Genomic DNA, 72089 nt, shown 5'->3' with positions numbered 1-72089 from the left:
TGAGGTTGACCGAGGAGAGAGCAGTCACTGACAGCGAGGGTAGCGTGTACCACAGAGATGAAGATCCACTGCACCTTCAGCCAGATGACCTGTCTCAAGTCAATAGTTCATGTCAGTCAAAATGATCTTTCCCTCTCATTGACCACATGTCCATTATCTTGCAGGATCACCATCTGGTGAGGCCAGGCCATCCGGAGTCATAACCCCCTGTCCTCCACCACCCAAGCGATCACCTCAGAGGAGAGCTCTGAGGAGGCCATTATCGAGCTGTCACAGCTCACACCCCACCTATCACCAGCATAGAAATGTACATCTTGTTGGGCAACATTAGTGGACAGGCTTCTGGGGCACAGTCTGTTGAACATTACATAGTTGCTGATACATACCAAGTGGAGGCAGGAATATCCAAGGAACACAGCAGTCGGAGGACTGCTGAATCCCAGGACTCAGCTGGGTCACAGTCAGATGCCGATCCTCCACACAAGATTCTTCTAGAGCTGATGCAGATGACAGCAACAGCCATGACATCCAGGAAGGGATGTCAGCGACATTCCAGTGACTGCATAGCTGATTGGAGGAGTCTCCAAGGCTTCATTTGCAGGAGATGGTGCTGACAATGCATGGCCCTGAGGCAAACACTGCTGGGGTGGTGACCACAGTGGAAAGCCTGAACCACAACATTCATGCCTTGAGTGGTGGCGTCCAAGGTGTTGTCAAGTCTGTGACTACCATGGCTGAAGGCCTCTACATCGTGTCCCAATCGCTGAGGGATGTGGCCCAAACGCAGGTGGACATTGCCGAGGCACTCTAGAGCATGGCAGAGTCACTGAGGACCATCGCTGAGGCATCGACGCCTTGGTGCAGACAATGGGGAGCCACCAAGACTCAGAGGCCTCTGGAGTTCACTTCAGCTGTCCCTCCATCCCATGGAATCCCCCAGGACCCTATGGTCACTGTTAGGAAGGGGAAGCACAGGAGGCCAACCTGGAGCCTGTCTCTCAGGAGACGGCAGTCTCCAGTTCTTCTGAATCCCCCCCTCTCGACACAAGCATCTCAAGGGCAGCAGGCAGAACAGGGTGGCACCGGTAAGTCAACTGGGGCCCTCTGGCTCCAGGCCCTCCAGAGGACGTCCGCCAAGGGCATCAAAGGTCAAAGGGCATGGAAAGCAGCAGACCACCTCCACCTCTCGTGTGCATCCTGGGGACACACTGAGACATAGTATTAGACCACAAAAAAGCAAGAAGAGAGAGGAGCACTGAATGGGCATTGTGGGGGTCAATATCTGTAATTAGGGGGAATGGAAATGTCAAATGTTCACCAATAAAACATGTAACACTGGATACACGTGAAGTATCATGGTTAATCTTCACAGCATGCCTGCCTGCACCCACACTCCCTGTTGCCCTACGCTCCCCCCACCCCCTGGGTACAGTGGTCCAAGATCAGGTGCCCCCCCCCCAATGCAGACCCTGTTCAGAGGATGGGTGTGAGCGCGCTGTTAGGAGAAAGACAGGAGTCAGACTTTTGCAGAAACAGAGGAGCACCAGAGCTTTCCTCACAGCGAGTGATCAACACTCCCCTGCCTTGTATATTAACCCACTGACAGTGCCAACACAGGCCCATCAGCCTGGAGTGGTGTTACACAGACCCTTGGAGGGGGGGAAACAGGTAGCATTGGAAGGACTAGTGTGATGGGGAGGGGCATGGGGGGGATTGGGAGGAAGGAGGGAAATGGGAGTAGGATTTGGGGGAGGAGGGAAATGAGGACAAGAAGGTGTAAAGTTCCAGACGAGCGACCACACGGAAGCAATGACTGTAAGAAAAACTCAGATTTATTTTACTCACTATAATACAATTCCTACTCCCGATGGGCCTCCCACATCCAGCCCAGACTTGGGCCAGGGTATTTATGTCCCATGAGGCCCTTGGTTTAAGGGTGTGGGGGGGGATCGGGGGAGAGAAATGGTGGTGGGGGATTGAGAGGGAAGGAGGGAAATTGGGGAGGGGGAATAAAGGATTGGGGGGAGGGAAAGCAATGGGGGGAGGCGGTTGAGCTGATGGACATAGCCTCATCCTATTAGAATCTAGTGAGGATGACGGCCTCCTGGTGTGTCAGACCTTTGCCACCACCTATCCTCCATCCACCAGTTCCGCCTCCAGCCCCTCCTGCTCTGCCAGCTTCTCAGACAAGGCTGCATTTTCCTCCTCCTCCACGTCACCCCGCTGATGCGCTAGATTGTGGAGGGCACAGCAGACCACCACAAAGCGAGAGACCATCTGGGGGGTGCACTGCAGGCCACCACCTAGCAGTCCAAGCATCGGAACTGCATTTCGAGCAGTTCGATGCACCGTTCAATGACAGCACGGGTGGCAACATGGGCTTAATTATAACTGGTCTCCGCATTAATCTGAAGCCTCCACAGCGGTGCCATCAGCCATGACCTCAGTGTGTATCCCTAGTCCCCCAAGAGCCAATCCATCATCCTGAGGTAGTCCTCGAAGATGCCGGTGATCTCAGAGGGCCCCAGGATGTCGCTGTCATGCATGCTCCCTGGGAAGCAGGCACACGTGCATGAGACAGAGGTGGTGGCCACACAATCTGAACCTTCAGGGAGTGGAACCTCTTCCTGTTAATAAAGGGCACTCCCTGATGCCGTGGTGTGTGCAGGGCGACAAGCGTGCCATTGATCGTCCCGGACCTGCGGCATCCTGGCGATTGCGGCAAACCCTGCAGCCTAGGTCTCTTGGTGGGCCTGGTCCAGTTCAAAGGTGATAAAGTCTGATGCCTGTGCGTACAGGGCATCTGTGACCTCCCGGCTGCACCTGTTGATTTTGGTCCCCACTTGAGCCCTGGAAAGAACCGGTGGCATAAAAGTTGAGGGCTGCGGCGATCTTCATGGCGACCGGGAATGTGTGTTCCCCTCCTGCATGTGGTTCCTAGTCCACGAGGATGTGGCACAGGTGCCGCACTGTCTCACTCCAGAGACTGAATCTTCTGTGGCACATGCTGTCTGTCATCTCATTGAAAGACCAATGGCGCCTGAGATACCCTCAATTACTGCAGTAATCATTCATCACAGCGCCTGTACACCTTGGGCTGTCGTTGGCCTCCCCCTCTCATCCCTGGCCACTTCAGAAGACCCTAGACCCCAGACTGACATGTGATGGGAATATTAGGGAGATTGTGCTCACGTGTCCTCCCCGATCCACACACTTATACTTTGGCCTCGAGGGGATTCCCAATCCTCAAGTTTGATTGTTGTGATGTTCAGGCATCAAAGGTTGTTGAAATGTTAAGCACTAATCATCCTCTGCGATATGGCATGTGTGCTCTCGAGGAGGCACTTCAGAGTTGAGAATATTTTGTTTATTAAACGGCCAACAGTAATAAAGGTTTGAAAATCAACTACGTAACATTCCACATATCACACTAACCATTAAACAGCAATGAAACGTCACCGTTCCATATTGGTACCAAAACTATATCAGCTCATGTTAACAAAGAAATACGAATACATGGTATCACTCCTCACAGGCTCCTCAACAGAAATAGAGGATAAGCTTGAGAATGTGTTATCATGTCTGGAAAGGATATGTCAATCAATGTGTTACTTGACGATGTATCAGTGCCATTCTCTGTCCGGGCCTGTGCAGGCCCTCCCACACGGCCCAATCTCACTGGAACCAAATCCTGGCATCCACATATTTCACTGGCGCTCAAGGTGAAGTTGAACATCCTTGACTTCCAGCGTGTTTAACCCCCGGTGACGTGCCAGTTACATGCAACACTCATCATACCAGCAACAAAAGCATCAGCAATCTACAAAAGCATTCCTTCAACGGCGTTAGCAGGTGGCCCATTTGAATCGATGTCATGCACCATATCCCGCAGTGTCTTCTTACTTCAAACCGGATTGCCTTCTGGACTTGTATGTCCCCCAGAGCCCGGTGTTCCAGGACCCAATTATCTTAGAAAAAAATTGTCCTTCTTTCCAGCTACAGGAAAGGAAGGAAACAGTAACAGCAGCCCCCCGGCTTTACCTGTGGATACGGCCACCACTGTTCGTCGTGCCTGGGCACGAGTGACAGAGGCCGTCAGCAGTGCCGTGGCAACGTGCTCCAGACCGGCCAGCAGTGCAGAGAAAAAGTGCACAACCTCCTCAGGGTGGCCAGGGTGGGTAGGCAGCAGTGTGTCCTGGCACGAAGCCCCGTCCCACACACCTGTAACCCGACCCCCACCGGGAGGGCAGCCGAACCCCCACCCTGCACCACATGCCAGAACCTACACCGGCTGCCATGGCCGGCAACCCTGGCCACTGAGCCCACTAGCTGCCCACCACCTGGGCTGCATGAGTCAGAGTGTCTAACACTGTCATCTTCTGTGTGTTCCCCTCCGTCCCCCCCCCCCACCTGTTGGAGTTGGGGCGGGTAAATCTGGCGTCCCCCACCCCCAGCCAGTGCCATAGCCAGAGCAACCCCCACTGTGAGCTGGGCAGAGATGGGGAGAGCAGCTCGGACACCAGCCCTCCGCTGAGACTCAGGAGACCCCGGAGCTCGGGTCGGAGGATGACAGTGATTTTCCCTCACAGCTACCTCCAACACCATCCACATCGCAGAGGCACTCACCTAGGTTGGGCATGTTAGTGAAGAGGCTCTTGCGATATTATCTAGTGCGTACCACACAGCTGATCTGGTACAGCAGGTGGAGGTAAGAACATCCAAGGGGGCGGACGGTCAGAGGGCAGGCCGACCCCAGGAACGAGCTGCCGGCCAGATGGAGTTCGGGCTTCAGAAACAAACAATCCCATCCATAGTGGAGATGTAGATGCAGTGCCAGGGACTACATGAGGGGCGGCGGTGAGCATCCAGCACCTACAGGTACAGTTGGAGGAGTCCAACCGCGTGCAACACCAGGAAGTGGTGCCGACCATGAGTGCCCCACTCAAGCCAACACCATACAGATGGCATCCGCGGTGGAGGGATTGGGGGGCGACGGCCGTGGCTATGGTTCAGCATGTCCAAGGCCTGGGCTTTCTGTGCAGGCACTGGCCGCGAGCGTGCGGAACCTGGTCAAGACCAGAGTGGGCCTCCAGGACAGGCAGCACCAGGTGGCAGTGGAGCCTCAGGGGATAGCTCACACCCTCGTCCCATGGGTACCCTGAGGGAGGAGGTTGAGATAGGGCCTGTACTGGTGACTCCCGCAGGGGAGGTGCTGGAATGCGCAGCACCTCGGACTCCTTCCCCCCCCCCCCCCCCCCCCCCCCTCCCCGCCCTTGTCCCTGGTGTATCTGGTGGGCTGCGGGCAGAAAAGAATGGCACCACGCCAACTGGGACACCGGAGCAGCAGTCAGGCCCATCCAGGCCCGGTCTCCCCAGAAGACGCCCGCCAATGGGGATCCAGGGAGCTGGGCGGGAATCATAGCAGGCCCCCTCCACTCCTGCTGGATCTCGGGATCCACCTAGGCATAGTGTTACGGCCCGTAAGGCCAAAAAGTTATACACAAGTTGAGTCGGCACCGAAGCAGGGCACAGTTTAGTTACAAGGGCTAGAGCACAAATCTGTATATATTCATTCACATTAAACATCTGTTACCACTGTTACAAACGGCCTTGGTGTTCTGTCAGATGGATGTGAGGGGTGGGCTGGTCTGAGCTGGCCGGGAGATGGGGGGGGGGGAGTGGGAGGACATTGGGGAGGGAATGGGCTGACCCTGGGGGTGGCCTGGGCTCCCCACCACCCCCATTCAGACCGTCCCCATCCCCGTTACTCCAGGGATTCAATGGCACACTGTGATGGAATAGCCAGCTCACATGCAGGGATCACCCAGGTGGACGGTGGAAAGTGCTACCATGGGCAGGAATCAGATGTAGCCAAACCATGGGCTCATCACAGAGTGGATTGTCATCATCCTCCATCCCATGGACCAAACCCCCTGTAGCTGTTAGGTAACTCCTTGTGGTGCAGGGGGGGGGAGTTGGTCGCGGAGGGGGTTGCAGTCGGAGGCTGTCCGGAGGAGGTGGGGGGGGGGGGTGAGAGGGGTGTGGGAGAGGGATGTCGTGTCTGTGCCACTGGCCAGTGCCCTCCCCACCCCTCAGTTGGTGAACCTGGAGGCAATCAGAGCCTCCTGTGCACGTTGGCCCTGGCTCACAGGTCGTGCGGCCTCCCGTGCCTACCTGGGCCCTATGCCTTCCCCGTCCTCGCTCTCTTCTGCATGCTCCTCGTCGGACGAGGCCTGGTGTTGCTCCTCCTCCAGCACATCACTCCTCTGCTGCACGATGTTGTGGAGGACACAACGGAGCCACGATGCGGGCGACCCTCTCAGCTTCATCCTGAACCAGATCTTCAGGAGTCCAAAGCATCGCTCAATCACGGACCTGGTCGCTGCATGGGCATCATGGTAGCAGATCTCCCCGTTTGTCGTTGGACTGTAGGGGTCCATGCATCCCGTCGATCATGCTCTGGACCTGGAGCACCCCGGTAATAGCAGCAAACCCCACAGCCTGGGCAGCCCGATGGGTTCAGTCCACATTGAAGTGGATATAGTCATATGTCATATGCAGCTTCCTCCCTCTCGATGAGTTCCAGCTCTTACAGCCACAGGGAATCCCCCAGGGCTGGGGCGACTAGCAGTAAGGCCACCGTTGCCGGTTGAATTCCAATATACATTGACTGCAGGGGGTGAAAGGCTGACATGATAGCATGGTGTATACCCCTGTGCCCAACCAGGTCGAACGGGTAACATGGTGGCTCTGGTTGGCACCGCAGGCTCTGCTCCCATATGTCCACTCCCCCCCCCCCCCCATCCACACACCCCTGGCCCCGTTGGTGGCTGGCACCATGGGGGCTTCTGCCTCTGGTGCCCATCTCTGATGCCAAGGATACCGCCAGCTGGCACTGCCCCTGCCAGAAGTATGACCCGTGCCCCCGTAGGCGCTACTTTGGGTTTTGCCCTGGATGGGTTGCCGTGCGGTGACAGCCAGGGGTGTGGGGTGTGGCGGAGGTGGTGTGGCAGAGGATGGGGTGTGGAGGATGGGTGGTGGGGGCACTCATACGGCCGGTGTCACTCTGCAGAACCAGGGGACAAGTTGGGTTTTCAGTGGGTGCGCAGCAAGCTGGCCTCAGTAATGGTGAGTTGTGCCTAGGCACCACCCCAGTCCCATGGAGGTCACCCTGGCCTGTTCCCCCCATCACCACCTTTTCTCCCCACCCCTCTCCTGGCCCTGGCTTGGCTCCCCTCACACCAACCAGCCCGGACACCCGCAGTCGCTCCTCTCTGTGTCCTACCTCCTCTCTCTCCCTCATCAGCCACGACGCCAGTTTCAAGATTTTTAAAAGCATTAGTGAACCGCGCTGTCAGGAACTCAGTCCATCGGAGGAGGAGAATCGTGGAGAATACCGAGTCGGGCCCGCTAATGATATGCAAACGGTGTTTGCTGTACATGTGCTCCGGGACATATTGATGCCACTGTTGAGGTGATGGAGAATCATAATTTGCACATAATTGGCGCCCGCCAATTTGGCGTCAGAACCTATTCTCTATACAATCGTGTTTTGCAATTTCGGCGTTGACAAACGGAGGATCCCGCCCATGGGTTTTAAGGAGCAGTTTAAAGGTGGAAAGCGATGTACAGAGATTTAGATAGGAATTCCAAAGCTTTGGGCTTTGACAGCTGAGGGAATGGCTGATGGTGGATTGATTAAAAGTGGGGAAAATCAATCAGCCAGAATTGGAGCAGCATTAATGTTATGGAGCTGGAACAGATTGCAGAGATAGGGAGGGGTGAGACCATGGAGGGACCTGGAAACAATAATTAAAGTTTTTAAATTGTGGGCAGCACGGTGGCCTAGTGGTTAGCACAACCGCCTCACGGCGCTGAGGTCCCAGGTTCGATCCCGGCTCTGGGTCACTGTCCGTGTGGAGTTTACACATTCTCCCCGTGTCTGCGTGGGTTTCGCCCCCACAACCCAAAAATGTGAAGAGTAGGTGGATTGGCCACGCTAAATTGCCCCTTAATAGAAAAAATAATTGGGTAATCTAAATTTATTTTAAAAAAGTTTTTAAATTGAGGTGTTGCTTAATCAGGAGCCAAACCAAGAGCCGATGTAGGTCAGCGATCACAGGAATGATGGGCGAATGGGACTTGTGCGAGTTTGGACACAGGCAGCAGAGTTTTGAATGAGTTAGCATTCACAAAGGAGAATAAGAGGGGCCTGCCAGAAGTGCTTTGGAATAGCCAAGTCTAGAGGTAATAAAGGCATGAATGAGAGAGAATTGCAACAGGAAAAGGATATTGAATCATAGGTGGAAGTGCAGATAAGATTTCCAAGGATGTTTTCAGAATTGAGATGATGTAACAATTAGGAAATATTGAGCTGGTTGGATCGCTTTTGTCTGCAACATGGGAGACAAATCTATAAATGAGAAAAAAGGAATAGAAGTATATGGGGTAGGGTCAGAAGAGGGCGACTTGTTTCTGGAGGGGCGGTTTGCGTGTCTGGAGGAGCTGTCAGAGAAGTTTGGATTTTCGCAGGTGGAAAGCTTTAGATATTTGCAGGTGAGGGACTTTGCGAGGAAAGTTTTCCCGTTATTTCTGGTTGCACTGCCATCCTCACTGGAAAGGGCTCTGACGTTCACAGGGCTGGAAGAAGGGAGTACCTTGGGAGGATAATGGTTGAGGATATTGTGTCCCTGGTGGGAATTAAGGCCAAGTGGGAGGAGGAGTTGGGGTGGCATTAAAGGAGGGGGTGCGGTGTGAGACCTTGCGTAGTGTGAACGTTACGTCATCGTGTGTGAGACTGCGGTTGATACACAGGGCACACTTAACTCAGGCTAGGTTGAGTCGATTGTTTGAGAGGGTGGATGATAAGCACTGTGAAAGGGGCCCGTCAAACCATCTGCTTATGTTCTTGGTGTGTCTTGAGCTAGTGAGATTTTGGGTCTCCTTCTTCAGCATCATGTTGGAGATTTTACAAATGGATTTGGAGCCCAGTCCCCTAGTGGCCATATTTGGGGTGTCAGACCTGCCGAGTTACAGATGGGTGCAGGGGCGGATGTCTTGGTCTTCGCCTCATTGATCTCTCGCAGGCGGGTTCTGTTAGAATGGAGGTCAGCTTCGCCACCCAGTGCCTCGATGTGACTGGGGGTTCGCATGGAGTTTTTGAATATTGAGAAAGTTAAATACACACTTGTTTCAAAAAAAATTGTTTCATAAAAATATTTTTTAGAAGTTGGAGGAGCTTCCTATGTAATATAAACAGCTGCATTGACCAGTTGGGCTGTCACCTTTTTCTGGAATGTAGATATGTTTAATTCTCTGCAGTAAAAAATTCAAACGTTGAATATCATTAAATGGAATTACAGAAATGTTCAGTGTAAGGCTTTTTAAATTCTTAATTTTATCTTCTATTCAGGATTTAAGCAGGTTCTCGTTGAATATGCAATATAGCTAATGCTGTTAACTTTTTTGTTATAAATTTACAGTATCCAATTATTTTGTTTCCAATTCAGGGGCAATTTAGTGTGGCCAATCCACCTGCCCTGCACATCTTTGGGTTGTGGGGGTGAGACCCACACAGACATGGGGAGAATGTGCAAACCTCACACGGTCAGCGACCCAGGGCCTGGATTGAACCCGGGTCCTCAACGCCGTGAGGCAACAGTGCGAACTACTGCACCACTGTGCCTCCCCCTCCAATGCTGTTAACTTTAATGTATATCGCCAAATGTGGTCTACTTATGACATAGAGCTGAGGACAGGCTACACATTCGTTTGTGTCATTGTAAAATATCTCGCGTTGCATGCACACAGACAGATCTGGTTAAACTCTGTCTTGAGTCAGTTTAAATTTGGCTGCCTTTCTGACAAAGAAAACCATTTGGTCTAGCTACAGGTTATTCAGCAAATTACATCACAAATGAGGGTACTCCTTTTTCAGAACTGCACAAAATATTGGGATATTTGTTCTGTCACAAATTATTTTATTTAATCCGTTAACCCACAATATAACAATTGAAAAAATGTTTTACTGGAGTATTACCTAAATTCCGATTGGCCACTTGCTGACGGAAAAGCTTAATAAGAATCACAGCTAGCTATTTAGGAAATAATTGTGCATAAAATAGAGACCGTGACTTACTTCTGTTTGCAGGATGGAGAAATGCACTGATGGTGCATTTGGCAGCAAATAAAATGACCTTGTCTGCCCTTTTCTTCCCACATTCTCTTTTGTGAAGGATTTCTTTCTGTATTCTTTTATAATGTAAAGAGAAAATGTCCTCAGCATTTGCACTGTGCAGTGCAAGGACATTTGCTTCCCAATCACTTCGGAAATTCCAGTGCACCAACACAAAAATCGTCAGGAATGAGTATGAAGGAACTCATGTCTCTTAATTCAACAATGCAAAATGTACATTAGGTAAGCTCTGAATGCAATATGCAAAACAATATGGTGCCAACAATAGTACCTCCCAAAAATAGAGCTCAGTCTATTTGCTGGTCAGCAACTAGTCATTAAATATAATTCTCCAGCCTAAAACTGATTTGACTAGAGTAAGTGTAAATGGTCGAATATTATAGACAAAATATTATAATGGTTTCTGTCCTGGAATATGACACGGTTCCTGAAAAATGGCTTTCATGCAACTGAAAGCAAACATAGTGCACAGAATATTTTGCATCATTGTTGCAATAATGTATGTATACCCAGCCCGTTATTCTGAATCAATTGCAGCGGCAATGCTGCCTTGTACAATAGAACACGCTGGGACCAAAAGCACTTTCTTTTCTCACTTTTATTCTCCCTTAAAAACAACTTCTTCTTCAAGAACCAATTGGTATTACAGAGCTACTTTACTTTGTGACTTTTTGAGTGTTGGTTTGTACATATCATGGGATAAATCATTGAAAATGCCAGTTCATGCTCACAGGTAGACTTATAGCAGAAGCCATGACTAGCCAGGAACTGGAACTGAGATCTCACAGTTCTCTGTGGCACTCCGAGATTGAATCACTCCTCCATTAAGCACTTAATTAATCGGCACAAAAGACTTAATTTATAAAATGCAATATTTAATTTGATATAGACTGTGACCAAACCATCTACCATTTTAACTTTAGCAATGTTTAAGTTGCCATTCAAATCTCTTTCCGGAAGTTCCAGTAAAATTTAAACTCTTAAACCAGCCACAAATTTTTAACTTTATAGAACTTCACAAAATCGATTCTGAACTGTTAAAAAACCTCTCAAAGTGATTTTATATGAGAAATATAAGAAAACACAGCATCTTGTGATTTGTAAAGACAGGAAAAGTTTCTGGTGGTGTTATTGGATAAAAAGAGCAATGTATTTTTTCTCCTGAACTGAACGTTTACTGTCCTCAGCACATCCCCTGTGCCATTTGTTAACCCTAAATTTAACACTCATTCGATGTTATCTCACAGCCTCAGCATTTAGTTTCTAAAACTGTGTACTGGGCATTCTGGTAAATCACTATTACTCATCTGTCTCGTGGTAGTTTTGTTTCAAAACTGCTGTAGTTGGAAAATAGGGATTTTATCAGATCAGCAGTGCATAATGCCAGCATGTAGCTGAACAAAGGGCAGTAATATAAGCTTCGACCATGTTTAAACATGGGATCCTCTGTAGTCATGTAAATACATGTTCAGATTTTAAAAAAAGGTTTTCTAGGCCCAAATAAAAATGTCACAAATGTTCAGATAGTAACCAGGACAAAGTTGTTTAATCTGCGGAATTGGATCGTGAAGGACTCAAAATAACAATTGCCACTTACTGCCTGAGCTGGAAATTAAATGGTCAGTAAATTCACTTTTCTTCAATCTTCCATATTGACCTGTTTTAAAATAGACAAGTCTAAAAGTTTACACTTTCTTCGAAAGATAAGAATGACCTCTAAATTAAACCCCATAAGGTAGCCTTTAGAAAGATCTGAGACGTTTCCTGCGTCAGTGACAAAGTTGAGATGAGCAGAGCGTGACCACAGTGAAACTGCAGATTATGCCATTCATTAAACACACAGCTGTTCAGCTGCAAGAAGTTTCCCAGTGTTTTTATTAATTTAGTTGTTTATGCTTCAATAATATGGGCAGAAGATGTTACAGATGTTAGTGTGGATGCACTTGTTGAAATTGGGGTGTAATTCTAAATTTAAAGCTATGAGATAAAGTACACAGCACTCTGATATCGCACAATCTATCATATAACACAAATTCTTTGTAATTTTCTTAAATAGAGAACATTGTGAAGCGCTCCAATTTAAACTGTTCCCTCAAAACATGTTGGCTTCTAAAAATAGCAAAATTAAAAAGAAATCCCAAAGCCTTTTTAATATATTCTATGTTGTTTGTTTTTTGAAATAAATTTAGAGTACCCGATTATTTTTTTTCCAATTAAGCAGCAATTTAGCGTGGCTAATCCACCTAACCTGCACATCTTTTGGGGTGTGATGGTGAAACCCACGCAGGCACGGGGAGAATGTGCAAACTCTACACAGGCAGGGACCTGGGGTCGGGATCGAACCTGGGTCCTCAGTGCCGTAGGCAGCAGTGCTAACCACTGTTCCACCATGGCCCCAGGTATTTTATCTGGTGAACCAGCTGATTTCTATTGCGCCAGTATAGAGAAGATGATTTGTTGTGCAGTATGTTTGAAGTTGTATATGATGACCAAGTAGAGAGGGGATTATTTTAACTCGTATAAATAAGTGGGTTTACTGAAATTGTACAAGCCTCAAATCTAACTGTCATGTACCCAACCACTTCTGATTTCAATGGAAGCGAGGTGCGGATGGACAACAAACCTACTCCCAGGAGACAGGCTGCTCATTTAAATATTTTAATGAGGCTAGGTGCCTCGGATCTGATCTTTCTTCCAGGTTTAAATCTGTCCTATTGTGTTTCCTGAGCTTTGTACAAACCAACAGCTGAAGTAAAATGGGAAATGCAGTATGGACAGGTAAGTGTTTTCCCAGCACTACTTATAGACTAAGAGGAGGAGGAGTGCTTTCCCACCCTCCATGATCGTCAACACATCCCAATCTGTGCCTCATTCTTGCTCCGCCAACCTCCAAACCACTTTGTACTCACAAATCCACCTCATGATCTGTACCATGGCGGAATCCCTTTTCGTTACAACCCTTTCTGAAACATTTCCTGTCTGACCGGGAGCCAAGTCTGTCAGTCAGTCAGGCTGGCTTTTGAACCCACTAAAGAGTGGCTCTACAGCTTCTGGGGAAACCCAGACTGATTTCCCGTCCAGAATACCCCACCCCAGTAATAGGTATGGCCAAACAGTTTGTTGGGAGCAGACACCAGTATCAATTCTGGGACATGACGCAGAGGGGGTGATGAAAATGACATAACCCATGAAAAAATTAGAAGAGACAATGTTTCCTTATGCTTTTGTGGGCCCTCCAGTGGAATCTCAGAAATAGTTTGCAGAAAATATAGTCCTTTGTTTTGTTGCAGTTGTTTGGTCCCATTTCCCTCAAATGAATGAGTGTTTTATGCTTTAGCCTGTGTGTCAGAAAATGAATGTGAAGGGTAAAAGGTTAATCCAATAATTTTCTATTGTATAGATCGTTGATGCCTACTGATATATTTACTAAGGCTAAATGCACTGCCCCAAGTATATCAGACCAGGGCCCAGATTTTCAGCACAATGCCTCACATTGTGGCGAAAATATTGGAAATGGCGAAACATTCTAAACCCCATCCCAAACAAGGCATGTTCCATTTTCGTGGGGTTGGGAGTGGCGATGGGCCAGGGCGCACATGTGCGATTTACTGAGCCAGCTGGCTAATAAAATCACCAGCTGCCTACGCTGAAGTGGGATTTTGTTAAGCCAGGTGTTTGAAACCCAAAGTGTGCAAATTTGAACAGTCAAGAAGAGGTCTGAACTTGGTGGATTCATTTGGATATCCATGGTATCCCTTTTGAGAGGTAAGGTACCCCTTTGGACATGGTCCTGGAACACCTTTGGGAGTGGTAAGCCATTCTTTGGGAGAAGTAACGCACCCTTTAGAATTATTGAAAGTGAACATGATAATGCACTTCTTACACACACACCCATTTGAATTGTCAAACTGTTAAAGAACTGCCATACTGTCAAGGAACTGTCAAAGAATGGTGCTGCAATCGAAGAACTGTCCAACTGTCATAGCTGTCAAGGAGCTGTCAAATTATACTTTTTAAAAATTCATTCCTTGGATGTGGGTGTTTCTGGCTGGCCCAGCATTTGTTGTCCATCCCTGAGGGCATTTAAGAGTCAAACACATTGCTGTCGATCTGGAGTCACATGTTGGCCAGACCAGGTAAGATTTCCTTCCCTAAAGGACATTAGTGAACCAGATGGGTTTTTACAATAATGGACAATGGTTTAATGGTAATCTTTAGGTTTTCAATTTCAGATTTCTTTTATTGAATTCAAATTTAACCATCTATGATGGAGGGATTTCAACCCAGGTCCTCAGAGAATGACGCTGAGTCTCTGGATTACTAGTCTAGCGACAATACGACTACGCCACTGCCTCCTCTAGCTCACTAGGTGAGTTGGCATTGGGGTAAGGGGAAAGGATGGGTGGGGGTATGAGCTAGCAATAAATTGGCATAAGGGCTATACAGGACCATGGGGATGTGGGGCATAGGGTTATGAGGGAATATGGGAGTGGGTAGAGTGGAATATAGGGTTTGAGAGACCATGGGGAATGGTAGAGGCATGAAGTGGCATACTTTGGCAAGGACGGAGCATAGGGCGTGTTTGGGGGAGTGGGTGAAGACAGATGTATTTGTTTTTAAAATGTATTTCTACAGGGTGCTGGAGGACAGAAGCAGGGCTTTAGTCTTGCCTGCCTCCATGCTCAGCAGCCTCCATCCCTCAGAACAGAAATCCAATCTGCGGGCAGCCATTTTTAAAGGTGGGGTTCACAGAACTGAGAATTCTACCAAGTCTGTGCACCTGACCCGGGGAGTGAAAATCTGTGCCAAAATGTGAAAATGTTAAGTCTTTTATTAAAGCTCCACACTATATTCCTCAAGTATCTTCTCTTGCACCTATTAAAGCATCTATTCTAACCTGGACTACAGTTAATTACATGATCGAGAAGACTATTTAACTTGAGTTAATTGTCTGCAATTCAATACCTTTTCCAATTGTATTGTTGCACTTATTATCACCAGCTATATTATGATGTAAGACAAAAAGGCTTCCATCTCCTTGCCACACATATTCCATAGCTAGACTTGCCAAGCCTACAGAAGTTGGTGCTTTGTGCCTGCATTCTTGGTAAAGGCACCTGAAAAGATCCAAAGTTTCCTTTAAGAAAGTCACAGTTGTTTTTTAAAAGCCTGGACTATTTCACCTGGTTTTCCCATGCTTGATTTCCCGGCTTTACCGATCCATGTTATTAATGCAGTTAGACTCAACTGCAGTGAATTAGACTCAATTTCAGTGAAAAATATTTCGAAAATACTTTTTATCGCCTATCGGTTTAAGCTATAAAATCTGTGACTTTTCCCGCCGTTCATAGCCCAGGGTGCTATTGTTGCAACAGATTAAGACACACCATTGAATTCAGTGGCAGATAACTAAAGAGACAAGTGTCCCTATACATTTACACGAACCATGCAGATATTGGGTATCTATAATAGTGAATGTAACTTGGGCAAAAAGTGTTCACTAAATAGGCGTAAATTGTTACATTTAGACAACAAACATGAGTGAATGAAATGGATCCAGAAAGGTAATAGTTTTGAAGTTGAATTACTTTTTACTTAAGAAAACAGTGGTCCGGATTTTCCGGCTGTTCACACTGGTGTATGTTCCAGTTCTGCCAATGGTGCATCCAAGCGGTTAGTTACCTGGAGGTGTGGGGTGGATTCAATGGGAAACCCCACTGACAGCATTGGGACGAGAAGATCCCACCACTAACCAATGGCGGGTCACCTCCCGCTACCGAGAAACATGCCATGGGACACATGGAAAATTCCCCCCCTCCCATTATTTATGGAGTCAGCATTTTCAAAATACAACAAGCTTTCCATATTACCAAAGAATGAAAGATACCAGTGTTTCTTAAAATTATTTCTGTGTGCGAAATATTGTTTAGAAGAATGTTTGTGTTTTGCCAGTTCATCATTCACTGGAGTGTCCACTGCAGTTATTGGGAGAAAAGGATAAAGGATGTTTCAGCACCTCATGACCTGGTGGACAACGGCTTCTCCTCAATAAACACATCAAGTTCAACCATGTATAAACATATTGAATATATAATAATAGTTTGTAAAATACTAAGTATTGTTACATAATTTATTATATCTAATGCTGAGTTTCCATTTCACATAGGTGAGGGAAAGCTACTTAATTCACTAGCTAGAAGCGAAGATATTTAGTCAGAATGCATTCTAAAATTTGCAAAAGATTAGGTTGAATCTTCAACTTGGCATACAATGGCACTTAATAGGAAATAACAAATGAGCTGTGTTTCTAACACAATGGTTAATGTGAAATAATTAAAGAACATTCTCACAGATGTCTTTGTTAATTCAGATACGAAACCTGTACTTTAGCCAAGCTGAATGCTGAGGTTGAAACGGAAGTCTTAATCTTTCTTGGACTTCTGCCCTACTGCCACCCCTTCCCTCATTCCAGTATTTCTGCAATCCTGGACAAGGGAACAATCCCTGTTTCAGTACCTAACAAGGCTAAAGACCACAGCTAGAGATGGCATCGGCAGGCCCTGCAGGCAGAACTTTGTAGACTCAGCCAGCTTCCAACAAACCCTCTTTATGCTCCCATTTCTGCGAAGAATTATGATTCCAGTGCCCTGCCGTTGATCGGTCAGATCTGTGGTAGGCCAAGAGATGGAGTTCTGTAATTCTGATGCACTATATAACAGCAGATCCTATTCATTGGAGCCTATGTGTAATAAACCACCAAAAAAGCAGCTGCTGTGTGCAGAGACAAACAACGAAACTCATTCTTAAAAGCCCAATTTTTGAATTGCTGCTGGGCAGTCCAGCTTTGCTGAAATACTTTGTGATTATACAGTCATGCCCTTACATTCCAAATCAGAATTTATGGGGGTTTGTTTTTAAGTTTTAAAGGCCTTGGTCTTAGTTTTTTCTTAAACTGAGATGTGTCGACACTTTCTACAAAGAATAAGCCAAACAGGAATGACCCTTAATTTGGAACTAACAGCTAGTTTAGGTTTAGTACTGCATAAAATTAGAAATTGTAACTATTTAATGTCTTCAAACCTATAATTCTGATACATTTATTTACAAATTATTTTGCTATTGGAAATCTGCATTGAGTTGCTGCACACATCATTCTTCTTCATCTGTTGTCTGTGCAACATGAAAAATAAGTATTAACAATGAATAAAAAATAAGTAAAAACACTCAGCAGGTGAATTTGCTAAAATGGCTGCTTTTAGTACAATGGGGTGTCTTGTTCTGTATCACGGTTCCTGCAGAAGCGAAAATGATACAGTTTTCAATTCCTTGAAATCCCTGGCTTTTCTGTCTTGGTTGCACTAGGTGTGGAGTGCAAGTCGAGGGATGGTTGTCCCTGAGCTCCATGTTGTGTATCTACATGTTGCTGGCTGAGAGAAGCACTGTCAGAAAGTTGGAAGCTGGTCGCATGGTAGCACAGGGGTTAGCACTGTCACTTCATAGCGCCATGGACCCGGGTTCAGTTCCCGGCTTGGGTCACCGTCTATGCGGTGTCTGCACGTTCTCCCCGTGTCTGCGTGGATTCCTCCGGGTGCTCTGCTTTCCTCCCACAAGTCCCAAAAGGCATGCTTGTTAGGTGAATTGAACATTCTGAATTCACCCTCAGTGTACGCGAACAGGCGCCGAAGTGGGATTTTCACAGTAACTTCACCGCAGTGTTAATGTAAACCTACTTGTGACAATAATAAAGATTATTATCACTGAAAGTGAAGACCTGTTTCGTCACAAAATTTTCAAAACGGTTTACTTTTATTAGATAACTGTCAATTGCCTATTCATTGCCCCTTGTTGAGAATAAGACCCCATAAACTCTTTTTCAAATTTATTGTTTAATGATCTAGATTTACTGATATTTACAAGCCAGGTGCAATGTCTCATCATGTAGGAACTGTAAACTTTACCCCTCTGCTGTACCCCATTGTCTCTTACTATGGGGATAGCATACTGTAAATTCCACAGCTCTTTCAGTGAGTCAGATGGTTCAGATTCATTGGGCTGAAAGAAATTCCATAGGTTTAGGAATTTTTGCAGGTGCTAGCAATGCAGAGAGACCTTTCAGGGCAATAACATCTATATCTGTCTTGTACTATTGTGCTCACGGCCACTATTTGTGTTTGTTTATATTCTACTCTGACTGTTGCTGATCATAGTTGCTGACTACTGAATGACAGAAAATATATTAGATTACAGAGTTTCCAAAAGTCGTGCAAGACTGAAATATAAATGGATGTTAATGTGGTGTTTTTATTTTTATCTGCTTTTGCACAATGAATGAGGTGAACCATTCAGTTTTGGTACATTGAAATATTGAAATAAGCTTTTTCAGTGCATAATAGCTGATAATTGTTTTTCATTTCTTGCTGAGTTTTCCTATGGTCTGTTAACAGCAGTCTGAAAAACATGAGAATTTGGGGAACGCTCTTTCAAACTGTGCTCACTGTTCCAGTGTTACAAAATCAACCTGTGCTGCTGAAATCCTAATTCGGAAAGCCTCGTATCCCACTGAAACTCTCCGGGCTGCTTTTAGTGGGCCTCAGCATGTGCTAGATTGGGGGTGACTGGCTGGAGGAGGGGCCCAAGCCCTAATCCTTTGTAGCTATGGGGAGAGACATTGACGTCCCATGGAGAAGGAAACAAGGAGGCCCCTGAGCTAGGAAGAAATAGTCCCAGACAAAAGCCCATTACATGGTTGCAAATCACCTCACTGCTGTTTTTTTTTATTTACAAGAGTCTGCAGGAAGATTGTTTCCTCCCTGCTAAATTTTGATGCTTCATAGGTCTTAATGCTTCACTTCTATAGGCACTTATCTGAATTGCCACATGCAGACAATATTCCCCCCAGGGCCTTTAATTCCTAAAGCTGTACAATACTTGATGTGGATTCAGTTGGAAGCTGCTGATTCTGTTCACAAAGTTATAAACACTCAGTTTTGTTGGACCTTTCTTTTTAGGTTGAACTATGTGCAACTGAAACGAATAACAAATATTTTAATGTTAGTAAACAAGTTGTGATGACTGTTAAAAAAAAATATAGCTGACCAGGGAACTTTTCATTGATTTATCCCTGCTTATTAGTCTCTTATCGTGGCCATTCATTTGTTCATTACTTCAGCCATTAAATCATTTTTGCAATGGAACTTATCGGCAACAGTTAACCCTCTTTGCGGCATTACTATCTCAACCATTTTTATTCACCACTTAGCTGCAATATTATTTAGTTCGTCACCTCACATGTACCTTGTCAAAATTTGCGGGACTTGGACGTTAATGGGAGAATTCATCTAGTAAAAATGCTGCGACGTTGTTTGTTTGTTAAAAATATTAAGCAGGGGTTACTTCATGACGAGCTTAATAATGGATTATTCATTTAAATTGGTGAGATTAGTTATGGGACGGTACCAGAATTGACCTGATAGTTTAAAAATGCAATTTTTAAAAAATCGACAGATAAACCTACCACTGGAATCAATAATGTATCAAAAATGTATCAGATAGTATAGGAATTACTGTCCAAGGATCAAGGCTACAGTGGTCTTGAAATAAAAGAAAGACTTGCATTTGTATAGCCCATTTCATCACATCAGGATGTCCCAAAACATTTTACAGCTTTCACACCCCCTCCCAATCTTTGTCAGTGCTTCTTCCCCTGCCGACTGCTTGATACCATTCCCATAGGCCCTCAGCTATGACCTTCCATCACCAGATGCCCACTCCTGCCTGCTGGTTGTTGGGCAGGATCCTGCAGAGTTTTATTCAAATGAGGCCCAATAAGAACCATTTTCCTTCACAAGGGCAGACTATGTGTAGCTTATTGTCTAAGAAATTGCAGTTTATCAACATGAGGCTGATGTGTATGCCCCAGTCTGAAAACTGTGCTCAGACTTGCAACTTTTGCTACAGTTTTGCAGAACGACAGCACTGCGGAAACAATAAAATAAAATAACAGTGAGGCAAAATTAACACTTCGTTATTTGTCTTATAGCTTGTGACACAGTGAGAAAACTAAAATAGCAATGACTGTCACGGGAAGTTTTAGTCTTAAAAAGGATGTGGAATGTCTGAAATATTAAGTAAGTGTGTGGTGCAGACATCAGCTCCTGCAAATCACACTTTGGGTTTAAAAAGAAATTTTAAAAATCAAACATTTAGATAATAGTAATCAAGATTGAGGACACAATAGAAGTGTGTGGAAACTGCTGGCTTACTGTATGTAAACATTTATTTTCAACACAATCAGTAGTAGCTTCAGAGAAAGGCTTAAAGAAAACATAAGGGCTGTCGAAAGAGTTGGCTGACTGTTTCAACAACAGAATTAGAATGTTGAAAAGGGAACATGGAGTAAGTACCTTTCAGTGAAAAGGTGAGTTCCCTCTTTGACAGGTTTACAGAGGTATTTACAAGGTGTTTGACCAAGTAATTAGCAGCCAGATTGGGCTGCAGGAAGTACCTCTGGTCACTTTAGAGTGAGAATACGTAATGAGCTTGAGGGCTTGATTTTCAACGGATGGCTTGCTCTGAACAATACTCCCAAACAGAACTGACTAACTGCAGGGCTTCCAATGCTAACTGAGAAGGTTGGGTGGGGGGAGGAGTCGCTTTCCCATCAGCTGAAGTGACTTAAAAAAAAACTGGATGGAAAATGCGGTTTGAAGCTTCCAGCACAGCTTTCCTGAAATTCCCAATGCACCTGCTGTGCTAAGAATGACTGAAATAATTATTCAGGTGCGAATCCAAATAGGATGACAAGTGGAGTTACTTTCAGCAAGATTTATTTTTCCTAGGCATTCCAGTTCTGAAATAACGGCAGACTTACCTCAGGTATAAACTAAGTGGACTTTGACCATATTTCCATAATAGTTACATATGTTAATAGTGCCACAGCATACCTCATAATCCTTTTCAATCAGCCAAATGTTATTCCAAAATGCATGTTAAATTGTAAAGAAAGAATATAATTCACAGGAATTTGAAGGCAGTTTACAGGGAAATGGAAGAATTGGGTGTTCTGGTTGGTCAAGCTTTTTAAAGAATTTCTTTTGTGCCCAAGTATGAAGTTAAATTATGTTCTTTGCATCCGCATTATATTTGCCCTACATGTGATGAAGCTAAATTGATGGTAAGACATTTGTTTCTTTTACCAAACTCACATTCAAAAAAGATTGAGTAGAACATTCCTGCTTTTGGTCTGACTTGTTCATAGGAATAAGACTTTAGACTATGATAACAAGCCATCTGACATTATTAGAGTTTTAAGAGTAAGAAGAGGTCAGGTGGAACCTTTTCAACCTCAAACCAGAATGTAAAGCAAAGAAGGCGAATATTTAACCTTTAATTCACATGCCAGTGCTAACTTTCCAAATGGTGCCATCTACTCTAATTTAATTTCTCTACCTAGTCCCTGTACCCTTTTATATTCTGCCCTTTCAAATACTCAATCCAACTCCCTTATAAATTATATTATAGATAACAGCTATTTATAGCAATGCATTCCATGTTTTATTAACCCTCTCTATGTAAAACAGTCCAATTTACCATTTGTGTTTCGGGTGATAATGGCCTTTTTATCAACTCAGGGACCAATGAAAACAATGGCCGGAATTCTCCAGTCATTGGATTAACTATTCCCGCTGGCAACGCACCCCCCTCCAGCATGTTTCCCGGCAGTGTGCGGTGGTTACAATGGGAAATCCCGTTGACAAGCGGCAGGAAGATAAGAATCCATACTCCAGGGAATGACACACTGCCGAAAAACAGGTGGCTGGCGGACCAGAGAATCGCACCCAATCTTTCATTTACCTTTCAAAAACCATTCATGATGTACAAAATTTCTGTTAATTCTTATTAATCTATGTTTCATTAAAGAGGGCCTGTTTTTTTCAAGCCTTTCTTCATAACCTCTCGTTCTGATATTGTTCCAGTGAACATTTACCACAGCCTTTCCATGACTCAAGTTTCCTTCCTCAAATGGGGTGCTCAGAATTGTACACTATTACTTACCTTGCAATATCGCTTCTTTGCTTTTGTGCTCAATACCCCACAGAACTGAATTGCCTTATCAATGCATTTTTCCACCTGTGATCCTACCTATATGTGTGCATGTAAAAAATCCTTCTCTTTTCTCCATTCCATTAAAATCTTACCAAATCATTTAGAGTATATTTCCTTTCACTACTGACTATTTCTCAGGTCTTTGCAGTGAACTGCGTCTGCCACCCATCTGTTCACTTGACTAATCTGCCGATGACTTTCCCAAGTGTCCTGTTAGCTGTCTTCAGAGTTTGCCAGGCATTTTAATTTAGTATCATCAGCAAACTTCAAAACCACTCATCTTTTGCCCATGACCAAATAATTTATGTCACGTGACCCAGGACAGCATTCTAGGGAACAGAACTATTATTCACATTAGGCTAAAATGAAAATGATCAACTTCTTCCTGGCTTTTTGTCCTCGAGGCTATCCAAATTACTCCATTCATTTAAATGCGTAGAATCTTATTTTTTGTTGCACGTCTCTTACATGGTAGCTTATCAAATGCAACAATTTATTAAATAGTGAAAGTACTTATATTTGGCTCGAATCAGATCTGCAGTGCAAAGTTATTGAATGAATTTTGAGTGATTTAGAATCTCATCCAATATTAAGTCAGATATATGAATGAAGTTTAAAAATACATAGAAGTTGCAATATGGAACAGGCCTAACCTGCCTTTGTTGGTGTTTACCCTCCGTGTAAGTAAATAGTCCTAATCCCATCTGCCTGCTCTGTTACTATGTCCCTTCATCTTTGATTTCTTCCCCCTAGCCAATCTAATCGGATATGTTGCCATCGTTTCTGCCATTACCACAAATCCGGGAAGTGAATTCTGCAACATCAGTTCTTGGAGTAATTTCCATTTCCCTTGTCAAAGGCTTTCACTAAAGTCCACGTACAATGAGTGTACAGTGCATGAATGTTCCTCATATCCTGTTTGTACTACAACAGAGTATTGCTAATTTGACATTGAATTTCCACCTATGCCAGTGTCCAGGCAAACCTCAATCGTTGCGGCCAAGGCTCCTGCCAGAAGCAGGTGGAGGCCTCATTAATGTATTTTAATTGGGTGAGTTGATGGATTTAGTAGCTTTAATGCCATTTGTATTTCGATTACTTACAAGTTAGGAGGCAAACATTTTGGGTGATACGCAAGGGCAATATCCGTTACTCTGAGGAGGAATGTTGCAGCAGGTTTGGGAAGATTCTTTGCTTGTATTAGATACTTTTATTTTACTATTTAGATAATTTCAAGATGCCTGCAGATGCTGTAAAATGTTGTGAACTCTTCAGGGAATTCTGGCCTTGCACATTTTTTCTTCTACAAATTATAATCTTTCAAGAAAAAGAATAGACGAGGCGCAGGGAAAAGGAGCAATCAGAGCTGCAACAGGAGAGAAAGCAAATAGAGTCAAAGGAAATATATTTACAGAGTGACAGCACAATGCACCATCAGATTACCATGGGTAGTGTGTGAATGCCTGAATGAGAGTTAAGTAGATGAGAAAAGGAAGGAAAGGTGCTCAAAGACCCTCAATACAAGACTCCTAGCTTGGCCATCTCCTCGGCTGCTGCCATTGATATTGATGGAGGCTTCTATTGTGTTTGTATGGAGACAGAACCTTCACCCTTCTGTTGTGTGACAGCCGTTCCTGCAAGTTAGAGTGGAAGTAGGTTTGTATGTGCGTGGCTGCAGGATTCTCAAGATATTGCGAGGTAGATCAGCACAGTGTATGTGATGACGGAACAGCAAGTGTGGTTGGGAAGAGTAATTGCTGTGAGGGCAGCAGTAGGTTTTGGGAGTACAAGGAGATGTAGTGGAGTAATCCATGCTGACTTGGGAGAGGCATGGGAAGCAGAGAAGAATTGATATTGCTGGGGCTTAAGTGGGGTTGTGTTGAGAGTAAGAGAGATGTTATGGGGAATCTTAGCTGGTAAAAAAAGTAAGTATTTTTCTTCACTGAACGAAGTTCGTGTGACAACACTAGTGACATTGAAATCTTCAGCCAGCAATCACAATATCTATTGTTTTGGCATAGCTCGCCTATCACAGGGAAGAGGCCAGTTGTGCTATAAGAAAACCTGGATACGACTCAAAATCATTTTCTGTGCTTATGAGTTGTTCACTGTAATACCGGGCCTTAAGCAGCAGCCGCCTCACTGAATTTCCTGCCTTCCCAATCAGCAAGCTGCCTAGAGGTGTGTCTTTTGGGCTGGTGCTTCTTATACAGGAATATATTTCATATGTGGATCTTGATTGTGGGTGATGGCGGCTATTTTGCTGTGAGCAACACCAGGTAAGCCCCCTCCTATCTGAGATTGATTCATTCACATTTCCAGCAATGAGAATGCATTCATTCACATTTCTAGCAAAGATAGTGCATTCAAACATTTTACACTGTATTAACTTTGAACTCAGCTGTTGCTTGTACATTCGGTATAATTCTCCCATCTGGGACTAAGGTCTGTGGCAGTGATGGGGCTGGGAAGTTTTTCCCGTTGCAGAGCTCAGTGGTAAACCATGCCATATTTTCCAGGCCAACATCATTAATTATCGTCCAGGGGTTGAGCACCGTATTCCGTGGCAGGACAGGCTGGATTGCACGTGCCCCACCATCATATCTGGGTGCCATATTGAAAAGGCATCCAACATCACTAGCACATCGAAGAAAGAAGATGAGGAACACTCTGAAGCTGGATGATCCACCTGCTGTGGTGGTCCAAGGTCGCTGGCAGTCTCCATCCCAAACTCTCCCATCCTTTGGGGAGTCCCAGGTATTCTTCATGCAAGTCCTGACCTCCGCATGCCACATTGTGCCAGACGTGTTCTGGACTAGCTTGTTTGCCGGCTGGTGTCATGGAGAATTGGGTATGGGGGGAAGATTCTGGTCAGACCTTCATCTGCATTCCATTAGTGGGATGCAAATCAGTTTCACACCTGCTACCAATGGGTTTGCTAATCTGCGGGCACTGGCAGAAGATCCCACAGCAAATTCATGATTGGTGTAAATCAGTTTAATAATAATAATCTTTATTGTCACAAGTGGGCTTACATTAACACTTCAGTGAAGTTATTATGAAAAGCCCCTAGTCGCCACATTCCGGCGCCAGTTCGGATACACAGAGGGAGATTCAGAATGTCCAAATTACCGAGTAGCACGTCTTTTGGGACATGTGGGAAGAAACCGGAGCACCCGGAGGAAACCCACGCAGACACGGAGAGAACACGCAGACTCCACACAGACAGTGGCCCAAGCTGGGAATGGAACCTGGGGCCCTGGCGCTGTGAAGCAACAGTGCTAACCACTGTGCTACCGTGTATGGGCCTCCAGCCAAATTATCAACCCCCCCCCCCCCCCCCACACACCCGTTATTAAACTCTCCAGTGGAGACATGGGAGAATTCCACCTATAGGATGTAAGTGCCAGCAAAATAATATACATTTGTGACAGGAAACATCACTGTATTGTATGGTATGATACTGAGTCAAACAGGGTGGGAAGGTTTCAGGTTCATTATTCTGTTGCACAAACTCAGCTAGTTTTCATTTTCTATATGGCAGTGGGGGGAGAGCTGCTACAATTAGAGTTAGTGTTCCTGAGCCGGAGAAAGCAAATGTTTGACAAAACTCTCCCATCAGTTGATATTACACATTGATGGATGGCAAGTGAGGGGAAATTGGCTCAACTACCCTCCCCCACATTTAGATAGTTTACCAAAAACAAATGAAACATTTCTGGGAGTCTCTGGTAGCCTTGACCATGACTCCAAATAGGAAGCCTGATTAGGGAGAAAATGAAACTATCTGTGCAATTGGACCTTTGGTGCTGACAATCTGGGGCTGGATTCTCCCCGACCCGGTGGGGCGGGGGATCCTAGCGGGATGGAGTGGCGTTAACCACTCCGGCGTCAGGCCGCCCCAAAGGTGGCGAATCCTCCGCACATTTAGGGGCCAATCCCTCACCTTTAGGGGCTAGGCCCGTGCCGGAGTGGTTGGTGCGCCGCCGGCCGGTGGGAAAGACCTTTGGCACCACGCCAGCCGGGGCCGAAGGGACTCTGCCGGCAGGTGGAGGTCCACACATGCGCGGGAGCGTCAGCGGCTGCTGATGTCATCCCAGCGCATGCGCAGGGCGGGGGAGGGGTCACCTCCACGTTGGCCATCGTGGAGGCTGATGCCCGACGCGGAAGGAAAAGAGTGCCCTCACGGCACAGGCCCGCCCGCGGATCGGTGGGCCCTGATCGCGGGCCAGGCCACCGTGGGGCTCCCCCCGGGCCCAGATCGCCCCGCGCCCCCCCCCCCCCCCTCCGCCACCCAGGACCCTGGAGCTCGCCCACGCCGCCTGGTCCTGCCGGTAAATACCTTGTTTCATTCACGCCGGCGGGACCGGCATAACAGCAGCGGGGCTTCGGCCCGTCGCAAGCCGGAGAATCACCTGGGGGGAAGGGGGGGGGCGCCGACAGGCGTGGCGCGATTCCCGCCCCCGCCGGATATCCAGTCCCGGAGAATTCGGCAGCCGGCGGGGGCGGAATCCAGCCCCAGGTCACCATCTTTAAAGTGACTCTTGATCAGCACTGAAACCAAACGGCCCCAGTCCACACCACAGAGCTATCGGGGTCAACCCCGGGAGCCAGAGGGTGGTGAATCTGTGGAACTCATTGCCGCATAAGGCTGTGGAAGCCTAGTCACTGAGTGTCATTAAGAAAGAGATAGATAGGTTCTTGATTGATAAGGGGATCAAGTAAATGGGAGAAGACAGGAGAATGGGGATGAGAAACACATCAGCTATGATAGAATTGGCAATCAAACTTGAAGGGCCGAATGGCCTAATTCTGCTCCTATGTCTTATGGTCTTAAAGTCTAACTCCCCTGACAATCATCAATGGCATCTCCTCCACTCTCTGACAATCATCACCGACATTCCCCCACACCCCAGTTAATCAACAGCAGCATACCCCCCCAGACAATTATCGCTGGCATTCCCCACGCCCCTGACAGTCATCGCTGGCATCCCCCCCCCACCCCCGCCTAGACAATCGCCCGCGGAATTCCCCTCCACTCCCTGACAATAATTGCTAGCATTCCCCCCACTCCAGCTAATCATTGCCACCATTCCTCTCCCCTGACCCCCCCCCCCCCCCAACTGGGCCCTACCCCGGCACTACTGCCTGGCGCAGGTTGGTACTGCCAGATTGGCACTGTGGCAACCTAGTAGAGCCAACCTGTGCCAGGAGAAGTGCCAGTACACTGACCGGACATGTCTTCTCATCCCCACCCCCTTCTCCTCGGGGCTATTCCCACCTCTGTGCCACTGCAGGGATCCCCTCGACTGATTCTCGTTTGGCTAAACCTGTTGCAACCCTCCCTGATGTGATGTTACATCAGCAAGGTATAAATATTTAGTGAGGGGGATGTGATGAGGGGCCCATTTAAAAATGTTTGATTTCATTAAAACCTATTGAAATTAGGTTTATGCCCTTTATGGGTGTGAACCTCGTGCCGGTACTGACTGGCGTGGGGCCAGGAAAATCAGGAAATGCAATTCACTCCGGATAAAATCACGTTTCCCAAGGGCAGCACGGTGGCCTAGTGGTTAGCACAACCGCCTCACGGCGCTGAGGTCCCAGGTTCAATCCCAGCTCTGGGTCACTGTCAGTGTGGAGTTTGCACATTTTCCCCGTGTCTGCGTGGATTTCGCCCCACAACCCAAAAATGTGCAGAGTAGGTGGATTGGCCACGCTAAATTGCCCCTTAATTGGAAAATATAATTGGGTAATCTAAATTTTAAAAAAAGAATCACGTTTCCCGATTCTCTTCGGATTTTCCACCCGCGTCACCAATCCTGCACACGGCTAGTGCAAGCTCAAAATAGCCCCCACAGTCTTTTAGCCATAACATACATGTAGTTGGCTGGCCTAACGTTCATTGTAGATGCCGAGGAATCAGATTTGTTTAAAAGCCTTTCTTGTCTTTATTTTATGGTGGATGTGAAGATACACGAGTAGATCCTTCTCCTTGTTAAATATGCAAAAGCCTTTATGAATTGTGTCAGAAAGTTACCATTTGGTAACTTGGACCTTCATCAACCAGTAACAAACCTCAGCTGTCAGCCACACACCTCCCCCTGTCAATCCAGAGGTGAGTGTAGCCTCAAGAATGCAATTAAGTATAAATTAGGATCACTACCAAACTGGCAGGCATGTTTTGCTGCCACTGATGAACATCCAAGATATGAAACCATAAACCTTTGGACATCCTGAGATATTTAAACTTCAGCAACAGGCTGGGAGAAGAAAACCATGAAAGCAATGATTGTTTCAATCTCAGCAATTTGGTAAATAAACTTCTCGATCTTTTGTCGAGAGAGGCAGTTGTGAGAATTCCTTTGCACATCAAAATGAATATATAGTCATGATCTGATAATGCATTTCCTGGTGTCAAAGTAATTCATTCCCTTTCTATTCTAATGCTTAGGGTCTAGTAAAACAATTGTGGGAATAGGAATTAGTTATAAACACAGGACCTAATTGGTTATCTATAGTCATGCTTGATGAAACAGTGCATGATTGATTTCAATATCTACTGAGTGGAAAGAATATTTTATCCCATTGACAGGACTTAAAAAAGGTATTAATTTGAATTTTAAATCCTATTAGTGTACCATCACTTGAACACACAATTATAACATGTATTTGCAGCTACTTTTGGACTTGGCCTAAAGGGTCAGACACATCTTCTCTGTGAGAAAACAAACAATTAATTTAGTATCAAAATGTAATAGAATAAGACCATGTCAGGGCTTGGCTATTGTTCTGTGGGAATTAACTTTTGCAGGTCACATGTCACTGGTCAATGACCCCAAGCTACATAGGGTCAGGGATCAGGGGGAGAGTACACTCAGTTATTTGCTGTGTTATTGCACTCAGCAAATGCTCATTCTTTTACTGGAATAAACACAAAAGATTTAAATTCTTGGATATGTTTAAGCAATTTATTTTGGAAAATGTGTTGTTTGTTGATTTAATAAACATTTTCCGATGGTAATTGAATTGCAAATAACAGATTTAAATTGTACTTGATGTTATCGGCCCAAAAAAAGTGTGCAAGTTTTGTCAGATCAATATTGTGTATAAAAAGACTATTACCGCTACTGCAAGCTGAAAATGCTGTGTGTTGCCACATTTAACACGCAGGTTCAAAGTAAATGGAGAGCAGGTTTAGTTCAAATGAACAACAGGAGAGCAATAATCTCAAATTTTCATAACTGATTAATATATTTGTAAATCCATTTTGATTTGTCAATTATTTGCATCTGAAAAAACATTACGGGAACTAAGTAAATCTCATAGGATTAAAATATAACAGTGTTATTATCTTGGTCTCAATGTGCAATTATACTCGGAAAAGTAATCAATCGGTTAGTTATTGAGAATGTGTGATAAAGTTTGAAGTTGAATTAATTCATACAATTGATTCAGTGTAATCTTGCCATTTCACTGTCCCTCTTTCATGCTATATTAATCATTATTTTTGTGGAAAAGAAAATTATATTTCATTGGATGTCTAATTTTGTTTACACTTAGTTTTATAGCGCTACATTTGATACATGACAGGGATCTACATTATTAAGTACGCTTTAGCAATATGGTGTGTTGTAAAATGCTTCAGGCTATGTTCTCCAGCTATTAGAAAAGCTGCCACATGTCTTAATTGTATACCTAGTTAAACTTTAACATTCCTTTCCAGCCCATGATTTTTGCTTGAAAAGCCTTTAAAAGTCCTGACAGCAGCCATTTGCATTCTCTTTGGTCCACGCTACCGACAAGCTGACAAAGTCTAAAAAGGTCCTTGAAAATGTAGATGACATCATATTCAGACACTACTGATTGATTAAGGGCTTTTGTTGCTACATTGACCTATGAATAACTTGTGTTCTTGACCACTTCAATCTAGGACTATCAACACTGCTTTCATAAAAGTCAGCCCAGTTTACAGTGAAATGCTAGGCCTACAGACTGTAAATGCTGAGGACAGGGGACCAAATTTAATCACATGGAATTAAGCTGGCTGGAATGAGTGCTCCATGGTTCCAGTAGATTGTCAATTTTCACCTCATGCAAATTAGCTTTGCAAGAAAAGTTTAGTTTAAACTTCCCAGATTTGTGATTTGGCATCTGCCTGTCTAGTGTGGAAGAGAATCATATTAGGGGCCTCACGGTAGCATGGTGGTTAGCATCAATGCTTCACAGCTCCAGGGTCCCAGGTTCGATTCCCGGCTGGGTCACTGTCTGTGTGGAGTCTGCACGTCCTCCCCGTGTGTGCGTGGGTTTCCTCCGGGTGCTCCGGTTTCCTCCCACAGCCCAAAGATGTGCGGGTTAGGTGGATTGGCCATGCTAAATTGCCCGTGGTGTAAGGTTAATGGGGGGATTGTTGGGTTACGGGTATACGGGTTACGTGGGTTTAAGTAGGGTGATCATTGCTCGGCACAACATCGAGGGCCGAAGGGCCTGTTCTGTGCTGTCCTGTTCTATGTTCTATGTTCTATATGGTTCAAATAGGCCCAGAGATTCTTGGTCTGAGTTGAGTTAGCTGACACTGGACAAAATGAAGTTAAAGTTGCTAAAATTGGCATCATTGTTCCTGGGGTGGAGTGAGAAATCAAAGTGAGGGTTCTTCTAATTATTATCAAGTACTCCTTCCGGAAAGTACATGTTTGTGGATATTGGGTAAGAATAGGATTGAGTTTGGCTGTGATGATCTTGCGTTGTTAATAGGCCCTAGAGCAGGGGTGGGCAAACTACGGCCCGCGGGCCGCATGCGGCCTGCCAAAGGTCTTTATGCGGCCCACCAAGTCATTAAAAAAAAATTTTTTTTAAAAAAAAACATTAAAAAAAAAAAAAATTTTTTTTTTAAAGGTTAATGGGGGGGGGGGGAGGGGAGGGGGTGGCTGTTGGGTTACTTACTGGTATAGGGTGGATACGTTGACTTGAGTAGGGTGATCATTGCTCGGCACAACATCGAGGGCCGAAGGGCCCGTTCTGTGCTGTACTGTTCTATGTTCTATGTTCTACATGAGGCGCCCAGAATCATAACCGGGTGAAGTAATTATTTTACTTAATATACTATGCGACCCTTTAAAATTGTGAATTTCTGAATGTGGCCCTTGCACGGAAAAGTTTGCCCACCCCTGCCCTAGAGAGTGGTTTGTGTCAGTGTAAAATATTCAGTTGCAGAAGTTAGTCGAAGGGGAGAGTGTGAAAGAAGTTAAATTTAGTATTGCTTCCATTATCAAACAAATTAGCAGAAATGAAAAATATTGACCTCATATCCAAATGTTCACTCAAAAACATCTCTGACTATTTGTAAGTGTAGGCTTGATATACGGTACAAACATTCCTGGTAGGTTGAACACCGCTATACCATACTCATATTGGACTGATATCTGTTTGTATGATCAGTATGATCAAATTCATTGAACGAATATATTTCCAATATAGGGAATTGCGGACAGAAGATTAGTCATTATTATGCCACCTGTTTATAGTGAAGACATCTGTGATTTGGACCTCCTGGCTGACTGAAGGTGTGTTGAGGTGGGAAGCCAATAGGAAGGGGGAACACATAGAACCGACTTTCCAAAGCATGATTTTTCTGTTGTACAATAAACTTGATAAGTGCAAACACAGCAGAATAAATCAGTCCCATATTATCTCATGCATACTAAAGCAGACATTCTAATAATGAAAAATCTTGAGAAAATATTTTCCATCTTCAATGTAAAATGTTGAGAAAATGGATATATTTTAGAAGTTTCATCTTATATGGCAGGAAAAAGAACAAGACATAGCCCAAAATGAACACTTTTTTGATTGTACTATGTATATACATGCATACACAGCAGAACATCATATAATGCAAAAATCATATTAAATCAGGATAATTGTGGTCTGGGATTTGCTTTGGACGAGTGCCAGCAGTTTACTGATGGAGATTAGCACCATTTCTGGCTGCTTTTGTTCCTCTCTTCTGGTGGAAATGTTTAAATATCCAGTCAGCAGTCTTCTGAGCGAATGGTATTTTTGATCCTGATAGACATTGGAGAAAAAGGCAGTGTGGCAAATGGATGGGTGTATCTTTTTGAAATATTGGCATACATTTTCACCCACTTTGTCTGGGGGGAGTGGGGTGAGGGAATTTTGGCATTAAAATCGATATAATTCACTTATGGCTCAATTCCCATTGTAATCGCACCAGCTGCCATTTTAACTCCTGATTTCATTTAGGTGACAGCCACACGGAAGTGCATGAATCCTGTGATCTTGTAACTGTGATTTTAACTTAAACCCAACCTGCTGAGTAAAACCCCTTAGGGTTGACTATAGGCACTGCCTGACTCACTAACTGAAAGCGCCTCTTAAGGGGCACTCAGCTGCAGGCACCAAGATCATAGATGTGTTAATGTGCTTACTGGATTTTCAAGTCATTATTGCTGCTTTTGATTATTTCTTTCCTTACTCAATCTGATTAAACTCTCTTAATCTATCATGTCTGCCATTTTTGCTTAATTCCTTTAGATGGAAGGTCAGCAGAAGAGGAGAAGCAAAAGTCAGAATGAGCAGCAACTGGGTGTGTCAGACTGGAGGTGAAGGGTGAGAGGAGCTATTCTTGAGGGTCTTATGCACCTCGCAGAACCCATAGATCTAGAGTCACTTACCTGCACGTGACTGAGGAGTACTGCAACAGGAGTCTGCTCTTCACCAGGCAGGTTATCGCTTAACTCTGCATTTCCTGCCTTGTGATTTGCTGCCTGCTGGACGAGGGGGCCATGCCTGATCAGAGGTAGTTAAAGTCACCACTGCTTTTAATTTCTGCGCCAAAACCATCTCCCAGTCTGCAGTGCACAGTTGCACCAAACCAGTCACTGATGTTCTATTTGCCAGTACCACCTAATACATCAACTTTCCTGTGGACGCTTAATAGGAGAGAGATTTGGAATACGTGACAGTGGCTGACTCCCATTGTTCCCAGGGAATTACAGACTGTTCTCAAGTCACCATCAAGGCAGCAGAAGTCAAGCTGTTAGCTTTAATCATCAAGAAGTGTTGGCTCTCCATTAATGTTCAGCTGTGTGCCCACAGCAGAAGGACTGTATACATTGCCAGTTTCACAGACAACTATCATAATATCTTGGATAAGGCTTACTCATAACAAAATGGTTTACGCCACTCCTCTGTAACTCTACGACCCCATAACAGCTCATGTAAACTCATGTACAATTAATTCTAGGACCACCAAGTGCATCATTGAGTAAGTTATGCACTATATAAGCAAAGAATCAGGTCCCTGGGGACTTCCTACAAAATTCCTCACATAAGGTTTGTTGTATTAATGCAATATTCTGCTTATTGCATAACATGGCAACAAGATGACTATAGTTAGAGGAGTCAGAGCAACTGGATATCATCACCTCACCAGGGTGAACTGGGCAAAGATAAAGGTGAAGGAGGATTTGTGCAATGCGTTGCCAAGGCTCAATTGTTAGATTAGCACCTCCAGCATCCTAATGCGCTGAAAAGTGGCAGAAAGTCCTTCTGTTTTAACAGACATTGTTATCCTCTTTCCAAATCTCTTAATCCTACAGAAACATAATTTAAGACACAGACATAGGTCATTCCTTAAAATTCAATCCAGTCAGACGACTTTAATTTCAATGGCTTACTGGCAATATAGAGAAACTGTTATGAAAAAAACATTGCTTTCCAATGCACCAAATGTGATCAAGGCAATTAATTTAATGTCAAACACAATAATTGGCATGAATTTATTTCCCAATTACATGTCAATCATTGTGCCATTCTTAAAAGAAGATTTATTAACTCAACCAGTCCAACAAGGTGCTTCCAAATACCCTCAGCAAAGCTGGTGGGTGGGATGCCATAAAAGCTTGAGGCCTGTGGCTTTTGGTTGCTCGAGATGTTTGAGGACACAATTGTGTATTGTTGGACTTTGGTACCCGCTGACTCAATTGGCTTTCCAGCATAGTTGTGGATGTTGTCAAGGTGAATAGTTGTGCTCTGTAGTTCTCTGAAATACATGAACGAATGCAATGTGTTGTTGTGTGTACTTTCTCATTCTTTCCTCCTCTGATAGAATATTGGAAGGATTGCAGGCTGAATTTTTTTTCTTAACTTGTGAAATATCATGAACACTCCTTCAAGGGCCAGCAAGTCCTAGAGTGGGACTTGAACCTGGATCCTTCTGGCCCAAAGCCAGGAGCCACAATATTTCCCAGGGTGCAATAGTCAGAAATCTTGCTGAGATAAGCTTCCAGCCTCAAACTCTTCACTCACACAATGCTGGAAGGGCCACTGATTACCAGAACATTTGTACTTCAGATGGGGAGGATCATCAAGTTGAATTTTCCTGCCCCTGTCTTACTTCTCTCCCTGATATTCTCTGCCACCTTCATAAATACTGTGGCTGTAAGAATCGTTCAGAGATTACGGGTGGTGATTTATGCCCCCCCACCCCCCCCCCCCCGCCCCCCCCGCCACAGCAGGGGTGAGGCTGTAAAATACAGCACGCCCTTAAAAAGTCCATTGGCTTTGAATGGACTGTAAAATTCTGCCAATGCAGAGCATTTTACCTCTTGATTCCCCAAAGCCGTTCCACCATTTACAAGGCAAAGCCAGGAGTCTGATGGAATACTTTCCACTTGCCTGGATTAGTGCACCTCCAACAACATTCATGAAGCTTGATGCCACCCAGGACAAAACAGCCAACTTGATTGGCATCTCATCCACCCACCTCAAACTTTCAATTTCTCCATCATAGTAGCTGCAGTGTGATGCCATCTGCAAGATGCACTGCAGTAACTCGCCAAAGCTCCTTCGACAGCACCCATCAAATATGCAACCTCTGCCACCTTGCAGGGTAAGAACAAAAGATGTATGGGAACACTATTGCCTCCTGATTTGGAATTTCGTGCCATTCCTTCAAAACCCTGGAACTCCCTCCCTAACAGCACTGCAGTTGTAGGCACCACAGACTGTTGTGGTTCAATAAGGTGACTCACCGCCACCTTCTCAAGGGCAATTACAGATGGATAATAAATGCTGGTCTTATCAGTGATGCCCAGATCCTATTAATGAATAAAAAATGCATCCTTGCTGCAGTCTTCAAAGGTTTCAACATTTTTGGCTGGGAAGAATCCTTCTTAGCAATATAAAAAGTGCTGAAATAAACTCAAATGCCGATAATCCCTTCCTTTGGGTTATTGCACAGCACGCAGTGTAATATGCACACAGAGTAAACTTGTTTTAGTATTGAAAATAAATCAAAAATTTTAAATGTTGCCCAAAGACAAAATTGCTCCAGGTGTCCGTGCAAACTGTCCATTATTTAAATGCTGAACCTTGCATTCATCATCATTGTTGGTAGAATGATCTGAATGATCTGTTGAATTAACTCTTCATATGTGTTCAGTGAACATGGACTCCAGTAAATATCAATCTTATATTCAGAGAATCAGGGCTTTTTGAAAGATTTTGGGCGGGATACTCCCATCGGGCGGCTAAGTGTCAATGCCAGCATAAAAACGGGAGTGTTTTACTCCGGCGCGACGCCCATTCCGGGACCCCATTCTCTGGTCCACAGGGGGCTAGCACGGCGCTGGAGCGGCCCATGCCGCTCCAGCTGCCGATCCCGACGTGAATGCGGCGCTGCAGTTGGGCCGGCGCCAACTAGCGCATGCACAGTGGCCTTCTTCCCCGCGCCAGCCAAATGGCGCAGGTCTACAGGAGCCAGCACAGAGGAAAGGAAGCCCCCAGCCAGAGAGGCCGGCCCGCCGATCGGTGGGCTCCGATCGCGGGCCAGGCCACTATGGAGACACCCCACGGGGTTGGAAACCCCCTCCCCCCCACAGGTCGCCCCCGGACCCTTCAACACCGAGGATGTTAGAACGCCACCGGCAGGACTAGGATTTTTTTTGTGACAGCCGCTCGGCCCATCCGGGCCAGAGAATCGGCGCGCATTCCCCGACCGGCGCCGCGCCGACCACGCCGGCGTCAATGGCGACGATTCTCCGCTTTGCGGAGAATTGTGTTCCGGCGTCAGGGCGGCGTGGCGCGATTCGTGGCAGGGGGTCGGAGAATTCCGCCCTCGAAATGTATTTAACCTGATCATGTTTAGAATCCTACAGAAAAGAAACATAAAAAAGAGCTTCATATAATTTCTCTTTTCCTTACCTTCTGTCCTACAATTCTGAATTTTAATTTCAAAGATCCAGGTGCAACAGCTTTTCCTTTGTCTCTGAAGAGATAAATAGACATCCATGTCAGTTAAAGTGCAAATTAAAGGAAAATGTGTTTGTAAAGGGATAAGAAAGGCAATTTGTTTCAAATACATTCCATTGCGATGTTGTGTAAAATGCAGTCGAGTGATTGTTCATTGGTGTTTATCAAACAGGCTCATTTTCATGCTCAACTGAAGTCATTTCTAAGCAAATCACTCTTGTAAGGGCATTCCCTGAGTGACTCCAGTTTAACAAACATTGACCAAAGACTGAAATGCAGCTTAAAATGCTGGTCCACCACAAAGGTACTTTCTCTGGAACTAGTGTTGCGTCTGAAACCAGGTGTTTCTGTTGTAACAGCAAAGACCTTTTAACTTCAACAGATATGCAATCCCTCAAACGTGGCTGGCCATGATTAACAAAGGTGTCATCCTCAGCCAAAATGTATCCCGTGCAAAAGTGTATTTCTCATGAAATATTTAATACTTTTACAAAACCATCCTAAAGTCTTACTTCAAATTAACAATTTGCTGTTGGCCTGATTTTTTATAATTCTACGTAGTTCATGTTGAAATGTCTCATTCCAACACTTGCACACAGCTTATTTAGAGTATTTAGAGTATACCGTAGAAAAGTAGTTTTGTCACTGAATTATTAACCCCCAGCCCTGGATTGCCTGGCAGAGCCAATATGTGACTCCAGCTCCACGTCAACTTGGTTGACTCTGAAGTGACCTGGAGAATCATTCCGTGGCCCCAAGTTTCCAGTGGATCAAGAAGGCAGCCCACCACCAGCTTTTGTGGGGCAGCTATGATTGTGAAATAAATGCCACCTTTCGCAGCCCCTTCTACAGCCCATGAATGAGTGCATTTTTAAAAATCCACTCAACAACTTGCCCCCGACACTTTTAAGTCTCTATGCTTCAGCGCCATCATCCGCCAGAGGCCGGCAGCAGCCTCATAAACATACAAAATAGGAGCAGGGGTAGACCATATGGCCATTTGAGTTTGCTCTATCACTCAATAAGATGATTGCTTATCTTTTACCTCTATACCATTCTCCCACCCTATCCCAATAAATAACCCCAGCTCCTGCCTGTCTGCCCCACTGACCATCTATAACTACCACTGACCGTGGAGGCTGAAGGCTATTGCTGATCGGGAATTGGCAATCGTAGTCAAGTGAGCAGCTCACACCTCCCAAGTGGGTTCCTGTGGCGTGCCATGTAGCATGTGGGAGCTATTGCCTAGCGTCCCAATCAGACCATGATGCCTGCACACTGTGCCTGGACACTGCAGGAAGCCAATGCCACGGACCCTGCGGTCAATATCTGAACACCCAGGAGCTGGGCCCCAGCACTGGGGACATTGCTGCAAACAGAGAGAAGGTGTGTGCACCGGTGTAGGGATCAGCACACGGCACAGTTAACATTACGTGTGGGTGTCTGCGGTACAGGGTGTGGTTTTCCGGTGACCCAGGGCCACTGCTGTGGCCGGGTGTGCGTGGGCAGGGCATGTCGGATAGCAGGCGATGTGGAGGTAAGAGCAATTCGGGAATGGAGGATTCTCCGCCATCGCCAGGATGCCCCAGATCGCAGGGGTAATAGATGGCACTCATGTTGCCCTGCGCTCACCGGGCCATCATGGAGTGCCCTACATCAACAGGAAGTGGTTCCATTCTCTGAACATCCAGCTCGTGTGCGACCACCACATGAAGATCATGGCCAGGATTCTCCAACCCTGTGCCGTGTCGGAGAATCTCCGGGGAGGGGTGCGAATCACGCCCCGCCGCTGGTTTCCCTATTCTCTGGCGCCGCTTTTTGGGCAGTGACGGGATTCCCGCCGCGCCGGTTGGGGCAGTTGACAGGGCCCCGATGGGCCGAGTGGCCGACGGGTTTGGCCGAGTCCTGCCAGCGTGGATTACTCACATGCCACGCGGCGGGACCTGAAAGGTGAGTGTGTGGGTGCTGTCCTGGGGGGGGGGGGGGGGGGGGGCACGGTGGCCTGGCCTGCAATCAAAGCCTACCGATTGGCGGGCGGGCTGGTTCCGTGGGGGCATACTTTCCTCTGCGCATGTGCGGAAATACGCCGACCATTCTGCGCATGCGCGGAAATACGCCGGCCGTTGCATGCATACGCGAACCTGCATGGGCTGTTTGGCGCTGGCTAGAGCTGTGGGAACCACTCCGGCCGCAACCTCTCCCCCTAGAAAGGGGAGAATTCCTCACTTTCGGGGCTGTTGACGCCGGAGTGGATGGCGTCGGTTTTCACGCCGGCGTGGGGACATAGGGGCTGTTTAGCACAGGGCTAATTCGCTGGCTTTGAAAGCAGACCAAGCAGGCCAGCAGCACGGTTCGATTCCCGTAACAGCCTCCCCGAACAGGCGCCGGAATGTGGCGACTAGGGGCTTTTCACAGTAACTTCATTTGAAGCCTACTCGTGACAATAAGCGATTTTCATTTCATTTTCATTTCATAGCCTCATTATTGGAGAATCCCGTCCAGAGTGTGTGCACGCTTCCCAGGGAGTGTGCTTGACAGTTACATCCTGGGGCAGTCGCCACCCCAGGATGGCAGGTTAGATCTTGGGGGATAAGGGATACCTGCTGAGGTCCTGGCTAATGGTGCTGGTGCGGACTCCAGTGAACGATGCGGAGAACCAATTAAACGAGGTCCATTCGGCCACCCGAGCTGTCACTGAGCGGTGCACCGGACTCCTCAAAATGCAGTTCCAAGGCCTCGACCTCTCTCGTGATGCACTGTAGTCCACCCCCCCCCCCCCCCAGTGTGTTGCCCGCTTTGTTGTGGTCTGCTGTGCCCTCCACAACCTGGCACAGCAGTGGGGCAGTGTGCTGACGAGGCACGGGGAGGAATATGTGATCACCTCCAAGGAAGACGAGGAAGAGGCACCAGACAGGAGGGGCTGGAGGACGAGCCCAGGGCAGACCTGCAGGACCAGCCGGTGGATGGAGGACAGGTGGCAGCGGTGAGAGTTCGGCAAGACTGGAGGGTCACGGAGGTGCTCATCCTCGCCCGGTCCACGTAGGATGTGGCCTCGTCTGCCATCCCACCCCTTCCCATCCTGTTCCACCTTTTCAGGGTCAGCGTAACATCACACCAGGGTGATGGGACAATGTCGGCAAGGTCAGTGGGTCACTGTCAAAGACAGGGGAGTGATGATAACCCCATGAGAGCTGAGCACTCGTGCTCCTCCAGCTATGCCATTGTCGGACTCCAGGCTCTCTGCTGAATGCATGCTCACACCATCACCTGCCCGGGGGGGGGGGGGGGGGGGGGGGGGGGGGACTGGGATAGGGGATTGGTGGTTGACCTGCATTGCGGAAGTAAGTGCCAGAGGCGTCATATTTCTCGAGTGCAACGTTTTTTAATGCTTTACGTTTGTGTCCGCCAACTACCTCTGGCCGCTAATGGTGCTGACCCACCTTTCCCAATCCTTCCCCCACCCCTTCCTCCCCCTTCATCGCATCCCCCCCACCTTACTCCCCCTACCCCCCCCCCCCCCCCCTACCCCCCCCCCCCCTACCCCCCCAGTGCCATCTCAGTGATCCTCGACCTGCTTAGGCTTCTGTGCTCTACTGCTATGTCTAGGTATGTCCCCAGGATGCACATCAGAGGTGGAGGCAGCCTGCTGCCTACCGCGTCCCATAGCCTTTGAGCCCCTGGTGGGCGCCCGCTCATCGTCCTGGGATCAGAGGGCCCCAACCCACTTGTCAGCGGTACATCCCCCGCCATGCCACCCTGTTATGTGGTCTGACTCCGAGACGCGCTGTTGTCAGGGCGTGGGTCTCGGGGCGCTAGTGGCTGCCCTCGCCATTCCATAGGGTGGCTCCAGGTTGGCACCCAGCATCTCCTCCCCCTGCCCATACGGCCCTAGGTTTCATAGAACATAGAACATAGAACAGTACAGCACAGAACAGGCCCTTCGGCCCTCGATGTTATGCCGAGCAATGATCACCCTACTCAAACCCACGTATCCACCCTATACCCGTAACCCAACAACCCCCCCTTAACCTTACTTTTTAGGACACTACGGGCAATTTAGCATGGCCAATCCACCTAACCCGCACATCTTTGGACTGTGGGAGGAAACCGGAGCACCCGGAGGAAACCCACGCACACACGGGGAGGACGTGCAGACTCCGCACAGACAGTGACCCAGCCGGGAATCGAACCTGGGACCCTGGAGCTGTGAAGCATTTATGCTAACCACCATGCTACCGTGCTGCCCCCTATTCACCTCGGGTTATAGGGGCAGCTGAATCGAGCCACAGCTGCCCTTGCATCATCTGGCTCGGCCAGTCCTACTGGCTCCTCAGTGTCTGCAGCATGATATTGATACCCTTGGTGATGCTCCTCAGTGATCGGATCTTGCCCTGAGTGCCTCGGCAATGCTCACCTGAGACTGGGACACATTCCCCAGTGACCGGGACATGCCCTGAGTGCCTCGGCAATGCTCACCTGAGACTGGGGCACATTCCCCAGTGACCGGGACATGCCTGGAGTGCCTCGGCAATGACCTCCTGAAACTGGGACATGCTCCGCAGCGCCTCATCAAGGTCCACCTGAGATTGGAATACGTCCCTTAGCAACTGGGGAATGCTGTTGAGGTGCTCAGCCATGGCTGTCACAGATTGAGCCATGCCTTGACCCCCACCACTCATGCTGCAGCAAGCTCTCCGTAGTGGTCACCACCCTAGCAGTGTTAGCCTTGGTGCCACACATTGCCAGCGCAATGTCCTGCACCCGTAGTCACTGGGCCTACTCCAATTGGCTATGGACATGCTGGAGTGTTGCTGACATCCCCCTGTTGGCATCAGCTCCGGGTAAACCTGGTCCAGAGGCTCCACATCTGACTGGGACCTCCGACTGCTGTCTCGTCTGGACATTCCACCTGATGTGCATCAGCAACTGTGTGGTGCTCACCAGAATGTGCCCCAGAAGCCTGTCCACTACTGTTGCCAACTGAGTTGTGTGTCTCTGAGCTGGTGGAGCACATTTGTGTGGACCAGTGCTGAATGGAGTTCAGCTGTGGGGTCTCCCTAGGGAGGCCGGTGGATGCCAGGAGTCTGATAGGATGCATAAGTGGGGTTTAAACCTATTTAGGTGTGTAAGGCTTGGTCCCATTCACTTTGGGTGGGATCCTAATCGCGATGCCTCACCATGCTCTCCCGTTTGGGTGCAATGCACCCAATAGAATGCACACTAGGGGTGAAATGCTACACCCACCCCACCACGACTATTGACGCTTGTGTAAAGACAATGCCGGGGTTATCGGCCTCTCGCCCATCGCGCAGCCTCAAAAAATATATGGGACGACGGGGTTCTTCCTGAGGTTTGAACCGGCGGTTCAGCTCGGCGGGGGAAAGGTGCACACTCTGTGCAGGACCCTCCTAGCGATGGACCCTTTGGAGGCCATCACCCAGAGATTAGTTATTTCAAATGTCCCAACCTTCATCCCGGGTAGGCTCCTCCGCCGGAGCTCCACCTGTTGGGGGAGGTCCGTTCCGGGCAGGTGCTGCTTCCACTCAGCCTCAGGAAGGCAAACGTCCATCATATCTACTTCTTCCAGCCCAGGTCTTTGTGCGCCTGGCCTGGGAGGAGTGTTTGGAGAGCAGCTTTGACATCACTAATGAGGGGGCTGCCTACCGTGTCTTCTGGTTGGCGGACAGAGAGTGGTGCCATGCCCGCAAGGCGGTACGGTACATCCAAAAGAATTGCCCCACCTCCAAGGCCACAGACAATATCAAAGTGACTGTGGCACTTGCCAACCCCCCTTCCCCAACACTCCGACTGATTCCTCCAAGGGGAAGCTACGACGGCAGCAACTGACACCCCAGCTGGGAAGGAGGGAGAGCATCTGAAAGGCCAGAAAGCATGAAAGAAGGTGCAGGGCAGGGGTGCTCGCTCCCAAGACTCAACCGCCCCAGCCCCAAAAAAACAAACACCTCTGGTCACCGGCTCGGGGAAAAATAGAAGTCTGGACTTGATGTCATGCTGCAAACACTCGGGCCCAACAATACCTCAGCGTCATTTGCTGGACCCGTTATCATCTGTGCGCGGGTCTCCGAGTTCACGCGGCCATGAGCCGGTGGTCATACTGACCAGAGTTTGCATTTTCTCCCTGTGTCTGCGTGGGTTTCCTCAGGGTGCTCTGGTTTCCTCCTGCAGTCCAAATATGTGTAGGTTAGGTGGATTGGCCGTGGTAATTTGCCCCTTCGTGTCCACAGACATGCATATGGGTGGGGTTTCGGGGATAGGGCGGAGGAGTGGGCTTGGTGGGCTGCTCTTTCAGGGGGTTGGTGCAGTCTCAATGGGCCAGGATGGCCTCCTTCTGTACTGTAGGGATTCTCTGACTCTATGGAAAGAGCCCGATGAGTACCCAGACATTCAGCTGGCGTCGGAAGAGACGGGCGCGCTGATAGACTTGCAATGCATTGGGTCCCGCAGTGCGTATGTGAGGTTGTGAATACAGATCCTCACAGAACTAGGCCACGGCTCTTCCTTCTACTCGCTGGAAAAAAGACACGGGGTCCGCCAGCAGCTCTTTACGCTGCTGGGTGCCAACGGATCCTCATCTCGTGTCTGGAGGGCATCAAGATTCACAGAGCTTCTACACTTTCCCCTTTCTCCCTGGATCTGTCCAGCGAGGATGATGCAGAGATTTGTGTGAGGACCCGCCGCAGGCCAGCCTGGAGGGTGTCAGAATGCTTGATGCCGTGTCAGCCGAGGGGAACTGACTGGCACCCTTGTCAGCCTCTCCAGGGCAAAACCCCAGGGTTGGGCTGACCATAGAGTTCTTCAGGGCATTCGGGCACGTCCTAGAGCATAACTATGTGGGGGTCATGTGATGAAGAATGTCGCAACTGGGGAGATGCCCCTTTCATGGCGCAGGGTGTTATTACCCTGCTGACCAAGAAGGGGATGTCCGCCTCCTTAAAAACTGACACGTTGTCTTCCTCCTCAGAACTGACTACAAAATCTTCACCTGGGCAATATCTTCTCGCCTTGACACCATACTGGACCACATGATCCATCCTGACCAGTCCTACAAGGTCCCAGGCCAAACTAATCATGATAACATCTACCCAGTCCGGGACCTAATCCACCATTCCCAGAAGACTGGTCTGTCGCACATCTTCCTGTCCCTTGACTAGGAGACGGCGTTCCACAGGGTGCATCATTAATATTTATTTGGAACTCTGTGGGCATTCGGGTTTGGGATGCACTTCTTCCCCCGGTTCCGACTTCTGTACGCTGCCGCAGAATGTCTCATTAAGGTTAATGGGTCCCTGACGGTGCCTCTTCACTTTGGGTGAGGGGCGCGGCAGGGCTGTCCCTTGTATGGCCAACTGTTTTCTATCTGTGTGGAGCCTTTTCTGTGCGGCTTCCAGAGGAAGTTGGCGGGATTGGTTCTACATGGGTCCGGCACCTGGGTGCTCCTTTAGCCCTATGCCAATGATGTGCTCCTCATTCTCATGGACCTGCTGACCTGCGGAGGATGTGCGTGTTCTAGGCTGCTGTGTAATCTGCTGCATTCTCTGCCAGGATCAACTGGGCCAAGTGTTCCAGGCTCCTGGTGGGTCCCTGGCAGGTGGACCCCCTCTCAGAGGAGCTCAGGTCATTCACCTGGAGCAGGACTAGACTTCTCTACTTGGGATCCATCTTTGCCCGGCAATCCTGCTCGGTGAATTTGCAGGAGCTAGAGACCAAGGTCACCGTTCACCTGAGACACTGGACAGGACTTCTCCGAAGGCTGTCTTACAGAGGCTGAGTTCTGGTCATAAAGCAGCTTATTGCCACCATGTGGTAGCCGCTAGACACTTTGACCCCACACCCTGACTTTGTGACATAAATCCAGAAAATGTTCATACAGTTCTTTTGGGACAAAAGACTGCACTGGGCCGCTGCTGAGGTTCTGGGTCTCCAGCTTAGTGAGGACCCAGGTGGTGACCTTCCACTGCCTTCAGGCCCTGCAGCCATACCTTAATGTCAAGCTCCCTCCTAGATGTGTGCCTGGGCAACTTATTTTTTCTACCAGGTGCACGGCCTGAACTATGACGTTCTGCTCCTGTTCATAGACCCGCGGGGTTTTTGTCACTCCTTGCAGGTTCTGCCCTTTTTTTACCAGAACGTACTCAAAGTCTGGAACATGATCGCCTCACGTCAGAGCTCTCTTCTGTCTGGAATAGTGGCTGTCGTCAGGGAGCCGCTGCTCAGGAATCCGCAATACCACCAATACCATTTTGGGTAGTTGGCAGAGAGATGGGTTGTGGCTGCTGGGCTGATCAGTATCAGGGATATGCTCGGTGGTAGAGGAGTGGTTTGGATGACACGCCTTGAATTGGCACATTGTGTGGCGTTAGATGTCCAGCCTATTGCTAATGCCTTCCATGACCTTAAAATGGTCGTAATCAGGCCTGATGGCACTTGTGGCCTTGAGGCGACCAGGTGTGCAGTGGGCAGGTGTCTGAGAGTACTGCTGTTTGGACGGAATTCCACATTGGCTCCAGATCCCACCTCGGGAATCGGAGCTCCAGAGCCCAAGCTGCCTTGCGGAGGTGCCCTCTGTGCCCTTTTGCACTGCGCGGAGGGGTTTTCTGTATGTGCAGCTGCTGCACACACTTCACTTCTTTGCCCTCACCCATCGCCCAGACATGCCTTGGCAACCCTTGTTGCCATCCGACGACAGAGGTCCCCAGTGGAGGTCCCTCTATAGAAGATTCCTCCCTCTTAACTTGGAGCGGAGGGTGTTGATTGCAACCGTCCCATACAATCGGGGGCTGCATCGATTCACGGACCCCCAAGATGCCTGCCCTTTCTGCGGCCTTGTGGAGTCTGTGGACCATACGGATATAAGTTGCTTTCCACTGCACCCCTTTTTAGTTACTTGAAAAATGTTTTGTCACAGTTTTGTTTGCACTTCAGCCCCACTCTCTTGATCTATGGACACCTGGGGCGAAATTCTCCGACCCCCAGCAGGGTCGGAGAATCGCCTGGGGCCGCCGAAAATCACGCCCCCGCCGTTGCAGAGATTCTCCGCCACCCGGGAAGTGGCGGCGGCGGGAATCTCACCACTCCGATCGGAGAGGCCCCTGCGGTGATTCTCCGGCCCGGATGGGCCGAAGTCCCGCCGCTGGGAGGCCTCTCCCGCCGCCGAGGTTTGAACCACCTCTGGAACGGCGGGATCAGCGGCGCAAGCGGGCCCCGGGGTCCTGGGGGGGGGGGGGCAGGGGGGCGATCGAACCCGGGGGGTGCCCCCACGGTGGCCTGGCCCGCGATCGGAGCCCCCCGCTCAGACTCTGGGCCAGTGCCCTGGGTGCACTAATTTCCTCCGCGGCCGCCACGGCCTTCGCCATGGCGGAAGCGGAAGAGAACCCCACATCGCGCATGCACCGGCTGCCGCTGACGTCACTGCCGGCGCATTCGCCAACCGGCGAAAGCCTTTCGGCCAACCCCGCTGCTGGGGGCGCTGGTTTTTTGCGCCAGTCTTCTGGTGCAAACCGCTCCGGCGCGGGGCTGGCCCCCAAAGGTGGGGAGAATTCCCCACCTTTGGGGAGGCCCGACCCCTGACTGGTTGGCGCTACTCCCCTACGCCGGGACCCCCTGTCACGCCGGGTAGGGGAGAATGCCGCCCCAGGTGTGGAGAGGGGTGAGGAACCACCTCATGAACCTCCTAAGCCTTGTTGAACTTTCCATGCAGGAGGTTCAAATAGTGGGTGACCTGGGGGTTCATCCGACCAGACTGCCTGCGGTTACATTCATGGCCGGGTGTCCACTTGAGATCTTCCGTCCCTGTTGGGCACGCTGGGACTGGGGCGCCTTATTGACTCTCTTCATTACATTTTACTTTGATGTTTCATTTGTGTTTTGTTTTTGTTTAAGGCAGTGTCCCTTTAAGGGGCTGCCCCATTTACTTGGTCCCTCAGCTCTTTTGATTTAGTTTATTTGGTTTCACACAAAATAGTTCAGTCCCAGCCAATGAACCCCAATGCTCATCACACAGGATACACTTGTTTTCCCCAAGGCAAGACATCATGTTTAAGTCTATCATCACTCAGCCTGTTCCATGTCATGATGGGAAGGTTTTGTTGAGGTGCGCCATGAGAATGCAGATGCAGGTCCCATGCATCCACCCAATAGCCCAGTCACCCAGGACAAGTTTGGACGGAATGGTTGGCCTTGGCCTTGGGGAATGGCCATGGGACAAGAGCCAGGGAGACTCTCGAGTATAAGGGACCCAGGTTTGATTCATTGCTTGGGTCGCTGTCTGTGCGGAGTCTGCACGTTCTCCCAGTATCTGAGTGGATTTCCTCCCACGGCCCGGGGATGTGCAGGTTAGATGATTGGTCATGCTAAATTGCCCCATAATGCCCAAACATTAGGTGGGGTTGTTGGGTTGCGGGGCGTGGGGGGGGGGGGGGGTGCTGCTGCTGGGCTTGGATGGGGTGCTCTTTCGGGGGCCAGTGTAGGCTCGATGGGCTAAGTGGCCTCCTTCTGCACTGTAAATTCTATGATTCTATTCTATGAGTGTGCATGCACGTTATTCTGGTGGACAAGAGTGAGGACATGCCAGTGTGAGAGGGGAGGATGTGAGACTTAGCGGAGAGGCGCTCACTAAGAGTCTGTCGAGTTGGTGTTTCTACTATTTGCAATAGAGCAGCAGCAGAGACAGAGACATGTTACTGCACACTGCCAGGACCAGGGCCCTGCTGAGGAAGGGGAGCCTGAGCCTATAGTTGTACAGGGAGCAGCATCACAGAGGGAACAGCCCCATTTGAGGCCCTACCAGCCAAGGGTCTTCCGATGTTGATCCTCCTATCTTTAGATTTTGGAACCACAGTGCTGGAGAAGACTGCACCTGTCCTGGGCGACAGTGGACACACCTCGGCCAAGTCCTGCAAGAGCTGGCATCACATGAGATGGAAAGACACGCACAGCCAGTGGCCCTCAGCCCTGAACTTCTATGCACGGGGCTCGTTTCAGGGCAGCACCGGTAATATGTGTGGCATCTTTACATCAGGCCATGCATTATGGAGGTGACATGCCCTCTATGCGAGGGCCCAAATGTATATAATCTTGGACCGGGGCCTGGAGAGCCAAGACACCAGGGCCATGGGCTTCACCCTTTAGCTGACAAGTCCCAATGCAGGGTTTGATAGACTGCACCCACATGGCCCTGTGGTTCCCATGGCATCATCCGTCTTCACTGAGTCATTTATGAACCGCAAGCGACCTCATTCCTCTGATCCAGATCGCCTGTGACCACATGATGAGAATCATTTTAAAAAAATTTTAGAGTATCCAATTAATTTTTTTCCAATTAAGGGGCAATTCAGCGTGGCCTGCACACCTTGGGTTGTGAGGACAAAAGCCACGCAAACACGGGGAGAATGTGCAAACTCCTCACGGACAGTGACCCAGAGCCAGGATCGAACCAGGGACCTCGGTGCTGTGAGGCAGCAATGCTAACCATTGCGCCACCGTGCTGCCGTAACACGATGAGAATCATGCATGTGTGTGCCCATTTCCCAGAGAGCACCATGACACTTACATCATGGGACGCTTGCGAATCCCAGATATCTTTGAGGGAGAGTAGAGTTTGAAGAGACACTAAGGAGGTTGGCTGGTGAAACCAGTGCAGAGACCACAAACTGAGACAGAGACTTGCTGCAATGAGGCTCATGCTTTAATGCTCATGCTGGTGGAGAAGGTGATTGGAAAGTTGAAGATGCGGTTCCGATGTCTGGACCGGTCAGGGGTTGCACTCCAGATCAGCCCTTACAGGGTGTTGCACATTATTGTGGCCTGCTGTGCTCTCCACAACTGGCGCTGCAGAGGGGAGACCACCTGGACCTGGAGGAGATGGAGGAACACCAAATCTTCTAAGGTGAGGAGGTTGAGGAGGGCAGCAAGGGGCAACACACAGAGCAGGAGGAGGAGGAAGAAACACCGGCCTAGGCTGGAGCCGTCAGCCTAGGGATGCTCTCATAACCTTTAGGTTTGGCAATGAGCAGGACTGGAGTGAGGAAATCTCCATATGAGGAGACTGCTATCTCAGCATTACTGTGGTGGCCAATTCCATGGGAAGAGTGCTGAAGCCATTGGCCGGACTCTGCAGCAGAATGATAATGACTTGCATTGTGGACAGAGGGATTCTCCTTTCATCCTCAGCGATATATCTGACTCCTGCCTAACAAAGAGCTGGATGCACCCTGCCAAGGAATGGGGTGATCATGGGGTTCACAGACGTGGGACATACGCTCATCTCCCTCTGCCCCCTTCGCTGTCAGGAGTCCTGGTGTAAATATCCAACTAACCTCTGGGGTGGGTCAGCATCTCAGCATTTTGTCACCTGTGGCATCCTCATCACTGGAGAAGAGTGGCAGCAACGAGAGGCCTGACCGTTGATGAAGGGGGAGGAGAATGGGGGGGGGGGGGGGGGGGGTTGTTGCCAACACCAGCACGTCTTCACTGAGTCATCAGTGTGGGAGCTGATGGAGACATAGCACTGCCGCTGTCACACCTCATGGGGATGAAATGCTGAGTGCGGCCTGGGGGTTTGTGAATCTTGGGTCCATGAAATGAAAGGTGGAGGATCATGGTGAACAAAATGAAATTTATTACAGGTGCTACATTACAGTGGTGTCCTCTTTTAACTGCTGCCTGTGATCACCCATGCCCATGAGGTGCCACAGTTTCCTACTGTTCCTCACCCTCACACTGCATCTCGGTGTATGCCCAGGATCCACAGCTGAGGTAGAGGCGGTCTGCTGCCTTCCACACTCTATAGCCTGGGATGACTTAGCTGTGTGTACGCTGGTTGGTGGTGAGGGGGGAAGGCTGGACCTTGACTATCCGGGCCTACGTTCGAGCAGCATGGGTCCACTCGGTGGAGGGCCCCGAGTTGCACTCCTACCGATCCTCTTCTGACAATTGTGATGTCTCTTTGGAGGGTGAGATCGGAGAAGTCCCTCTCTGAGTTGTGTGAGGATGGCCCGGGCTGGTCCACTCTGCCCTGCAAGGGAGGGGAGAGGGCATGAGTACATCACCGTTGATTAATGGTGCAAGCTTTTTATTTGTGTGAGGTTTTAGGTATGACTGTGTGTCCTGAGGGTTCTCACTTTTCCTTGCTGCCCCCACCGCCATCAGCTCAGGCAGGGTCAGGCACTTTGTAGGGTTTGTAGAAGCTGAGTGGGACATGGAGAAAGCAGAAGAAAGAGCACCTTTGAGTGTGAAGTCAGGAAGTGGTCCTGAAGAAGTCAGTGAATGAGAAAAGGCCTCCAACTGCCCCTCCCTGCCCTCCTCGGCACTGGAACCTCCCCGGCCAGCTCAAGCGCTAGCTCCTTGAGCGGGGTCGGGTTTCTAAGTTCCCACATGACTCCAGGAGGCTGAGCCATCTCACGCCAGTTGTGTTCCAGCTTCTCCTGCACAGATGGTAAGATTGTAGGCGGCATACCTGCCAGTTCAGATGGTTAGGGAGCGGCATGCATGGGACTGGAGTGAAAGCAGGGATGTATGGAGCAAACTTGAAATGAGGGTGGGGGATCAAAGTCTTCGCAAGAGATGAGCAACCCGTGAGGTCAATGGGGGGTGGGGGGGGGGGGGGTGCGGGGGTGAGATCACTTTGGAGCTGCGAGGGGTGGGTGAGGGGATGCAGTGAGAGACTGGACCCTGACTGGGTGAAGAAGGTTAATCTTCTTCCTGCACTGCTAACCCATCCGCTTCTGCAGAGTGCTAGCAGTGACTAGGGCAGCCACTGTCTCCTGGCCATGGGTGGTGACTCTGCTCGTGGGCCTCCTGCTGGATTGCGGATAGAGTACACCCCGCCTCTGCTGCACCCCATCCAGGAGTGTGGTCAGGGCTCCCTCAGCAAAACGCGGAGCTGGCTTACGTTCTGCCATCCCCCTCAATCTGAATCTGAATCAAGTGCTGTGGAGGCGTTTACATAGAGCTCCCCTGTGATTACACTGATGAAGTTTCCCCGGTGCGAGTGAATCAGTGGGAGGACGCCGGGTGTGCGGTGAGATTCTCTTTTTTTTAAATAAATTTAGAGTACCCAATTATTTTTTCCAATTAAGGAGCAAGTTAGTGTGGCCAATCCACCTAAGATGCTCATCTTTGGATTGCGGGGGTGAAACCCATGCAGACACGGGGAGAATATGCAAGCTCTACACAGATAGTGACCCAGGGCCGAGATCAAATCCGGGTCTTCAGCGCCATAGGCAGTAGTGCTAACCACTGCGCCACCATGCTGCCCGTGTGGCGAGATTCTCATGAGGAGAAAAACTTTCCTTAAAGAGGCGGAGTTGGCAGGTTTCACTCCGGTTTCTCGCCGGAACTGACACTTTGCTGTTTTTTGGTAAGATTCCAGCCATTACAAAAGGATCCCAGACTCCAACCAGGTTTTGAACATAATTTCTGACAAACTTGCTGGAAGCCTATTAAAACTAAAAATGGCAGCTTTCCCTAGTGAGTTGTTTGTAAGATTGTAGAAAGAAACTCTTCAGAGAAATGATTAAGAGGCAGATGCCATTTTTCTCACTCGCTTCCCGAAGGTGCTTTTGGTGCTATTTACCAGCTGTGCTGCAAGGATTGTCACCAGAGTTACAAAGGTCATCATCCTCCAGTGCTGGATACAGTGCGGCAAGTGCTTAGAATAGCAGGGTGAACACTGCTCTTCATTTATCCCTCTCACTTAGTTACACATGGCAACAGTCATTCACCTTCTCCAACAGCATTTCCTTCATCACCCAACATAAAAGGACACCTCTGATTCTCATTCCCAAAACACTCTCAAATTCTTCCTCCTTTCACACCAGTCACTAGCAATATTCTTCTCTGTTGGTGGCCTTTGCTCATTCACTGACTTCTTTCAGGACCACTTCCTGACTTGAAGGTAATCTTTCTTCTGCTTGCTGCATGTCCCACTCAGCTTCTACAAGCCCTACAAAGTGCCTTCTCAACTTCAGGAACAATCCACTAACTCTCTCCCTCTATTTCTGTAGGACAAAATGATGCCCAGGCCTTATGGCAGAAGCAAGACCAGGGGTGAGCAGGTAACCTCATGATGCTGAGTGACTGGAGCAACAAGCCATTGAAATTTGTGGACCTGCCAGAGTTATTCACATTGAGTCTTTTCAAGGTAGAGGTCTTCAGTAAATAAAGTTTCTGACAATCACTTGTACCCCTTTACTAAGAACTAGAAAACACACACACACACACGGCCACTATGGAGGTCGAGGATCTTAATGCTGTCACATGTTTCATTACTCCCAGTGGCCAACACAAATTTTGGGAACTGCAGTTCGAAGGTGAGGTCGAGAGGTTTGCATCTAATAGTTTATGTAGCCTTAGTGTACAGGCACAGACAGTGGTAACAAAGACAATGTAGGAAGCAGATTGTGGAGTGGATTGGGATTCACTCACCTTCTGCACTTTGCCCTCTTGCAGATCAGTGAAAGTAATGAGGTTCATAAATGGTTAACAATGACAAAAGCGATTTGTATTTATATAGAAACTTAAGATGAATTGCACTTCACAGGAGCATTATAAAGCAAACTTGAACAACCAGTATTGAACGCAAACCAGTATTATCAGATGGCCAAAATCCTTAAACAAGAGGTAAATTTTAAGGAATGTTTTAAAAGAGAGGTGGAGAAGTTTAGGGGGGGGGGGAGTTCCATGGTTTAGGGTTGAGGTAGCTGGAGGCACAACCACCAGTGGTGGAGCAATTAAAATCAGCGATGCTCAAGAGGCCAGAATTAGACGCATGAGGATATCTTGGGAATTATGTGGTTTGGAGGGGATTACAGAGATGAAACGTGGTCAGGCAATGGAGGAATTTGAAACGGGTGTGAGAATTTTTAAATTGAGGCATTGCTCAACCTGGATCCAAAGTAGGTCAGCAAGCTTCGTGGTAAATGGGGCTTGGTACAAATAAAGGAATCGGCATCAGAGTTTTGGACAACCTCAAGTTTACGGACGGTAGAATGTGGGATGCCAGTCAGGAATGCATTGGAATAGTCAGTCTGCAGATAACAAAGACATTCATCAGCAGATGGGCTGAACTAAGATGGAGGCAGAGTCAATAATGTTACAGAGGTGGTCTTAATGATGGCCCGGATATATAGTTAGAAGCTCACCTTGAGGTGAAATTGTAAACTGTCTCTTCAATGTTGATGGATAAATTAGTTAAAGCTTTAATTTTCACATGTAAATGTAATTGTTTATGCCAATTTATATCCAATTACATCCACTTTTACATCCAAATAAACGTATTTGGAATTTGTTTGCAACCATTCTGCTCCTGAAATTGAGATATCTGGCAGGTTTTGTTGACTTTCTATGTTGCATGTACAATTATTTTGTACATGCTAAGTGTGACCATATCACATGTAAAGGTTAAAACATTGTAATTATTAGAAATCTAGGAGTACCTGGAAATATTTTGAAAATATAGCTGTTCATTTTCTTATAGAATTCCTGTAACATTCTGAGGCAATATATTTATTGTGTCCACTGCCAAGGAAGTGTTGCCCCCAAATCTTTGGCTCTTTCCCCCACAACATCTTTAGCTTTTCAAAAAATCCAACTAGGCCCAGGTTTTTCATTCCCGGATTGGGTGCGCAGTCAGGAGACGTCCTGTGTCCGCCAACCCAGCCTTTAAAAATGGCTAACTGAATATTGGATTTTTGGTCCAGGATGCAGGCTATAATAGGAGTCATGTTGGGCAACCCAGGAAAAGTGAGGAGGTTGTTGGGTGCAGGCGTGAGCTCGGTGGAAGGACTGCCATGGGGCACTGTGTCCGAAGATTTTAAAAGTTTAAAATACCACTCCAGCTCTCACCCTCTCAACCCCCACACACTCCCCATGCCCCATTCATGCTATCACATGCCACCTCATGCCGTGTACCCATCCCTCATGGACCCTCATATCCTCCATGCCAACTTCACCCCTCTATTCACCTCCATAGCCTTTCCTACCCCCATGTCCCTCACCCACCTCCACAGCCCCTCCTGCCTCCCCCATGCCCTCACCCACCACCCTTTCCCTTTACAGCTATCATGCCGGCTCACCATGTGTTCACCATGGGAAGACCTCAGGACTCATGTGGAGATGAGATAAAATAAAGTTCTACTGAGTAAAGTTCTAAGTATCTATTACAGTCTTCACTATATCGCAAAAGCCACGCTCATTCATTAAAAATCCATATACAACATTTTCATTCCTTCAACTAAATAAAGCCTTATAATTTTTTAAAAATAAATTTAGAGTGCCCAATTCATTTTTTCTAATTAAGGGGCAATTTAGCATGGCCAATCCACCTACCCTGCACATCTTTGGGTTGTGGGGCGTGAAACCCACGCAAACACGGGGAGAATGTGCAAACTCCACACGGACAGTGACCCAGAGCCAGTATCGAACCTGGGACCTCATGCTAACCACTGCACCACCGTGCTGCCATAAAGCCTTATAATAACAAACATTTTATTCAAGTACAGAACCCCTTATAACAATACATTTTGGAATTCATAATCCCAAGTTAAAGATTTTATAACCACTTGTGTTTGTCAATCAATTGTGAAATGACAGGCACCCTATTGTGATAACGGATTGTTGCAAAATCACGCATCACCAGTCCAGTGATGGAAATACTTAGACTGAGTGAAATAGCAAGCAATGTTTTTTAACACAAGACTTATTTTTAAAATAATTTAGATGCCTTGATAGCTTGAAATTCCCTATGACACGTGCTTCTGACAAGTTTTGACATTTGATTTTGACAGGTTTGTTGATAGTTCCAATGAGTTTGACAGTAATGAGTTTATGTGCTTTTTCTGCACATTAGCGCCAACTAAAGGCACCTTGCCAACGCAAAAGAGCACCTGACTTGCCTCAATGCCACCTGACAAAGGTGTCTGCCGACCATGTCCAAAGGGGCACCTTACCTCTCTAAAGGGGTACCCTCGGTATCCAAACAAATCCACCAAGTTCAGAACTGCAATTCCCTGGTCTAATCTGCGCATGTTGGGTTGCACATTCCTAGTCGGCCAAAACCCCACTGCAGTGAAGGCAGCTGATATTTAAAATGCCAGTTGCTTGCATAAACTGTTCATGCATGAAAGGCACCCTGCCTCCAATCTCGTCCCAGAACTTTTGTTCCTGCGATTTTCACCATACTCTTCAAACCCAGAATCTAGAGAGCAAAGGGATACTTTCCCTTTGTAAATTAAAGTTGTTGATGTATAGTACTGGGCTAAGTACCAGTGTGCCTCAGTAAATTAGAACGTTGTGGGTTCAAGTCACACTGCAGGGTTTGACCATATAGCCATTTCAGTTTAATACTGACAGAGCATTGTACCATCTGAAGTGCCGCATATTGGTGGAGACATTAACCTCAGATCCCATGCAGCTGAATGTGAAAGATCCCATGGAACTACTTGAATACAAATTGTTGCTGTCCTGGATGACATTTATCCTTCAATTAACACCGCTAAAAGCTAAGTTGACTGGTCATTTACCTCATTGTTGTTCAAACATAGACATAGAACATACAGTGCAGAAGAAGGCCATTCGGCCCATTTACTCTGCACCGACCAACTTAAGCCCTCATTTCCACCCTATGCCCTGAACACAATAACCCCTCCGAACTTTTTTGGCCACTAAGGGTAATTTATCAAGGCCAATCCACCTAACCTGGACATCTGTTGGGGCTGTTTAGCACAGGGCTAAATCGCTGGATTTGAAAGCAGACCAAGCAGGCTAGCAGCACGGTTGGATTCCCGTAATAGCCTTCCCGAACAGGCGTCGGAATGTGGCGACTAGGGGCTTTCCACAGTAACTTCATTTGAAGCCTACTTGTAACAATAAGCGATTTTCATTTAATTTCATTTCATCTTTGGACTGTGGGAGGAAACCGGAGCACCGGAGGAAACCCATGCAGACACGGGGAGAACGTGCAGACTCCGCACAGACAGTGACCCAGCGGGGAACCGAACCTGGGACCCTGGAGCTGCGAAGCCACAGTGCTAGCCACTTGTGCTACCGTGCTGCCCAAAGTTTAAGTAGAATGTCCTGGAAATGAGACAGGTTCCATATAAATGCAAGTTCTTTCTTATTCACCATGCTCGAGGATAGCAAGCCTGCCTCTTGGCACTCCCGGTTTATCTCACTCTTTTGCAGTCAGGACAATTTTGTGAAACATTGTTCTGTTTCAGCTGCTCTGTGGTTGTGCTGCTGAATATACCACAACAAAGTGACCTAATTCCATGGAGCTAAATCCTGCTACATGTTTCAAGGCCCTTTTCATCTTAATGGACTAAATGAAAAAAAAAGCTTGTATGAAGGTAATGACTGTGGTTTAAAGCTAATTCTAAAACTTGTTATTTAGCATTTGATTGTCTACAATTGATTGCCAGTCAATTATAGTTAGTGACATATCTTGTATGTGGCAACTCATGCAAGTCTCACAGCATGGAGAATTTGAAACCATTTATCATAATATTATCACTGCTTTATTAATTTCTCCACACTAAATCATTTATTTGCTTATTCAAATGGAATTAGTTAGAGTGGCTATTCATATCATGCATAATAATATCAAACTGCAACATAACATTTATGCCAGGAGACAGAAGGTACATGCGACTGGAAGAAGCCTCTGACACTATGTGTATTGTTTTTGACTCCGCCCTTTTCTATCAATTCGCACTAAAATTCTGCACTCGCAGCATTAAGCAGAGAATCGATTCAACTTTTTTCTTGTAAGCACGTATTTAGCACCGCTAATTTCTTTTGACACATCCTCAAGATTTACAGAATCATCAATAAAGGCCAATGGCAGCTAGGGGTTATTCCTTTAAACTATCAATTTTATAATTTAAAGGAATCTCCAGTTCAGTTGTTAGTAGGCTACCTCCTCAAAGGCATTTTGGCAACACGCACTTTAAATTTAGTGACCATGTCCATTCATTAAGTCCCATTATTGAGGCTAAAGTAAAGATAACAGTGGTACAGACTGGGAGACAAACACAATAGTCCAGATAGCCTTTTGGAGATATGAGCTGTTTCTTTTCCTTTTCTCATGCATTCAGTTCCCTATTTTTCACTTTCCCCTTCATTGAAAAAGGCTGTTTGCCTGGGGATTTTTCAGGAAAATCTAAGGAGCCTAAGTTTTCCTGCAGAAACTTACGAAAATCCTTTAAAATTGATTTATCTTTTTAACATAGAACAAGTTTAGCTCCTCGGCTGTGAGTTTGCAGTCTTCGCTGCAATGCACAATGACCTACGATTAATGGTCCAACATAATAATAATAATCTTTATTGTCACAGGTAGGCTTACATTAACACTGCAATGATGTTACTGTGAAAAGCTGTAAATCTTTTCTCACTCCCAGTTTCTTAGATTTCAGGTTGAAGATTCGCACATCAGGTAAAGAAATATTTTTGATCTGATTTAAATATGAAAATGCTGAAAAATATACTAATTTTGTATTTTATTTAAGGCCCTTATTATTGTCAGTCATCTATCTCTCCTAGATTTAGCCTTCAGAATGAGAGAAACAGGCGGCCATCTACTTCTGGCACTTGTTACTTCATTGTAACTAGTGGTAACAAAACAATTTATCTTTCATTAAAAATTATAAATATTTAGTAATTTAGTGTTTCTATAAATTTTAATTACACTCTGTGCCATGGTTTCCATCTAACAGTTTTTTTTTGCTACGAAGGGAATTATTAAACTAGCAAAAGGGACAATTTCCTGAAAATCATTAAAGCTGGAATCCATCTGCGAAATTTAATTACATCGTGTCAGGAACACCGTGGTGTTAAACAGAAACACTATATGAAATCACATCAATCTATACCGCAAGAAAACTTCTTCATTATTTAAACTAGAAAATGTTAAGACACATTCATCTGGCAATATGATATGCTACTTTCGTGTGTTTTGTTCTGTCTTTGCGTTTATGGATGTAATAAAATGCTGTCTGATATGTCTAGCCTCTTTAAGTGGATGCATTTCAACACCAAATTCTGTGATAATGTTTCATCCCAGCACAGTTCACCTGTGATGAATGATGATTATGGAAGTGAGCCAAAATGACTGATGAGAGGAGGTGGGAGAGTGGGTGGTTCTGTAGTTTGTGCAGTGTTTGTCAGCTTCAGCTAGGTTTGGCTTGTCTGAAGGTCGGGCAACTGCAAGGATTTCTTAACGTAGTCAGAATTATTTGCGAAGGTTTTCCGTGACCTTTTGATTCGGTCTAATAAGAGTTGTTTTAAGTGGTAAAAAATAGTTGGACATCTGTAGTGGCTTTGTACGCAGTAACCAAGGCCTAAGACATGGATATGCCTTTACCTGTCAACAGTAAACAAAGCACAACCGGAGAACTTGGGGCTTGCCGCACACCTTGGTCACACACTAAGCAAACTATCACCAGGTGTGCTTACAGAACAGACCCTCCATCAGCGTCCTGTCATGCATAATATGTTTATCCAATTTGTCAAGATAATCTTTCCTCAAATAAGCCCAGGAACTCGTTCTCTGAACAACCCAAAGTAAGGTAGCATAATGTAATCACACTCCTCCCTTATTTTCTCATAAGCTTGTTGTCCATGCTTTCCCCAGCTTTAGGTTATGGCAAATTGAAAATAATTAAGTGAGAGTTTTGACACCAATCACCTCCTGTGCGAGGGACAAAATACTTAATAATGTTCAATGCTAGTAAAAAAACAATATATTGGTGGTATATTGTAAGTTATCTAAATGAAAATGAAGGAACAACCCAGCAACAAGTTGTTGGTGTCCAATGTATGTTCAATTACTAATTTTAATGTGGTTTTAAAATGGTGGAACCTTATGAAGTCAGATGAAAAACACATTGCACAAATTCATAACCTCCACACTGATAAGTATCCAATGAGTAAACACAGATTTTCCCCCTAATAGCTGGAGCTCTAAGGTAAAGAAAGTCAAGTCTAAGTACACACCCAAAGATAAATACGATTTCATTACCTAATGTGTACTTGGTGGTTTATTTGTTACTTTATATGTGAATTTACATACCACCTATAAATAACTATTTTGAACTTTATAAGAAATAGTGAGTGTCATTTGATTGACCTAGTAGATAAAGGCATCACCTGGTGTCACTTTAAGCGATACAGTCAATAGTGGCCTGCCTCAATTCCTGAATTAGTTGATCGGATAATTGTGCTCTGTACACTCGGACTAAAGAGTGAGATTTTTAAAAAATCAACTGAAGTTCCCAATCTGAAATTTATTCCATTGATTCCTGACGGGAAATCTGTGTTTGTGAATATTGGGTCAGAACAGAATTGGCACAGCTGTGATGCCCTCTGCATTTGAATAGCTAGATGACTCTCATTGTCTATGCCGACACAAAACTGTTGGATGACATACCGAAGAGCTATTGATGTACATGGAACTGTGCCTTAGTAAAAGTCAGCATCTTTAATAAAGGGATGGAGGAAGGGGAATGAAAATGAGGGCAAATTGGCAAAAGGATTTCAGCAAAACCCTTTTTCTTTGTCCAGTATTTTCTGTTTTTGATAATCTCAGCAGGTCTGCCAGCATCTGTGGAGAGGGAAGGGAGCTAACATTTCATATCTGGATGACTCTTTCCGGTTAGGGACTGTTTCTTAATTTAAATTTTTCCAATTAAGGGTCAGTTTTATGTGGCCAATCCACCTACCCTGCACATCTTTGGGTTGTGGGGGTGAGAACCACGCGGACACAGGGAGAATGTGCAAACTCCACACGGACAGTGACCAGGGGCCGGGATTGTTCTTGGTTCCTCGGCGCTGTGAGGCAGCAGTGCTAACCACTGCACCACCATGTCACCCCTTGGGATTGTTAACATTTAGTAAAACCGGTACCTTATTTTGACCAATTGAACTGAGCCATGAGATTTAACAATTTTTAGTGCAATAAACTTTATTATTTATAAATAAATTAAACAAATCAAGCACCGTCAACATTATGCAGTCAGGCTTATTTCCTACGTTCCCCCAAGAATTCTCTTAGACACATCAATCTTAAAGTTTTGTATCTTAGAGACCACCCCTAAGTATGCCTCAGTCCTCTTCCAAATTTTCCTCTGCTCCAGCTATTATCAGAGGCAAAACTTCCTTTCCCCCCTCTCCTGACTGTAGAGACCACAATCCCTTGTTCTGGTTACTTTCTCAATTTCCAAACTAACATGCTGGGTGCTTTCTTTTACAATGATGTCTATTGTAGGCTCTCCCACTATCTTTAAACTAGCCAATCATCCGGCTTGTTTTCCTCACAAGATTCATACAGAGGTTAAGCCTAACCCACATTCCATGAGGTCATTGTTGAAGTTAGTGCTTTACTCTCCTTATAATGCAGGTCTGTCTAACTCTTATTTGTTTTGCCTATCTTCTCCCAGTAAGCTGCAACCTACATAAGGTCCAAACTGCAACTAACAGCCTCTTGCAGCCAGCGGCAAGATAAATTGAAACCAATGAGTCTTCCTAAGCACCGCCCATCTCCATGATGAAATAGCTTGATCTGGGTTATTGTCAAACTAACCTATAAACCTAATCATCCCTCATTTACAATTTCCCCAGCTACGTATGCCCACCTGCTCTTTTATAGTTTTATCTCTTCTATTCAGGCTCTATTAAACAAACATGTGGAACCTTTTGAACTGCCATTTCTTTGGATGTTCTGGCAATCACAAGATCCCAACATTTAAAATATCTTATCTTTACAACAATAATCTTCCCTGAACTAACATTACCTCCAAAATATTAACATGAATTAAATATTCGCAACAATAGTTACACAGTGTAACGGCATAAATCACTTGAATGTGATATCATTGCAATGAAAATGAGAGAAGGATTTTTCTGTGTAGTCTCAGCAGGTCTGATAGAATCGGTGGAAAGAAAAGGGAGCTAACTTTTCAAGTCTGGATGACCCTTTGTCAAAGCTGGAGAGAATCGGAAATGGCGTCAGATTTATACTGCACCTGGGGGTGTGGAGCGGTGGGGCTGGATAGGGGGCCAGCGATAGTTGGAGATAGACAAGGATGACGAGGACAGAAGACAATAGGAATGTAAATAGGGGTGATTGAGGCTAAGAAGGGTGCTGATAGTGGCACATAAATAGATTAAACGTGTGAATGGCAGAACGAAATGTTGAACAGTGTGTCAAAGGCCATCTAGGAACAATTGGCCCAAGTGGGGGGGTGTATCTATGTGGGAGGTGGGGGGGGGGGGGGGGGCAGTCAATGGTGAGGGAAAAACAGATCGCTGGAAGAAATGAAAATGAAAATAAATAAAAATGGGGTGAAAGTGGAGGAGAGAGTTCACAGTTTGAAGTTGTTGAACTCAATGTTAAGTCAAGCAGACTGTAACGTGCCTAATTGGACGGTGAGGCGCCTGTTCCTCCAGTTTGCTCTTCACTGGAACATTGCATCAGGCCAAGGACGGACATGTGGACATGAGTGCAGGACGGTGAGTTGAAATGGCAAGGAACAGGAAGATCTGGGTCCAGCTTGTGGATAGACCAAAGGTGTTCTGCAAAGCCGTCATCCAGTCAGCGTTTTATCTCTCCAATGTAGAGTAGACCACACTGGGAGCAGCAAATGCAATAGACCAGATTGAAGAAGGTGCATGTGAAGCGCAGCCTCACTTGAAATTAATGTTTGGGGTCTGAGTTGGTGAGCAGGGAGAAGGTAAAAGGGCAGGTGTTGCACCTTGCCAATTGCATTGGAAGAGGGTGAGGTGTTGGGGGTGATGGAGGAGCGGACCAGGGTATCCCGGCGGGAACGGTCCCTGCAAAATATTGACAGGGGGAGTGAGGGGAAGATGTGTTTGGTGGTGGAATTATGCTGGAGTTGGCGGACCTGGCAGAGGATGATTCTTTGAATGTAGAGGTTGGTGGGGTGAAAAGTGAGGAGGAAGGGTGAGAGCAGAGGTGCGGGGGATTGGTCGGACGTGGATGAGAGCCCTGTCAACCACAGTGGTTGGGAGACCCCGATTAAGGAAGAATGAAGACTTCTCAGGAGCACCGTTTTGGAAAGTGGCATCAATGGAACAGATGCAACGGAGGTGAAGGAACTGGGAGAATATGATGGAGTCCTTCCAGGATGTGGGGTGAGAAGAGCTGTAGTCGAGGTAGCTGTGGGAGTTGGTGGGTCTTTCATGGATATTAGTGGACAGTCTAACCCCAGGAATTGAAATGGAAAGGTCAAGGAAGGGAAGAGAAGTGTCGGAGTTGGATCATGTGAAGGTGATAGAGGGGTGGAAATAGGAAGTGAAACAAATAAAATGTTGCAGGTTCAGACGGGGACATGAAGCGGCACTCAAACAGTCGTCGATGTACCGTTAGAAGAGTTGTGAGATTGGGCCATAGTAGGACTGGAGCAAAGAATGTTCCACATACCCCATAAAGAGACAGGCAAAGCTGGGACCCATGCGGTTTGGAGAAAATGAGACAAGTGAAAGGAGAAATTATTGAGTGAGATGACAAGTTCAGCCAGACGGAGGAGAGTGTTGGTGGTTGGGGATTGTTCAGGCCTCTGTTCGAGGTAGAAGCGAAGAGCCCTCAGACCATCCTGGTGGGGAATGGAGGTATAGAGGGAATGGAATCCATGGTAAAGAGGAGGCGGAAAGTGCTGGGGAACTGGAAGTTGTTGATATGATGTAGGGCATTGGAAGAATCACAAATGTAGGTTGGAAGGGACTGGACAAGAGGAGACAGCATGGAGTAAAGATAGGAAGAAATTAGTTCGGTGGGGCAGGAACAGACTGACACCATGGGTCTACTGGAACAGTCTTGTTTGTGGATTTTGGGGAGGAGGTCGAGTGGGCTATTTGGGGTTGGGAGGTTATGAGATTGAATGCTGTGGATGGAAGATCTCCAGAGGAGATGAGGTCAGTGACAGCCCTGGAAACAATGGCTTGATGCTCGGTGGTGGGGTCATGGTCCAGGGGGAGGTCTGAGAGTTAACGTTCAGCCTCTGTGAGGTAGAGGTGAGTACACCAGACAACAACCACCCCACCCTTGTCAGTGGGTTTGATGACATTTTTCTGTATTTTGCTCCTTTCAAAAAGAACACACTGTTCGAAACATTGCATGAAAAATGCCCTTGTTTTAGGCTTGCAAACAGGACTCTTTCAGTGAAAATTTCCTTTTCTGCAACTTCACAAATTCAAAATAATCCTATACCGTTCTCTTTACACTAATTCTGTTTTGCAGAGCTGCAAAGTTGACTTCATTCCATGTTACACATTAATGTTTGAGAATGTATTATACACAATGTCAAAAATCAATATGGAGCAGGGGTTACTTAATGTTTGACAATAAAGCTTTCTCTAGCCTTTAGACTTGAACTGTTGAGTTTCCAAAATTTAAGATAAATCTTTTTTTTAATTTAATTTTTTATTGCAATGGTGTTTGCCTTTGCAACTAACAATTAGTGGTAAAAGAGATTAAGGCATGTGTTGAATAGGAATTGAGGCGCTGGTCATTACCCTGAAGTAGTCTGAGGTAGTCTACTGGTTGGAGGGAATACAGCGTGGGAAGAGGGAGTACAGAATGTCCTTATATGTGGGCGATTTGTCCCCGTGTTTGCGTGGGTTTCGCCCCCACAACCCAAAGATGTGCAAGGTAGGTGGTTTGAACATGCTAAATTGCCCCTTAATTAGAAAAAATGAATTGGGTACTCGAAATTTTTTTTTAAATGTGGCCGATTTGTTACTATATCTCACGCACACTCTGGGTACAAGTTGAATCTGGGCAAGAGTGAATATTTTCTTGTGAACCCCGGGGGGAGTGGAGTTGATCTGGAGAGGCTGCCATTTCATCCGGCCAGGACTAGTTTTCGGTATCTGAGAATCCGGCTCGCCCATGACTGGGCCACGTTCCATAAACATAACTTTCCTAGTCTGGTGGCTGGGGTGAAGGCAGATTTGAAAAGGTGGGATGGCCTCCCTCTGACCTTAGCAGGAAGGGTCAGGTGGTGAAGATAAATATTCTCCCGAAGTTTTTGTTTTTGTTCTAGTGTCTCCCAGTCATTCGCCCCAGATCTTTTGGAGATCTATGGACAGAATTTGGTGATGGAGCAGGCATCGTTGGATGAGGTAAAGAGGAAATGGGAGGGTAAGCTGGCCTTGGCCTTTGAGGGGGAATGTGGGGCTCCTCACAGAGTCAACTTCACCTCCTCATTAAAAATTTTTTTTAGAGTACCCAATTCATTTTTTCCAATTAAGGGGCAATTTAGTATGGCGAATCCACCTAGCCGGCACATCTTTGGGTTGTGGGGGTGAAACCCACACAAACACGGGGAGAATGTGAAAACTCCACACGGACAGTGACCCAGAACCGGGATCGAACCTGGGACCTCAGCGCCGTGAGACTGCAGTGCCACCACTGCGCCACCATGCTGCCCTAACTTCACCTCCTCATTGTAATGTTCTTGATGGATGGCCTGATTTATATTACAAGAACACTTGTAGCTAAAGCTATAAACAATTTATTGACATTAACTGTGGGTCAGATATATACAAAACAACAGATGAATTACAGCGCAAACATGCACAAGCAACCTCTCTCCCAGCTCCCGAGTCAGTCTGAGGTCACCTGACTCTAACATTCACTTATATACCAATGAGATTCCAAGTGATCAGTCGGTGAATTACAACACAACCATGATATCACTACACTCACGTGCAAGATAAAGCCTGATCCAGTTCAAGGTTGTGCACAGGGCAAACCTGATGCGTATGAGTTAATTCTTCACAGGGGTGGAGGAGAGGAGTGAGCAGAGCTCTGGAGGATGGCGAAGCCCACGCACATGTTTTGGTCTTACCCCAAGCTCGTTAGTTTGTGGTCTCCTTTTTTTGATGTAATGTCAGGGATTTTGGGAGCTGTGCCAGTTGGTGGCCATTATTGGAGTTATGGACTCGCGGATGCTGCAGATGGGGATGAGGGCAGATGTGCTGGCCTTCGCCTTGCTATTAGCCCAGACGTAAGTTCTGCTTGGGTGGAGGTCCCTGATGCCGCTTAAGACCTCGATGTGGTTGGGGGACCTGATGGAATTTTTGCACCTGGAGAAGATCAAATGTAATGTTGGGGGGCGAGGTTAGTAGAAGGGTTCTATTGAAGGTGGCAGCATTTCATCTAATTTTTCAGGGAGCTGGGTACCATCAGCTATTAAGGAGTGGTGGGGGGAGAGGGTTTGTCTCTGTTTTTTGTTTAAGGATCGGCTTCTTTTTCTGTCATGGGGGGGAGGGGAGATTTGGGGGATTTGGGGGGAATTGGGTGGTTGTTGCACTGTTGTTGTTTGTGTATAATGAAACATTTTTTTCCAGAATGAAAATATATTTTATATGTGGCTTCGAAGCATTCTATAGGAATCTTTATAGATTGTAGTTCCCAGAGGAGAGTTCTGTCATGGCAGAGCTTTTAGACAGTTTGCCCTTCCCTTTAGTGGAGTGAGAAAGACAGAAGGAGTTGGAATCTCTGCTGAGTCCTGAGGAAATTCTGACAGGTATTGGGTTAATGCAGGCAGGAAAAGCATCCGCCCTGATGGATTCCCCCATTGAGTTCTACAAGACGTTTGCAGGTCAGTTTTCCATTAATATTGGATATGTTCAATGATTCCTTGTCCCAGGGTTCATTACCCATTATATCTCCACAGGCTTTGATTTCTCTGATCCTGAAGAAGGACAAGGACCCTACTGAATGTGGGTCGTATCGATCCATATTGCTTTTGTATGCGGACGCTAAATTACTCGCTAAGGCGTTGGCACTGCAACTGGAGCCCTGCCTCCAAGAGCTGATTGTGTAAGACCAGACAGGCTTTGTTAAAGAATGGCAATTGTCAGCCAATATATGCTGGCTGTTAAGCATCATTCTTTTCCCCTCTCCTGTGCCTGAACCAGAGGTGATTGTATCCGTGGATGCTGTAAAAGCTTTTTAAAAATTTTTTAAAGTACCCAATTCATTTTTTCCAATTAAGGGGCGATTTAGCATAGCCAATCCAACTAGCCTTTGGATTGTGGGTGTGAAACCCACCCAAACACGGAGAGAATGTGCAAACTCCACAGGGACAGTGACTACCCAGAGCCGGGATTGAACCTGGGACCTCAGCGCCGTGAGGCAGCAATGCTAACCACATGCTGCCCCAAAAAAACTTTTGATAAGGTGGAGTGGCGATATCTTTTTGAGATCCTTTGGATGTTTGGTTTGGGGCAGAAGTTGATATCTTGGGTTTGGTTACTGTATAGAGTCCCTGCGGCTAGTCTCTGCCTTGAGCTCGGCGTATTTTTATTGAATAGGGGTATGAATCAGGGATGTCCACTGATTCCACTTCTATTTGCTTTAGCATTGATCCATTGGTCATAGTGTTGAGATCTTCCGATAGGCGGGAGGGGTTAAGTAGGGGAGGGAAGGTGTCCTCGTGAGCAGATGATCTGCTTCTTTCTATTACTGACCCTGTCCTTACTATGGATGAGATAATGAAACTACTTAGGAATTTTGGCTTCTTTTCTGGGTATAAGTTGAATATGGATAAGAGTGAATACTTCCCGGTCAACCGCCCAGGGAGGGGAGCCAATCTGGGGATGTTACCTTTTCGCCTTGCCAGATCTAGCTTTCATTATCTGGGTCCGTGTGGCCCACGATTGGACCTCGTTTCATAAATGTGCTAGTTTCATAAATGTAATAATGCTAGTCTGTGAGTGGAGTCAAATTTCACTTGCAGGGGTGGCATGTGGCGCAGTGGTTAGCACCGGGACTGCAGTGCTGAGGACCTGGGATCGAATCCTGGCTCTGGGTCACTATCCATGTGGAGTTTTCTCATTCTCCCTATATCTGCATGGGTTTCACCCCCGCAACCCAAAGATGTGCAGGTTAGGTGGATTTTTCCTGCTAAATTGCTCCTTAATTGGGATAAAATAAAATTGGGTAATCCAAATTTTAAATTAAAAAATCTGACTTGCAGAGTGTGATAACCTTCCCATGTCCTTGGCGGGCAGGACTATCAAAATTAATGCCCTCCCAAGGTTTTTATTTCTTTTTCAGTCTCTCCCCACTTTTCTTCCTAAATCCTTTTTGTTAGAGTTAACAAATTGGTGTCCTCTTTTACTTGGGTGGGCAGGACCCCAAAAATCCCGAGGGAATTTCTCCAGAGGGTTAGACAGTCACGTGATTTATCTTTAGCCAATTTGCTATTTTATTATAGCGCTGCCAATATGGTGGAAGTGCTGGGATGGCTTAGCAATCCGGGTGGTGACAAATTAGGACGAGTTCTTGTCGGGGCACTGGTTTGTGTGCCTTTGTAACTGTCTCGCTTAAATTTAGCTCCTTGTCATTGTTGGCCCCTATCTGTGATAATCATTTCATTTCTGAAGAGGAACAAGGAGGCTACAAAAGATATAGATAGATGATTGGGCAAAGATCTGACAAGTGGAGTATACTGTGGGAAAATGTGAAATTTTGAATTTTGGCAGGACGAATTACGAAGAAGCATGTTATTTATATGGTGAGAGATTGCAGAACTCTAACATGTCGAGGGATCTGGGTATCCGAGTGCATGAATCACAGAAGGTTAGTACGCAGGTACAACAACTCATGGAACGTTTCATTTATTATGAGAGGAATTGAATAGAAAAGTAGGGAGGTTATCTTTTATATGTACAGGACACTGGGGAGACCACATCTGGAGTATTGATCTCCTTATTTAAGGAAGGATGTCAATGCATTAGAAGAAGTTCAGAGAAGATTTACCTGAGGAAGGAGCAGTGCTCCGAAAGCTAGTGATTAGAAACAAACCTGTTGGACTTTAACCTGCTGCTGTAAGACTTCTTACTATTAAAATATAGTAAGCCGGGCAGCATGGTGGCACAGTGGTTAGCATTGTTGCCTACGGTGCTGAGGACCCGGGTTCGAATCCTAGCCCTGGGTCACTGCCGTGTGGAGTTTGCACATTCCCCCCGTGCCTGCGTGGGTTTCACCCCCACAACCCAAATGGTGTGCAGGACAGGTGGATTGGCCACACTAAATTGCCCCTTAATTGGAAAGATAGTTGGGTACTCTAAATTTAAAAAAAATATATAGTCTACACTCTACAGGTGTGGTACAGCAGAAATGGAAAAGGGGCTGGTTTAGCTCACTGGGCTAAATCACTGGCTTTTAAAGCAGACCAAGCAGGCCAACAGCACGGTTCGATTCCCGTACCAGCCTCCCCGGACAGGTGCCGGAATGTGGCGACTAGGGGCTTTTCACAGTAACTTCATTGAAGCCTACTCGTGACAATAAGCGATTTTCATTTCATTTTCATAGTAAGCAATTGTTTTCTTTTTGGTTCATTATGAGATGTGGCATCACTGTTAGGGCCAATATTTATTGTCCTTCCTTAATTGGCCTTGGGAAGGTGGCAGTGATCTGCCTTCGAGAACAATGGTTAGCACTGTTGCATCACAGCGCCAGGGTCCCAAGTTCGATTCCCGTCTTGGGTCACTGTCTGTGCGGAGTCTGCACGTTCTCCCCGTGTCTGCGTGGGTTTCCTCCCACAAGTCCCGAAAGATGTGCTGTTAGGTGAATTGGGCATCCTTCTGGTAGTGTGGCGACCAGAATTGTATGCAATATGAACTAAGGTTCTGTCCAGCTGCAGCATGTCTTGCCAATTTTTATACTCAATGCCCTGACCAATGAAGGCACGCATGCCATTTGCCTTCTTGATGCTTGACTACCTTATCCACCTGCATTGCCACTTTCAATGATCTGTGGACTTGTACCCCCAGATCTCTCTGCCCATCAATAGCCCTGGGTTCTGCCATTTACTGGATAATGTTATGGGCCAGGGTTTAGAGAACCCCAGGGTGTATCATGGAGTTCACCTGACTGTGGTATGAGGAGCACACGGCCCACTCTACAGGTGTGGTACAGCAGAAATGGAAAAGTATTTTTTAAAGCAAAACAATGTTTATTCTATGAACTCAAGTTAACCTTTTTAAAACATACAGTGAACATCTTAGCAACCATCAACCCCAAAGAATACAACACTAAGTAAGCCTTAATAAATTCCCAAATAACATCCAGAAGACAAAAGACCCCTTTAACACAAAGATCGGTTTTAAATTCACTATTGAGAACATTTATAATTCCGAATTCACCAAATAATCAAGAGATAGTCTTTTCATGGCAGAGAGAACAACAGTACACCTGCTTTGTCTGAAACGAAACCAAAAAAACAGACACACCCAAGCTTTTCTCAAAGTGAAACTAAAAGCTGACAGACAGCCCAGCTCCACCCACACTCTGACATCACTGCAGTAATAAACACTCATTTCTTAAAGGTACACCCTCTACAGGTATTCCATAAAAACACCCATTTCTTAAAGGTACTCTCACATGACAATAATTCTCACCTGTATTAGACCTTCCAAAATGCATTACCTCACATTTGTCAGGATTAAACTCCACCTGCCATTTCTCCCTCCCAAGTCTCCAACCGATCTGTATACTCTGACAATCCTCTTCACTATCCGCAACTCCACCAATCTTTGTGTCATCCACAAACCAACTAATCACACGAACTACATTTTCCGCAACCATTTCTATATACTACAAACAGCAAAGGTCCCAGCACAGATCCCTGCGGAATACCACAACTCATAGCCTTCCATTCAGAAAAAGCACCCTTCCACCGCTACCCTGATTTCTATGACTGAGCTAGTTCTGTATCCAGCTTGCCAGCTTACCTCTCTGATCCCGTGTGACTACACCTTTTGTACCAGTCAGCCATGAGGGACCTTGTCAAAGGCTTTACTGAAGTCCATGTAGACAACACCCACTGCACTACCTTCATCAATCATCTTTGTCACTTCTTCAATAGACTTGATCAAGTTAGTGAGACAGGACCTCCCATTCACAAATCCATACTGTATGTCGCTAATAAACCCATTTGTTTCCAAATGTGAGTAAATCCTGTCTGTAAGATTCTTTTCTTTTTTTTTCTAAACGTTTCGAGTCCCCAATTATTTTTTTCCAATTAAGGGGCAATTTAGCGTGGCCTATCCACCTACCCTGCATATCTTTGATTTGTGGGGGTGAAACCCACGCAGGCACGGGGAGGATATGCAGACTCCACACGGACAGTGACCCGGGCCGGGTCCATCTTTCAATGCCTCCCCCCTCAGCTCCTCCTCTCACTTTGCCTTAATCCTATCCGTGGAAACCTGTCCTACTCCAGGATCCTCCAGTAGATTGCCGTAACAAACCCCCTCTCCAGCCCTCCCGCTGACAGCACTACCTCCAGCAATGAAGAGGCTGGTGCTATTGGGAAGCTGGGGAAAATCTTTCTTGTGAAGTCCTGAACCTGCAGGTACCTAAACCCTTCCCGGTGCGCCAACCCATACTTCCCTCCCAACTCCTCTAGGCTCACAAATTGGCCCCAAAGGAACAACCTTTACTTCCTCAATCCCCCTCTCATCCCATTTCCAAAACCTCACATCCATTCTCCCAGGCTCAAACCAAATGATTCCCCCTAATCGGCATCCCCTTCACCCACCCACCAGCTTAAAATGCTGCCTGAACTACCTCCAAATCTCCAAGAGGCCACAACCACCGGACTCACCGAATACCTTCCTGGAGCCATTGCAAGCGGCACCGTTGCCTTTCCCTCCGCCGGAGCCAGCACCATATTCAACAGCCCCCTTACATTCAAGAACAGCTGCCTTCCCTTCAAGAACCCTGTCTGATCCTCCTCAAAAACCTTCGGGAGTCATCCCTCCAACCTTGAGGTCAGCACCTTTACCAATATCTTGGCATCTACATTCAGACCCGCACTCCACTGGAACCTTATCCTCCTTCGGCAGCAATGAAATAGAAGCTTGCCCCATCGTTTGCGGCAAGACACCCCTGCCTATTGCCTCCTGAAGCATTGTCATCATCAGCAGCACCTACTTTCCTTACATTTCTTATAGACTTCAACTTGGAACCCATCAGGTCCTACTGCCTTCCCTGCCTGCATCTTCCCAATTGCCTCCTTCACCTCCTCCTCCCCCACTGCCCCCTCCAAGCCTGTTCTATCCTCCTCTCTCAGCCTCGGATACTCCAACCCGTCCAGGAACCCCCTCATCACCCTCTCCTCCCCCTGGTGGCTCCGGCCTATACAGATCCTTATAAAACTCCTTGAATACTTTATTGATCTGCTCCGTGGTCACCACCGGCTTCCCCATCTTGTCCCTTACCTAAACTGTCTCTCTCACCACTGCCTTCTCCTCGTGCACGTAGATTGCCCTCTCACCCTTCTCAACTGGCACACTGTGGACAACTGGCCGAACCTCGCCTGCAACCCTTCCTCTTGACCAAGAGGCCCGGGTTCGGGTCACCCGCGCACCTCCCATTCAACTCCAGAATCTCCTCTATCAGTTTTTGGCACTTCTCTCTCTCTCCTCCTTGTCCACCTTAGCTTTGAACGAAATCACCTTCCCCCTCACTATTGTTTTCAGAGCCTCCCATGCCACCGACTGCAAAACATCCCCCGTGCAATTAAACCCCACATATTGCTCAATCACCTTCCCAATCTTATCACAAAAGCTCCGGTCCGCTAGCAACCCCACGTCCATTCTCCACCCAGGCCTCTGGGCCATCCCTTCTCCAAAACCACAGTCAACCAATGCAGAGCATGGACCAAAATCACAATTGCTGAGTACTTCGACCTCCTAACCCCAGCCAATAGCACTGTCCCCAGAACGTTGCCCCTGGCAGCACTATCTAATAGGCTAACACCACTCTATATGTTGTACTTTTAGGTCAATGGTTGGGCTGGGGGAGGGATCTGGAAGGCTACAGGCAATTCGAGAGGTGGCCATGGAGATAGCAAGGATGCCCTCCCAGCTTATTGTCAGGGATGGAGAATCACTGGTAGCAGGTAATATTGTTGTCAATGGTGGAGGTATAATGAGGAGTGCAAAGATTGGGTTGCATGACAAGGGCACTGCAGTTATGGTCAAAGACAATGGCATCTGAACATGCCTTTACAATGTCAAGCGCTGCAGATAATTATCTCCTTTGTGTTTCACACAGATCCCAGTGGTACTCTCCCAGCCTCCCTGGCTCACCACATCCCTTTGGCATCAGGGGAAAGAAAGATGTCTGAAGATGCACTGTCAGGTTAACTTGAGACTGAGACAGGAACCTGTGTTACTGGAGAATGAGTCTGGCCACCACATTCCTGAGGGTGTGCTGGATGGTTGCAGGTGCCGTGCCCTGGATAGGACGTTAAATTGAAATCCCATCCACCTGTTTGGTAGATGTAAAAGATCCCATGGTTCCTGTAATGAACTCCAATTAGCTTTATTGGTTGGCCAATTGGAGTATGAGCTCCCTCAATGATAGCTCATTGAGGGGGCCCATATAATCACCTGTGTAGGCTTTGTGAGCAGTCTTAAGTTGACTGGACTGCTAGCAGCACTGTTTGTAGCTGCTCCTGTA

At 46.8% G+C, this 72089-nt stretch overlaps 1 long non-coding RNA gene across 1 annotated transcript; it reads left to right on the top strand.

Annotated features, from left to right (window-relative positions):
• Window positions 1–31521: 31521 nt before the first annotated feature.
• On the top strand, window positions 31522–57740 carry LOC119976553. Its single transcript, XR_005462939.1, has 4 exons — window positions 31522–31873; window positions 32855–33119; window positions 51598–51734; window positions 55810–57740. It is a non-coding gene; the product is annotated as an uncharacterized LOC119976553 (long non-coding RNA).
• Window positions 57741–72089: the final 14349 nt, after the last annotated feature.

The sequence above is a fragment of the Scyliorhinus canicula genome, chromosome 13 (genome assembly GCF_902713615.1).
Source record: "Scyliorhinus canicula chromosome 13, sScyCan1.1, whole genome shotgun sequence".
Taxonomy (NCBI): Eukaryota; Metazoa; Chordata; class Chondrichthyes; order Carcharhiniformes; family Scyliorhinidae; genus Scyliorhinus; species Scyliorhinus canicula.
Note: the sequence above shows the minus strand (reverse complement) of the source record. Positions and strands in the feature narration are given on the sequence as shown.